At 56.8% G+C, this 61,982-nt stretch overlaps 3 protein-coding genes across 6 annotated transcripts in view; all 3 read right to left on the bottom strand.

Moving 5' to 3' along the window:
* Positions 1 to 1,477: 1,477 nt before the first annotated feature.
* TSPOAP1 (TSPO associated protein 1) lies at positions 1,478 to 27,282 on the bottom strand. 4 transcript variants are annotated; one of them, XM_036088817.2, is made up of 32 exons: positions 26,066 to 27,282; positions 25,164 to 25,271; positions 24,750 to 24,878; positions 23,984 to 24,163; positions 23,245 to 23,430; positions 21,947 to 22,024; positions 21,777 to 21,860; positions 21,471 to 21,560; positions 21,167 to 21,289; positions 20,810 to 20,914; positions 19,372 to 19,422; positions 18,940 to 18,960; positions 17,923 to 18,127; positions 17,147 to 17,319; positions 15,834 to 16,063; positions 15,435 to 15,544; positions 11,843 to 12,673; positions 11,556 to 11,707; positions 10,835 to 11,203; positions 10,530 to 10,748; positions 10,002 to 10,181; positions 8,533 to 9,408; positions 7,816 to 7,915; positions 7,569 to 7,723; positions 6,774 to 6,942; positions 6,340 to 6,402; positions 5,880 to 5,912; positions 5,584 to 5,687; positions 5,427 to 5,498; positions 5,099 to 5,203; positions 4,372 to 4,433; positions 1,478 to 2,625 (listed from the first exon to the last, which is right to left on the bottom strand). In XM_036088817.2, the coding sequence occupies exons 1-31, from the start codon at positions 26,393 to 26,395 to the stop codon at positions 4,404 to 4,406; spliced, it is 5,661 nt and encodes a 1,886-aa protein (XP_035944710.2). In that variant the 5' UTR covers positions 26,396 to 27,282; the 3' UTR covers positions 1,478 to 2,625; positions 4,372 to 4,403. The 4 variants fall into 4 exon arrangements, with proteins under 4 accessions (XP_035944710.2, XP_035946121.2, XP_035946817.2 ...); XM_036090228.2 differs by having other exon boundaries at positions 10,038 to 10,181; XM_036090924.2 differs by having other exon boundaries at positions 15,834 to 15,949.
* Positions 27,283 to 42,951: 15,669 nt separating this feature from the next.
* SUPT4H1 (SPT4 homolog, DSIF elongation factor subunit) lies at positions 42,952 to 49,394 on the bottom strand. Its single transcript, XM_036087763.2, has 5 exons — positions 49,236 to 49,394; positions 48,582 to 48,688; positions 44,135 to 44,190; positions 43,797 to 43,850; positions 42,952 to 43,345 (listed from the first exon to the last, which is right to left on the bottom strand). The coding sequence occupies exons 1-5, from the start codon at positions 49,302 to 49,304 to the stop codon at positions 43,278 to 43,280; spliced, it is 354 nt and encodes a 117-aa protein (XP_035943656.1). The 5' UTR covers positions 49,305 to 49,394; the 3' UTR covers positions 42,952 to 43,277.
* A 1,499-nt stretch (positions 49,395 to 50,893) lies between these two features.
* The window catches only part of RNF43 (ring finger protein 43), a 63,725-nt gene continuing 52,636 nt past the window's right edge, over positions 50,894 to 61,982 (bottom strand). The window contains exons 3-9 of the mRNA XM_036086659.2: positions 59,894 to 59,968; positions 59,648 to 59,779; positions 58,911 to 59,015; positions 57,682 to 57,843; positions 57,065 to 57,167; positions 55,072 to 56,421; positions 50,894 to 52,338 (exon numbers count right to left, since the gene is read on the bottom strand). Coding sequence (XP_035942552.1) covers positions 52,295 to 52,338; positions 55,072 to 56,421; positions 57,065 to 57,167; positions 57,682 to 57,843; positions 58,911 to 59,015; positions 59,648 to 59,779; positions 59,894 to 59,968 — 1,971 coding nt within the window. The 3' untranslated portion in view covers positions 50,894 to 52,294. The remainder of the gene's footprint in view (positions 52,339 to 55,071; positions 56,422 to 57,064; positions 57,168 to 57,681; positions 57,844 to 58,910; positions 59,016 to 59,647; positions 59,780 to 59,893; positions 59,969 to 61,982) is intronic.

The following is a 61,982-nucleotide window of genomic DNA, read 5'->3' as shown; positions in this document are numbered from 1 at the left end:
AAAAAAAAAAAAAAAAATGTGGGACACCTGGGTGGCTCAGTCGGTTAAGTGTCTGCCTTTGGCTCAGGTCATGATCCCAGGGTCCTGGGATCGAGTCCCACATGGGGCTCCCTGCTCAGCGGGAAGCCTGCTTCTCCCTCTCCTGCTCCCTCTGCTTGTGCCCTCTCTCTCTGACAAATAAATAAATAAAATATTTTTTAAAAAAAGAAATTAAAGGCATCAAAATTTGAAAAGACAAAGTAAAACTGTCTTTGTTTATATACACTATGATCACATATGTAGAAAATTCTAAAGAACCTATAAAAAACGCTACTAGAACCAAGAAGTGAGTTTGGTGAGGTTGCAGCAGATAAGGCCAAGATATAAAAATCAGTTGTGTTTCTATATACTAACGCCAAAGAATCTGAAATTAACATTTTAAATAACAATACCATTTATAATAACATCAAAAATATGAAATGATTAGGGATAAATCGGACAGAAGATGTGCAAGATATACAAACAAAACATTACTGAGAGAAATTGAAGGCCTAAAGAAATGAAGAGATGTACTTTGTTCATAGGTCAGAAGACTCAACGTTGTTCACATTGTCCCAATTGATCTGTTTGTTGAGTCTCAATGGTGTCCCGGCCTTAGTAGTTGAGAGTCCCTCGAAGACAGGGTGGGTGAGGCTGCTGGTGAGTGGGAGGGCTTGGGCAAGAGAGGGAGGGGGCACGAAGGGCCACATTTTGGTGGCTCCTCACCTGGCCATTGATCCTTCTTGTTGCCAACCACCCAGAGGACCACCTGGTCTCTGACCCGCGCTGCCCCTCCCACTGTTCTATCTAAAGGCAGACACCCGCACCTTTGCCCCTGGCCGCTGGGGAGGAGAATGTGCAACAGTCCACTGAACCTGGTTGCTCCCCACCTGGAATCTGGATTCATCAAGCTGTCAGCAGCACCTGGGCTTCTGCAGCTCGGTCTGCACCGCCTCTAGGCATGGACCCACGTGCAGGACTCCCACGCACACCCTGCTTCGAGGTTTCTGTTTTCTGTCCTCTCTGGGCTCCTGTTGTTCTATTCCACTAAGAGTCCCCACTCTTGCTGTCAAGCAGAACTATATGGTTTGCTCGCTTACCCCGCTGGTTTTTCTCACATCTGTTGCTGCTATGAATTTGGCACAAGAAAGTCAACATGGCAGGATTTGGTCAGTGCGCTGCCCTGAAACCAGAGCCTTCTCTTGGGTTTCCCCGTCCCCTGGCCAGGTCTCTATCCCCCACCAGGACCCTGCCCCAACTCCGAACACCTGGCCCTGCCACCAGGGAGCTGCCAAACCGTCTTCTTCAGAAAAGAAACTCAAGAGCCGCTTGGTCTTCTTGGTGTTCATTGGTTTTTCCCCAGTCGCCCTCAGATGTAACTTCTGGGTTCTAAGTTCAAGTCCAAAGCTCAGCATGACCCACCCCTCCAGCTGTCCTTTGCCCCAGGTAGAGCCCAGCATGGGTTTTGTGAAAATAGACTTTATTATAATAAAATGTCTTTTTAAACAAATGCCCCCACCATTCCACACCCCTGGAGACCAAGGCGGGGGGGGGGGGTTCAGTCAAACGATCTCCCACCACAGTGAAGGAAACATGCAGAGACACTCACCCGGCCACAGGGTTAGAGGGGGTAGTGAGGGTCAGGGTGGAGAGCTGTCTACCCCACTCTGAACAGGGGATGTATGAAAATAGCTGCATAAATCTGTCCTCTTCCCCAGCCCCCAGACTCCAACAGGGACCAGAGGAAAATGATGCAAAAGAGAAGTTGAATCCGATGAGCAAAATAAGGCAAACCCAACTCCTGCTATCCACCCGCTGGCCCCCGGGTCTTGGGGGTGGGGGGACACACAGGGGCCAGGAGGCCAGGCTGGCAGGGAGGGGTGGAGCACTATGGAGCGGGGTTAGGCCCGCTTTGGCATGGCCTTTCTCCTTCCTGGGCCTGTGCGGCGGAAGCGACATGGACGAGGCTGGGCCGAGGCACTGAGTATGTACATATATACAGGGTTCTGCCCCGCCTGCCCCCCGGGGAGGTGGGGCTCCAGGGAATCCAGTGCAAACTTGCCTTCAGGGGAAGGAAGACATGTCAGGAGGATAGCCAGGGCCATCAAGAGGAGGGGGGCCAAAGAAGGGACTAGCGGAGAGTGGCGGGAAACTAGGCTGAGGTGGGTGGACTAGGAGTCACTCGTCCTGGCTGGGACTGAGGTGCTCGGCCACTTTGACCAAGTTACTTCCTCATTCTGCGGCTCAGTTTCCCCTCCTACATCCAGAGGATGCAGCCTTGAGAACTAGCTCGGACCTTCACCGAGTCTCTGATTCCGGTCCCAGTGCCACAGTGTTAACTCGGAAGAACGGGCGTCCGGGGCCTTCCCCACCCAGTGATCTGGGGGCCTCAGGGTGCTGCTTCTGCCTGCGGGATGGGCCACAGCATCACTCTTTCTTCCCAGAGCCCAGTTTCCTCAGGAGCTGCTTTCCCTTGGAGAGGAGACCCCACACCTTCTCGCTCGTGCCCTGTGCCCCCCCCAGTTCAATTGTGGGGAAGTTGCCAAGGCCAGGGGCCCACGGCCAGCCTCTGGGCACTGGGGGCCCTTGTGTTGAGCTGGCCCAGTCCTGGAATATGAGAGAAAAGGCGCAAAGTCAGGGCCTGAGCCCCTGCCCCAACCTGACTCTTTCACCCTGCAGCCTCGGGTGCTTGCAGCCCTCCATGTCACAGACCATGGTCAAGAACCAGAGCCCCAGCGCCCCACCCCTGCCCCGCCCCCCCCCCCGCCCCCATCCGGAGCTCAGAGAGGCGAATGTGTGTGATGATGCTGAGGGAGCGCTGAGCTGGGAGTCAGAAGGGACAGACACAAAGTCCAATTCTGCTTCCAGAACCTGGGCAAGCCCCTCCCCTTCCCTGGGTCATCTCTGTAGGGTACTGGGCTGACAGAGCTCCGGAGTCCTTGGACCTGCCCCTTGGGATGGGTACCCCCATCGCAGCAAAGGAAGAGCAAGGACCAGGACCACTTAGAGGCAGCCCCCCGCCCCCCCACCCCCCGGGGCAGGCAGCCCTTGTACTGCCTCACAGACGGAGGAAGCATGCTCGTCCAGCCCAGCAGACGCGGTGCCCCAGCCCCTTCAGGGAGTGGACGCCGTGCCCACTCCATGAGGAGGAGATCGGGACTCTTCCTTAAATGGCCTCTGAGAGGGCTGCAGGGGGCCTGGGCCAGAGGGGCATCACTCAGGCCCCCCCACAAGCTCGGGATAGGGCTGCCCTCTTAGCATTTCTCCCTTGTGAAGCTCCTCCTAGCTCCACTGGCAACCATGAGTGGCTCCCCTTGCCCCGGGCCCAGTCAGATAGTGCTGTTAGGGGCCTAAAGGACAGGGGTGAGTAAACAGGAGAGCCACCAGGAAGCCTCCCTATCTCTACTCCCCATGCCCACATCCCTGCCGTGACCTCCTGGGCCTGGCACAGCCCAGTCGGGTCTTGGCTGGCCGACGTGTTCCCCACCCCTGCCCCCCACTCCCTTCTCAAACCCCTCCCCCTACTCGCCGCCAGAGCCTGGCAGTCTCCTGGCCAGAGGCAGGGGAGCTGGGTGCCCAGCCTGGGGCCACCCCACCCCAGGCTCTGATGATGTAGTAGGGCCTGCCCACAGAGAGGTCTGTGAGCACCTGGAGGCCTAAGCGTCTACTGCTCCCCAGCCAGGCTGGTGGCCAACCAGGGGGCCCCGGGTTCTTCCCACTCCTTCCCAGGGCTCCTTCCGTAACATCCCAGGAGGGAGGGGTTGCTGGGGAAACAACTGAAGGGGGTCTCTGAACCCCAGAGATGAACAGTTTCGTGTTATCTATGGATTTTGTTTAAGGCCCCCCCCCCCCTTTTATTCTCTCCAACAGAGAAAATTGAGAATCAGAAGTAAAATCATGCATTTGATCCCCTAACAGGTCATGATGCAGAGGACAAGGGCGGGGAGACTATTATTACTGATGGCTATATCATCCTTCAGTCACCAATAATAATCACAATATTATAATACCATAGTCATATAGTATCATAATATACTGATGAGTCATGATATGGATATCACACAATATTCTATAAGCTGCAGAGCTATAGAATATGAGAGGTCCGCTAATATGGGGCCTTATGTACTAAAATGACATGTATTCCTATAATAGCTGGCGCTGCCCGGGGTAAAGGCAAGGGAGGGGATGATCCTACACCCAGATCTGGCTCCCAGCAAGCTCTCCCTCCCCCATTCCCTGGGAGAAAGAAAAGCCAGGTTGGCTCTAGTATGCAAGACAAAGGAGCGCTATCTGATTATGGTGATGTAAGGAGCGGTGAGTCACATGAACAGAGGGGGCCAGTCCCCCACTTACATGTTGCTCTCTCTATATATATCTATCTCCATCTAGCACTGGACTCGTCTCCTCCTCGTTCTCTGAAGAACAGGGAACAAAGAGAGGAGATGGGTTATGGACGGACTCACATGCTCCCTGCCCAGTCACCAGATCACCCAGCTCACGGGAACTGGAATTCTGCCTAGCCTTTGCCTTTGGAAATATTGCACATGGGCGCGCAAGGTTTCCCACTGGGGCCTGCCCTCCTCCCCCTCTCCCTGCCCTGTGAGGCTGGAAAGTAACTCTATTCCACCCACCCCAGGGAGAAGCAGGCTCTAAGAACAAGGACCGGGGAAGCTAGGCCTTGCTGGGCAACTGGCTTTAAAAGGCACTGGGGGGCAGGGAGACCCAACAGGGTGGGAGGTTCCCTGAAACCCGGGCTATGACTAGCTAGAGGTGTGGGGGGTCCGGGGGTCCTTTTCCACAAGATCCCCTCACCTACATCAGCCCGGGGGTGTGGGCAGCTGGGTCAGAGGGGCCTGGGATCAGGGTCACAGCCATCATTCCTCTGCAGAAAGGGGCACATACTGGGAGGGAGCTGGCCCTGGCTGGGCTCTCCCTGGCAGTTCCAGGCTGGGCAGAGTGCTCACCTGGTTCATAGCCCAGCTGTTCCCCTCCCATGACACTGTCCTGGTCCCCCCACCCCACCGCTCTGGCAGGGTACTCAGCCCCAACTGCTGAGCCGGAAGCCCAGCTCCTCACTGACCTGGCTCTCAGCCTGGGGTGTCCCGGGCTCCCTGTCGCTTGCCTCAGGCCCAGGGCCCTCCAGGAAGTTGGATGGAACCAGGCCCCTCTGTCCATTGAGCTCCCCCTGGGGAGGAGATGCTGGTGAGACTGAGACCAGAAAAGAGGCCTCAGCCCCACCCCCCTTGGCCCTGGAGCCCCTGCGGGAACAGCCTGAGATAAGTATCACCGTCATGGGCAGGGACTCGGCCCATTACTCCGGGCTTCCTTCAGGAACCCTTGCTCTAGGAAGGCCCTCCCTGAAAGGGCCGGTGCGGGCGGTACGGCACCCCCCGTCCCAATGTTCTCACATAGTAGAAACCATCATCGTCCATGTCCCCGAACACAGTAATGACGTCCCCTGCCCGGAAGGGCAGCTCCGCCTGTGGAGAGCCCAAGAGGCAGGTGTCAGCCCTGGGGAGGCGCCGTCACCACCCCCCGGGCTGGGCTCTATCTGTGGGTCCTCACCTCCACGTCCATGTTGGGGGAGCTCTCCCGAGGGTTGTAGTCAAATGCAGCCACCATGGTTCGGGGAGATTTTAGGCTGGCAGAGGAGACGTGCTGGGTGTGGCCTGCAGGGCAAGGAGGAGAGGACTAGGGACTCTCTCTGGACCACCCCCCATGCCATACTGTCCTCCACACTGGAGGCCTGCTGATCCCCTATTCACCACCTCTCCACTAGTTGCAGCCCCTGGCGGGAGCCCAGACAGCCCACCCAGCCCCACCTCTTTCCCAGTATCCCCAGCACAGGACCGGTCCCTCACCTGCACAGGGTCGGGCAGGGCTTTCCGCCTCAGCTGTGGAGAGAACGTGCGAGTGAGCCCTGCCCCTCATTCCCCTCCTCATCCCAGGCTGGGGCTGGAGCAGGGCAGGCAGGATGCCCAGTCTCACACAAGGGATGCAGGAGAAAGATGTTCCAGAGCGGAGCCCAGCCCAGCCCTTTGAGTTTGGTAGTGAGCTAAGACCCAGAAAAGGTAAATGACTTGCTCCAGGCTGCGTAGAATTCACAGTCAGGTGCGTTTTGGAACAGAGGTCCCGGCAAACCCCTCCCCATCCCCATTAAAAGGAGGCTCCCCAGTGGAGGGAATGGATGTGGATGAAGGTCTGCCCTAATTCCCTCTAACTGCTCAAAACCCCGCTTGTGTCTCCCCAGAGAGCCAAACAGTGCCCCCCACCCCCAGCCATCTCTACAGGCCCCAAGGGAGAAGGGGGTCTCTCACCCACCTTTCTTGGAGCGGCGGGGCTTGGGGGGAGGCCCAGCTGTGTGGGCTGTAGAGTACACATTCCCTGATCCAGAAAGGCAAGTATATGTAAGAGAGAAACTGAGGCAGGGGAGGGGGATAGGGTAGTGACTCTGGAGTCTCCTCTTTGGGCTGTGACTGGGTTCTCATGCTCAAGTTTCTAAAGGGCATTCCTCTCCCATCCCCAAGCTCCAGCATCTATACTCCATGGCCCATCCCCTCTGCAGCAGACCCCCGGTCCACGTGGCAAGCCCCCTGCTGGGGCCACAGTGGCCTCAGTCCCTGCAAGGCCGCAGGCTCTGCCAGACTCTGCATGAATGAGGCTCCCCGGCCACCCCGGACATGTAAATTGCTCAGGAGGGGCTCAGTTGGACGCGGGGCGGTGGGAGGCAGGTAAGGGACGGCAGCAAGTCATACCTGAGCCTTCGGTGAGAACATCCGGGGACAGACAGCCATGCTGGAGCAGCTGCTGTCTCTCCGCGGGGCTGCCCACGGCCACCTCGACCACCATGTTGCAGGGGATGTAGCCCATGCGGCCGCCACCTTCGCCCCGGTAGAAGCCGTCGGCATCCTTGTCCCCAAACACCTGAAGGCAAAGACCAGTTGTCTCAGGAGGCCAGTGCAGCTCGCTCCCTGGGGCCCAGGCCCTGAGCCCCGCAGCACCCCACTCAGGATTGCAGAAGAACGCTCTCCCTTTTGTGGGCGGGGGAACGGGGAACGGGGCAAGAACCTAGAATAAGGATCGGAGGGATGAGAGAAGATGGCCCTTTCCATATGCTCATCACTCGCTGTCTGCACGTCCGTTCCCCCAGCCCACCCCAGACTAGATCTCTGTAACCTCAGAGCAGCAGCAAAGAGACTTCAACGAATATTTGGAGACTCAGAAGAAATTGTAAAGTTAAGAGCAGCGGTTATTAGCCTGTGCTGAGTGCCGGGCAGCTGACGTCCCCTGTGCGTACTGAACCTCATCCTCAACCGCCTCTGTGAGGCAGACATGACCGTTATCCCCATTTTACCAATGAGGAAACCGAGGCCCAGGGCAGTCAGTTCATCTACCCAAGGTTGCACAGCCACAAGGGGCAGAGTCGGGATTCAGCGCCACATCCTTTGGCTCTGGAGGTTGTGTTCTCACCCATGCAGGCTAGGACACCTCCAGGACAGGAAAGGAGAGAGGACGCCACCCCCCCCCCCCCGCCCCAGTAAGTCAGTCACCTTCAGGATCTGGCCCTCCCGGAAGGGGAGCTCCTCTTCCCCAGCATCAGGGTTGGGTGACATTGACACAGGGTCATAGTCAAACAGAGCCATGAAGACCCTGACGGGCAGGTCCTGGTAAAGCAGCGCTCCTTCTGGGGGGCTCCTCAAAGGGGCTGCGGAGACAGCCAGTGACCATAAGCTCTGGCCAAAGGGTCAGGTTAGGAGAGAGCCCCTCAGCCCAGCCCCGCTCCCGTCAGGGGCTCACCCAACTCGGTGGCGCACGCCCTGGGGGCCTGGGCCCCTCTCCGCGGGGGGCCCCTCCGCCCAGAGCTGTCCTGCCCTCTGGGCTCCCCGGTCTCTGCTGCCTGCAAAGAGAGGGCAACAGACAGCAGAAGTGACCCACCGTCCCCGCTGGTGGGCAGCTCAGCAGGGGCAGGCCCCCCGCAGGCGCTCCCCAGCTCTGCCCCGTTAGCATGAGCAGCACAGCAGAGCAGGGGCCCAACGTTCCTCTCCTGGAGGCTTGACCCAGTCTCGGGGAGACATCAGACACCCCCGTGGCGGGAGGAAGGCGGGAGGGGAGACCCCGGCTCCGGCCACCCTAGCGGATGAGTGCAGTAGAGGGGACTAAGGTTAGCTCTTAGAGCTGGCCGAGGAGCGTGGGAGAGGAGAGCCTCTTCTCGGCGTCAGTGTCCCGAAGATGTAACTAGCTAAGCAGAGGAAAGGCCCACAGGCAGGGGGCCGGCTGGCAGCAATTGGCGATTAGCGATCACAGAATATTGTGCATCCCAGTTCCGATCAGCAGAAGCAGCAAAGCAGTGGAATGCGGGTGGGAGGCGGCAGGGGAGGGAGCCCAGAGGCCCAGCCCCACCGCTGTGGATGGAGGCGGCAGCGTGGAATGGGAGCGGCTGGTGGGCAGCAAGCAGAGCCACCAGGCGGCAGCAGGCAGGGGGCTGCCGGGGTGGGGCGGGGGGTGGGCACGGACCCGGGAGAGTGGCTCCTTGGCTCTGCCAGTCGCACTGTGGCCTCTCCGCTCTGGCTCCCCCTTCTCCCAGGCCAAAAGGCGCGGGTAGGGGTTGGGGCCTGAATTAGCCTTCAGAGGCCCCCTGGACCTTCCTACGGGGGCCGTGCCCCAGGCCTCCCCATCTCCGAGGTAGCAGGAGCTGGTGATGCTGATGCCCCCGCTGCCTGCCTCCTGCTCATCCTCAGAATCATATTCGATGCTGATCTCCAAGCACTTGGGGGAGAGGCAGCTGGCCAGGCTAGATTCTGGGGCTCGGCCCCGGGAGCACCTCCGGGAAGGGGGCGGCCGCCCTCTCCCAGCAGCCTCTGGCACACCCTTGCTCCCCTCGCCCACAGGGGGGCTGCCCCTCTCCCGTGAGGGGCCCGGTCGTCCAGGGGCCTGGGGCCCGCCGTTGCTGAGAAGTCGGCTGCAGTGTTCACGGGGGTCTGGGGACCGCCTGCGGTTTGGGGGCTTCTCGGGGGAGCCACTTGCTCGCCTCCGGCTGCTTCCACCCACTAGTCCAGGCATGTCTTCCAGGCGGTCCCCAGCCCTGCAGGGCCCTGGAGACAAGGGACACGGGCCAGGTCCTCGAGGCTGACCACTGTCACAGCCCAGCCCCAGCGCCGCCGGCTCAGGTGGGCCGGGGTCTCGGGAAGAACAGCCTGCCCCTGGCTTCTCCTCCTCTTCCTCCTCCTCCTCCTCCTCCTCCTCCTCGTCCTCCTCGTCCTCCTCCTCCTCCTCCTCGGGGATGCTAAAAAGCTTCTTGCTGCGGAACTGCTGGAGGGGCAGCTCCAGGATCTGCTCCAAGATCTCCTCGTCGCTGTCAGCCTCACAGAAGGGGTCAGGCTGGGGCTGGGGCTGGGGGGGGGGGGGAAGGGCAGCAGGGAAGAGAGGTCCGTGGGAAGAGGACAGAGCTGTGACCTTTGTCCTCACATGAGGGCAGGGGTTGCAGGCAACCCCACAGCCCTCCCTCAGCTTCCTCCAAGAGGAAAGACCAGAGAGGGGGCTGGCCCAAAGTCCCCCAGCACGTCCAGAGCGCAGCTGGAGGAGGAACTGGGGGACACACCCAAGCAACAGGCTGCAGGGATGTTGGGGCCCTGAGGGATGGGAGCGACCGGGAGCAGACCGTGCCTGTAACGGCACAGAGGCCTCCCCAGCCCTCCCTAGAAGCTCCCAGCAGGGATCTCAGATGGCCGGGGCCCCCTCTGCCTGTGGTGGGCTGGAGCGGGAGAAGGGGCAGAAGAGAGCTCCTCATCCTCTCCTTTCCTCCCAGGAGCGCAGAGGCCAATCCTGAGCAACTTCCTATCGACTGCGTGGGACAGCGCCCAGGCCACACACCTAGAATGTTGCTGGCACTCAGTGGTGGCTGGAGCGGCTGCTGGCCGGGGGGGTGGTAAGAGGCCCCTGGAACCCAAGGTCTAGGGCCCACCAGCCCCTCCTCCCCCCATTACCTTGGCCCCATTCTCCCTGATGCTGTGGCCAACAACCTGCTTCTGGAAAGAACAAGTCCTGGAACCCAGCTCCTCTTCCTCCTCCTCCTCCTCTTCTTGAATGTCTGAGAGATCTGAGTTGCGGCCATGGTCCACAAGGGAGTTCACCAGACGGCCCCCGAGCTCTGCTGCGTCCTCCCTCTGCGAGAGGTAAGACAAAGGCGGAGAGCGGGAAGGGTCTGAGGAGGCACAGGGAGCTCTGCAAGGGTCAGCCCCAGCCAGAATGACGGGGGTCCCTTGGCAGAGGGAGAGAGGGTCATGTCCCAAATGGGAGGTGTGCATGGGGCGGGGGGCAGGGAGGTGTGGGGGGAAGAAGGATAGTAGCCAAAAGGAAAAGAGACATCTGGGAAGATGAAGCAACAAAGCAGCAGACTCGAACACAGACCAGAGCAGGAAATAAATGGAGAGGACCCCCAGATTTGGGCTGGCAGAGGCAGGGAGGCAGGCCCCAATTCTATGAGATGGCCCAGTGTGTCCCCAACCCCATACCTCAGCCCTGGGCCTCAGCCCAGACCCTGAGTCTCCTCCGCGGCAGGCCTCAGCACAGGGCACCTGCTGGGCCAGGGCTCCCTGGGTGGAGCAGGGTGCTGGGAGAGCCTCTTCCTGGGCCAGTGGCGAGGCTGCAGGGTCGGGAGCTCTGTCGCCCACGGTGGGCTCGCTGGCCCTCCCATCCTCTGAGGCACCCAGCACAGCTGCCCCAGCCTCCTCCTGGAACAGCAGGCACTGAGGAAGGGCCCAAGCCCCAGACCTTTGTCCCAGCCTCCACCTGTTCCCCCTCTCCCCCAGTGGGGTACCTGCGAGCAAGGTGCCGGGGGATCCTCGTGAGATCCTTTTGGTGTCTCTCCGGCAGGGGGACCCCCGGGGGGCTCTCGAGTTCCACGGGGGTCAGGGCGCCGGAGGGGAGAGCTGGGGTCTCCAGGCCCAGGGGAGGCCGGAGCAAGGGGTGGTCTGGCCTCGGAGCCTGGCCGTGGTGAGGGGCAGGAGACCGTGGCTGGCAGGCAGGCTGCCACCAGGGCCGGGGGGACAGGAGCTGGAATGGAGTCGGCCGACTCGCCATGGGGCGACATGGTGCGCACGGCCACCTGGCAGCACACCTGCAGCAGCCGCAGCTGGGACAGCTCCACCAGCACGCTGCCCGCCGTGGGCGAGGCCACCTCCATGATCTGCAGGGCAGAGGGAACGCAGCTGGGGCAGGGAGGCCCAGAGCGCCACGCACCAGGACGCGCGGGCAACAGTGGCGCTCAGCGTCCCGCCAGGCATCGCGCTGCAGCCTTGGCGTGGCTCGTCTCACTTAACGCCCTGGCCGCGTGGCCCCGTTGGTGGCATGCTTTTTTGAAGTGCAGTCAGCTGCTACCGAAGCCCACGCCCTCAACCAATCTGCAGGCTCCGTGGGGCCCCCAGGCGGGGGGCGGGGCACCTCTGCGCCAGGCCGGGGAGACTCGGCCTCTGAGCACGGCGAGGAGAGAGCCCCATCCTGTTCCCGGGCCACGGGGAGGCAGAGGCCCCAGGCCATACCTTCTGCCCGTCAGCATAGATGGCATAGCCTGTGACCCGGACGCCGTTGGAGGTGCCGGCAGCGTCGATTGTCACTGGAAGCCAGCTGATGATCAGGACTCCGGGCGAGGGTCCCAGCTCAATCTGCACATCCAGGGGGGCATCAGGCGGGCCTGGGGGGGGAGGGCACAAGACCCACGGACACGGGACGCTCACCTCGAGGGAGCGGCCTAGTTTGCAGCTCCCTGGGGAGCCCCCGCAGCCCGGCCTTGTGGGTGTAGGGGCAGCCCGAGGCCAAGCCTGCGTACCTGCAGGGAGTGTGGTGAACTGCAGGGTGGCGGCCCGCTGCTCCGGCCTCTCCCAGCCTGGTTCCCAGGACTCTCGAGCTGGGAGCTGAGCCTCTACTCGGGCCTGATAGAGGGTACCGGGCCGCAGGTGGCAGAAGGTGGCCCAGTAGGTGCTGGGGCGGGCAGGGGGGCACTCTTCCCCATTGAGGTAGACGGCATGGGCCAAGTTGCTATTGCCGGGCACCCAGGTGATCTCAGCAGACGTGGCCGTCAGTCGACGGACCCGCAGCTGGCTAGGTCCCACCCCGGCTCGGGGACCCAGCGCCAAGCAACAACGCAGAGGGTCGGAGCTGCCCTGGCTGGTCAGGGCCTGCACAGAAACACGGACGGGCCCGGCCCGCAGGTCCAGGTTCTCGAGCACAGCCTTGGGGGGCACCCCTGGCCCCAGGGCCTGACGCAGCTCCCCATTCACGCCGATGTGGTAGCCACGTAGCTCCACTCGCTCCGGAGGCGGCTCCCAGGCCAGCACCACACTGTGGGCCAGCTGCCTGAGGACCACCAGACTGCGGGGGTAAGGCACAGCCGGGGGCCCGCCCGGGCCCTCAGGCTGGGGGCTCAGACTGAGCTCGTCCCCTGCAGCCTCGTCCTCGGGTCTGGGCCGGCTGCGGCCCCCGCTGCTCTGGCCCCCGCTGCTGCTGCCGCCCCCACCTCCACTCAGGAAACTGAGTTCAGGGCCCGAGCTGTGGGACAGATCGGCCAGCTCCGGAGGGAGGGAGGTCAGGAGGTCATCGTCGGACACACGCTCTACAAAATTGGAAGGGACCAGGCCCCTTCGGCCATCCATGAGCTCCCCTGGCAGAGGGAGGGCAGGGAAGGGGAAGACAGAGAGGAGGTAGAGAAAAACCAGTCCAATAAATGCATTTTAGCCATGGTTAGTGCATGATCTTAAGCATTTGATTCAAATCAACATTTATCTGTGAGCACTTTTAACAGTAGGGAGTGACTGCTAATATTCACAGTGTGGTAACAGCACTGTGGTGATAGAGGACAGAGCTTCTTAAATTTGAATGTGCATCTGAATCGCCTGGAGATTTGTTAAAATGCAGATTCTAACTTAGTTAGGTCTGGGTGGGGCTGCAAGTCTGCATTTCTAACAAGCGCCTGCCAGCGTCAGAGAATGTCCGCGTTCTGAGGAGATGCGCGCAAAGTGTCATGATGGCTACAACTCGCTTTTACCTCATTTTTCTTTTTTAACCTACAGACGGAAAAAGCAAATATGACAGAATGTTAACAACTGTTGAATCGAGGTGGTGAGGATATAGGTGTTCGCTGTATCATTCTTTCATTTTTCTGTGCGTTCGAAAACTCTCACACTACGAAGGCCTGAGGAGTGGGGACAGGGGTGCCCTTCAACTTCCTTAGTGGAAGACAGGCCTCCTCGGTGGGAGAGGAAGCACCACATGGTCAGGGTGAGAGAAGGAATCTCTAGGGACAAAAGACGTAAGTGCCAGAGAAGATTCCCCTCAGGGTTCTAGAAGCGATGAGGACCCACCGCGGGCCGGGGTCTAGGAACAGGACTGGCGGTCAGTCCAGGCAGTGACCAGAGGTCGGTTCTGTTACCTGGTGCAGGTTCCCCTGAACACGTGACAACAGAGGGCTGTCCAGGAAGGAAGAAACTGGGCACACAGCATGTCCTGTCACAGCTAATTTGGGAGAAGGGAGTGGGTTCCCAGGGAACAGACGAGCTGGCGGCCACTGTGCCTTATTAGGAGGAAGGGGGAGCAGAGCCCGGGGCTTAAGGAAGGGGGTGTGGAGGAGGAAGACGGGTCTGAGCAGCAGGAGGGCCGGCAAGTTTCCCCAGTACCCTCGCTCTCCGCTTATGCCAGGAGGGGGAGAAAGTAAGGAAACTTGAAGAAACAATGGTGACTTCCAATAACTTCGATACTATAAGCGCTTGGAGTGGGTCGACTGGTGACCTCCCCAAAATATGTCCACATCCTAATCCCTGGCTCCTGTGGCTGTGGCCTTATTTGGAAAACGCATCTTTGCAGATGTAATTAAGTTCAGGAGCTTGAGATGAGATCGTTCTGGATTATATGGATGGGTCCTAAATCAAATGACAAGTGTCCTTACAGGAGTGACACAGAAGCAAGACACTGAGAGAAGGGGAGGCGGCAATGGAACTACAGAGGCAGAGACCAGAGTGACGTGGTCACAAGCCACAGGACACCTGGAATCACGTGAAGCTGGAAGGGACAGGGGATGGAGTCTCCCTGACGGCCTCCAGACGGAGCGTGGCCCTGCCAACACCTTGATTTCAAACGCCTGGCCTCCAGGGATGTGAGAGATTGCATTTCCGTTGTTTTAAGCCAGCCAGTCAGTACTTTGGTTGGGCAGCCCGAGGACATCAGTATAAGCACGGACGCTAAGGAATGGGACAGGGAAGGTAGGAGCCTTTGCACCAAGTGGATCCACCGCCCAGAAAGGCTGGCGCTGGAGCCCCCACCAGAGCCAGGTCCACGTTCCCGAAGTTGGAACCGCGGACAGTGGTCCAGGCAGCACGAGACGTAGACGAAGCCATCACGTAGCTAAGTCTGACGGGGGGACAGGGCATCCTGGGCCCAGTTGTCTCCAGGCCTTTAAGTCTATCCCAGATCAGATAGTTCAAATTCTAATAATTTGTGGTTAGTTACTATTTGTGTTTTGGCTGCCCACCCCTCCTCCAAGAAAAGGTGTGGGATCTGGGTTTTTTTTCATTTAAAAAGTAGTTTTTCTGGAAAATATTTAATCCCCCTTCTGTTATGCACATCTCCGGGGAGTTTAGCTGTTCACCATCACTCACGGCAGCTACTCAAAGACCAGCCGCCGGGCCCGGGGAAGGCATGCGGAGCGGGCTCGAAGACCCAGCCTTCCAAACCCCAAGCTTTGGGCCTTACGGATTCAGACCTGACTTCTTTGCTAAATCTCCGTCCGTGGTTATGGTCCTCACCCTGCCCTGCCTGCACCACAAGCCAGTCTCGGCACAGCGTCGTTCTCCCTACCGTGTGGCCAGGGCCACCTGGGGAGTCTCCCGAGACCGTGTCTTGGGCAGGCCCTGCCCTGTTGCCTGGTCTCAGTCATGGGGCAGCCACTCCGTTGCCTGAGCTCCCCATGGGCCCTGGAGATCTGCCCTGAAGCCCACGCCCTGCCCGGGCCCAGACACCTGCTGACTACTTCCTAACCCCCTTTCCCGGGCTCCGGACCCTGATTCCTCCTCCCCACACCCGACTGGAGTCCAGCGTCAGATCTACGCCACACGCCCGACGTTGATGTCACTAGACTTAAGCACCGTCCTGCCCTGTCCGGCAGCACAGAAGCAAATTTAGCCCAAATTCCCTGTGACGCCATCCGTCGTCTGGGCTGTCGTAGGCCCTGTCCTGCCCTGCTTGCAGCAGACCTGTGGTCAGACCAGCTGCCCCCTGTCTTAGGTCCCTACCCCACGGGCTGTTTTAGCGGAGTCAGAAAAGTTCTAGCGGGCTGAGCCGGCTGGGGAGAGGGTCTGGGGGGTGGAGGTCTTTGGGAAGAGGAACTTCAAAGCAGGGGGATGGACAGAACAACGCTGCTACCCTCCTACCTTCAAAAAAGCCATCCTCATCCATGCTGCCATAGACGTAGATGTACTCGCCAGCAGTAAGAGGAAGCTCCGCCTCTGGGTTCTCATTGGGGCCCTCGAACGGGTTGTAGCTGTTGAAGGAGGTGTGGAGGAGGAAGAGCACGGTGACCTACATCCTGCCTCCATGTCCCGTCTCCTCTCCCCCACTGTACTAGGCCTTTATGGACACTTGGTGGCCCACCATTAGCCAAGTAGAGCACTCACTGCGCCCACCCGGCCCAGCTAGGCCGAGAGGACATGTCCAACTAGGATCCCTGTACCACTGCCGCCCCCTCCAGAGGCCTCTGTCTTCTTCACCTGGTCCTTGCCTCCCGTACACCCGAAACCCTAGGGAAACGGGGAGCAGGGGCAGGTGCCCACCTATAGCGTGCTAGGAAGACCTGGATCCTGGCTCCTCCCCGGCTGCCCTCGGGTGCCGCTGGGAGCAGGGAGACACTGTCTGCCTCCAGCTCTTCCACCTCACTGGCCGTGTCCACCTGTGGGCAAACAGAAGGGGCCAGTGCTCTTCGGGACCCAGGGCCAATGGCAAAGCAGGCAGGTTTCCAGGATGAGCCAGAGGACCCACTGCTTGGAGAAGGGAGAGAGAGCACCTGCTGGACAAGGCCAGCAGCAATGATCCCCGATGTTTCCTAAATCAGCACCCGAGCCCGCAGGTCCTGGCAGAGCCCCGCTGCCCTAGCAAAGGGGAGTGAGGACAACCTGGATCCCTCCTGAGCCAGGGCCTCCGCTGCACCCGCCCAGTAAGACCGCTTTCCCCATCAGAGAAGAAGCCAACAAACACTGGTGTGCGGGGGGTGACCAATGGCAGTTTGTCTCCTTAAGGGAAAAATGCAGCAAAGCACTCCAACTGGGAAGAGCTGGAGGCAAGGAGGCAGAGACTAGAGAAGTCCCTGCAAGGAGGGTCCGGAACGGGGAGACCCGGCGGCCCCTCCAATCACAGCGCCAAAGCCTGCACCGTCATTCTAGCCCACGAGAGGGCAGTAGAGGCCGGGGCCGGGTTCTACCGCTTTCCACAACCTTTGACAGCAGCGCTGCTTCTGACCTGCCATGCCCCCCATTTCTGGGGTTTGGGGTTTGCCCCTCCCAGAGAGGAGGGACAAGGTGATCAAGCACTTGGTAATGAAAATAGCTGCCGCACGTTAAGCATCTACTGTGTGCCCTGCAGTGCTCTTCCTTCTATTTTCTCATGTAATCCTCAGGACAACATTACAAGGCAGGTTTTATTAGCTCCAAAATCCAGACAACGAAACCAAAGCCCAGAAAAGGTCAGAGACTCGCCTAAGACAGAGCTGGGATGTGAATCCCACAACCTGCATCCTTTCCCACACAACCACCTGCTTCTGCTACAGACACTCGCATGAACAGTCTCATTATACGGATCCTGGCGCCAATGCGTCTCTCTCCATCCAGCTCGGGACTCTGGGGCCTCTGTGAGCCCCAGAGGGGTGGGGCTGGGCAGCCCCAAAGTAGAGCGCTGGAACCCTGGGGGGCAGGGCAGGCTCCACCTGAGCTCCTTGCCCATCAAGAAATCCACAGGTCCTTCTCTCCCAGGGCCTGGCTCCACTTCCCAACTTGCGACCCCACGTGGCCAGCAGCCACCCAACTCCTGGGGACCCCAGAGGAGGATAGGGCCACCCACCGCCCCATTCCCCAGACCCCTCCCCAGCACTGACCTCAGGCGTGGGGCATGACTTGGGGCTGTTGTGGATGGATTCAGAGCGAGAGGAGTTGGAGAGGGACTCTGCCTTCTTGGCCGTCCTTCGAGGGACCCCGGTAACAGTGGCAGGGGCAGGCTCAGAAGACTTTGGGGTACAGCGCCCAGGGGAGCCCGGAGGGAGATCAAGGTCTAAAGAGAAGATGGCATGTGGGGTCTGTGGCCTGAGGAGGGACTAGGGAGCAAGGATGGGGCCGCTCGATAGGGAGGTCAGGCCCTCCATAGCCACTTCTAAGAGGGAAATATTTGAGGGAAACTTACTACATAGAGGTGGAGGTGATTTACCTATATTATTTCACATGATCCTCAGAGCAGCTCATTGAGGTGCACTGAATTTTTCCCGTCTTAGAGCTTAGGAAACCAGAGCCCACAGAGGTTTAGCAGCAGGCTCAAAATCACGTGGGCTGGTAAGTGAGAGATCTGACTGATGCCTGGCCCAGCTCTTCACAAGCCCATCCTGTCAGCTGCTGGGTCCTAGGGCCCAGCGCCTAGCCATGACCACACAGTCTTGCTGGAGGAGAGGAGCAGTGGCCGAGACGCCTGGCCAGACTCCAGGAGAGCCACTCCTGTGAGCTCATTTCTCCCCTGCCAGAGCCTCGTTCCAGTCAGGCCTGGCTCTAACTTGCTGTGTGACTTCGGGTGAGCTGCTAGCCTTCTCTGACTCGGAACGCTCTGCTCTATACAAAAGCTCCAGGCCTGGGGATTCCAGACTAATGTCACTGGGGTCCACCTTACCTTTGGGGCCGGATCCCCGGCAGGGCTGGGGAGTAGAGCAGCAGCAGGGGGGTGGGGGGTGCTCCCCAAGGGTACTGTAGCCCAGGGCAGAGGTGAGTAGATCCAAGGGGCCAGGGTGCAGGCGGAAGGCCTGGAGCTCCTGTGCCAGGAGGCTGAAGCGCTCTGTTTGGGTGCGGCACTGCTCCTCCAGCTCTCGAACCCGGACCTGGGCCAAGACCTCCTCTAAGCCACCAGGCCCTGCAAAGCTGCCTGGTCCCATCCTGTGCCATGTCCACACGGGAGGAGCCCAGAGCAGGCCTCAGCTCATATCTGCCCAGCCCTAGGCCCAGGCACCAGCCCTCAGCCTCGCTGCCCCGCTGCCTTAATAGTGTCTGAGCGGGGGGTGAAGTACCAGGCCTGTGGGGGGCCCGCCTCCCACTCAGCACACCCTCACAGCCCAGGCGGTGGCACTTCCTGCTTCCAGCTGCTTCTAGGCCAAAAGGAATGGCGCCCACTCCCAGCTCCACTTCCGGTCCCTCCTCAGGAGTCTCCTCGGCTCTGCTGCTTGTCACCCTCCCACAGTCAGTGACCCAAATCCCTACCCTCAAGAGAGATCCCACACGGGAGCTAGGGACATCTTTGTGGCAGGAAGGAGCCAACGCTCAAAGAATTTTTTCTCAGGTTTCCGGAGAGTCCCAACATTTGGGGCCTCTCCCCTGGCCAAGATCAAGAGGATCCTGGGTTAGACTGGTGATGAACTTCCTCATGGTCTGAGTGGCTAGGTTTTAGAGGAGGGACGGCCCCGTGTCTGCCAGGCACTGTGGCAGGTCTGGGTCGAGGAGGTGGCCCACATGTCCTGCAGGAATCCCAGCCCATCTACACGTTCTTGGGTCTCTGCTACCAGTCACACCCTCCTCTGTTGGACATGAGAGCTGGGGCCACTTGGACCTGAGGAAGGAGACGCAGCTCAGCCAGCCTGGAGAGGTGTAGGGGAGGGGACAGCCCAGGGAGGTGGGGGGCGGGGGCGGGGGGCTGTACCTGCATGGAATCCAGGGTCGACTGTGGCAGGAAAGGAAAGCACAGAGGACAGGTTAGAACCGCTCACCCTGCAGGTCATTGCACAGAAAGGGAGGGAGGGAGAAAGGGCCCAAGTGGACACTACCTGGTCGGCTCCCTGGACTGACTGGGCAGTTCCTAAACGGAAGGATATTTCAGGGTGAAGGCAGCCTCTGGGGGTGGGTGGCAGTGGGGGAGACCGCTGCCACCAGACCCAGGAGCCCCTGCCCAGTGGTGCCCTTGCCTGAGAAGTAGGCCAATGGCGGAGGGGATTCCCTAGGCTCTGGAGCATTTAAAGGCCCTTCCTGCAAGCCCACACCCCCCACACCCACAGAGTCCATTCCAGCTCTCTCTGCACTTCCCTGCCTTCCCCCCCAAACTGGTGCTGCCGCTGGTCACCTGCAGGGACCCTACCTCCAGCAGCTGCACGGCCCCTTCATGTTCCCTCTTGGCTTCTGCCTGGGCCTACAGGGAAGAGGAGGCAAAATGTTGGAGGCGAAGGATGAGGACCAGGGGAGGGGATAAAGGGAGACGGATAGAGGAGGGGCAGCAGGGGCAAAGGGAGGGAAGAAAGAGGGGAAGGCAGGGAGAAGAAGAGGAAAGGGGAGCTGGGAAGGGGGAGGCTGAGGGTTCTCCTCCCCGCCCTCCCAAATTCCCACCCCAGAACCATACCTCAGGTCGGAAGGTCGTGGTACCAAGGAGAAGCAGGGCTGATACTGCTTCTCTCTTTCTGGGACATCCACCCTCTGGGTTTCCCTCCTACCTCTTGGGACGCTCCTTCTCAGCCTCCTTCACCTGCTCCCTGCCTTTTATCTTTTTTAAATGTTAGGGTGTCGTAGGGCACAGGGCTGGGCCCACTTTACACTCTTCACTCTCTCCCAAGGGGTCCCATCTAGTCACATGACTGGACACACTGATGACTCCGAAATCTCCATGATCAACTTCCCCATGATTCCAGACCCGCAGATCCAACTGTCTATGGACATGTCCACTTGTATGTTTAACACACAACCCAAACTTAGCCAAAATCGAACTCAGGACTCGGGACTCCCTAACTCTCACGTCTGTTGCCCCTTCATCTTTCACCTCCTCAGGGCTGTCCCTCAGGGTGGACTGAAAGGAGCAGAAGCTCTACTAGAATCCTATGGAGCCTTGTCAATTCTGTCTCCAAAATATATTTCAAATCTTCCCCCTTTCCACCTGCCCTGCCTGCACCCTGGTTCAGATGGACATCATCTCCTGCAGCAGCCCCAACACCTGACCGACCACCTGCCTCCTCGCCCACCCCCCCAACCCCTCACTCCATAGTGCTGCTCAAGCGATCTTCTAAAATGACGAATCAGATCATGCTATCTCCCCGCTTGGGACCTTCCAACAGCTCAGAGAACAAAATATCCAAATTCTTCTTTAAGGCCTGACAAGATCTGGCTCTTGCCTAATTCCTGTGGTTGTATTCTAGCCACATTGGTCTGGATCCCACACTCTTTCCTGCCACAGGGCATTTGCACTTAGATTTTCCCACCTGGAGCGCTCTTCAGCGGGCTCCTTCTCACCCTTAAGGTATTAGAGGCCTTCCCTACCGGCCTCTCTAAAGTGGCCCCTGGCCCCATCCCAGTCATTCTGTCACATCACCCTGTTCACGTCCCCCGCTGGGCCCATCAGTGACCAGGGTCGTCTCACTCGAGCATCTGCTTATTTGCTGATTGGTCTGGGACCCGTTCTTTCCCCACCACTGTCCCCCAGTGCCTGGCACAGAACCTGGTACTCAGCGGGTGCTCAGGAAAAGCTCACGGGGCGAGTGGCTGACAGAGGGCTCCGGCGGCCTACCACCCTTCCCTCCCCCGGCCCCCACCTGCTGCAGCCTCCGGACCTCCTCCTGCTTCTCCTGCAGGCTGAGCCGGGCCTGCTCATGCTCCACCTCCAGCTGCTGCCTCCGCTGGGCCACCTCCCGCATGTGCTAAAACACAAGACCCCGGGTCAAGGCCAGGGCCCCCCCCCCACCGTTTCTGTAGCTCTAAGGTGAGCGAGCCTCAGACCCTATGGGTTCCAGATACCCTCTGTTAAAAAGGAAACCGAGGCCAGAGAAGCACAGGGCTTGGCGGCGCCGGGACTGGACCTCAGACCTCAGTGCCCCACATAGGACACATTCTCCCACTTTCTCCTTGTGCCAGGGACCAAGACCCTCCCGCCACGCCCATAGTCTCCTCACCTTCAGCACCTGCTCCAGGCTCTCCAGCTTGCTCTGCAGGCCCTGGCTCTTGCGAAGGGCCGAGTCCCTCTCCTGCGTCACCCCCAGGAGCTGGCCCCTCAGCTCTGCATTCTCCCACTCCACCTGGACAGGGGGGAGGGGCAGGGAGCTAGGTGTGTCCGCCTCGTCCCCGCAGCTCCCTGGCCAGGGGAGCAGTACCCTCACACTCTAGCCCAGTGCAGGGGGTGGAGAAGACAGCCCCGTGCCCAGGGCCCAGGGCTCCAGCAGAAGCCCAGGCCCCACAGCACATGCACAGAGTGGCTACCTGCTCCTTTTCTGTGGCTCTCCCACTGAGCCGAGAGTTCTCCTCCACGAGGCGGGCATTCTCATTCTGGGCTTCTCTCAGCTGCAGTTCCTGAGAAACCAGGGGAGCTCTGGGGAGGGGGCCCAGCACCCACACGCCTCCTCTCCCCACACAGAGGACCTGGCCCTCCCAGACAAGGCCTTCCTCCCCCCACCTGGACCCTGTGCCAGGCAGGGCAGGAGAGCCCCGAAGGATAGGAGGGGTGAGAGCAGAGCTGAGAGGGAGCCCACCACCTGGCTGGCCCTGGGGAGACCCTGGGGAGCTCACCAGCTCTTCACATCGCCTCTGCTTTTTCCGGGCTTCCTGTTCCAGGCTCTCGCATTTCTTTCGCTTCTTGCTGAGCTCTGACTCCTGTGGGGTTAGAACCAAGGGCTCCTCATGTGGGAAGGCACACCTGCCCACAGCTGGCCGCCTCCAGCCCTTGACCTGGGACTTACCAGCTGCCGCACTCTCTGCTGCCTCTCGGGCTCCCCTAGGACCACGGGTGGGTTCTCCACATCCTCCTGGGCCGTGGCCTGGAAATGCCCAGGGATGGGGGCTGGCACCTGAGAATAGGGCCCCCGGGGCAGCCTGCCCCCCTGCCCGGCCTGTCTGTGGCAGGCTCCCACCCCATCTCACAGTCAGCAAAGCCATCCCTGCCCAAGAAGGGAGGGAGGGAGGGAGGGAGGGGGCCTGCTGCCTGCACACATCTCCCGCTGATGTGGAAGCGCAGAGGCGGCACCCCTGTGTCCTCCAGACATACTGCTGTGAGATCCTGAGACCCATGAGTGCCCTGGGAGATATGTCCCTTATCCAGGCCAAAGCTTTCCCTTTTTAGCTTCCAACAGCAGCCCTGCTCTGCACTCAATAACCGTCCTGGGTGTCCTTCAGTGACTGGCAGAGAGCTAGGAGACCGCCTGGGCCCCCGGGGATGTGGTGCTCCCAGAGCTCGGAATTCTGGATCATCCACGCCGGGGCTTTGCCTAGAGCACTGGCAAGCCTGGCCAGACCCTCGTCCTAGCTTCCCGCAAGCCCACCCTGTCGCACTTGAGATTTATCTATGCAAACTCCAGGGGAGGGCAGCTCTTGATGGGAGGTGCATCTCCCTCCCTGGGCCAGGCAGAGGGGCAAAATCTGAGTGAGGAGCACCCCACGCACGGAGGCCTTGGTCGCTATGGAGCCCCTTCTCCCACCCCTCTTCCCAGAAGGAGGTGAACCCAGGGGCCGCCCAAGTAGAGAGGATGGAGAGGAGCCAGACCTCTAAGCTCTGCGGGTCCGGAGTAGGGTCCCAAGCTCTCGCGACAGCGGCTGCCTAAGCCCAGCGCCCAGCGAGGGTCGCCCGTACCTGGAGCCGAGGCGGACGCACCGCCGCCCCCGGGGGGCCGGGGCCGGGCCTGGCGGGCCAGGCGGGCGCTGAAGGGGGCGTCCCCGCGCTAGGGCGGCGGCGGGAGGCGGCGGCGCGGGCTGGGCCCCGGGCGGCTGCCAGGGCAACCGGGGATTTGCGGCCGGGCCGTACCACTGGCGGCGCGGCAGGGGCGGCGGGGCGCAGGCCTGCGGAGGGCGCACCCCGAACGGCCGGGGTCGGCGCGGCGCAGGTACGGCTGGCCCTCCCCTCCGGGCTCGGGGAAGCGCCCGGGCCCTCGGAGAGCGCACGCCACCGGCGGGTCTTCGGGGCTCTGAGCGTCGTGTAGGGGGAGATCGCGGAGCCGCCCCCACCCCCAGACGCCCACACGCCTGCCCCCGCGCCGGAGCTCACCTCTCCCGGGGCCCCGGGGGCGGGCGCCCCTACTCTGGCCGGGGCCGCGGGGCCCGGGGGCCGGGGCGGCGCCGACGGCTCCTGCTGGTTGCGCAGGGCGATCTGCCTCTGCAGCCGCAGCACCTCCCGCTGGGACTCGCGCAGCAGCCGGTCGAAGTCCCGCACGTGGAGCCACTGGGGGCCCTCCTGGGGTTGGGGGGACAGGGAGGAGGGGAGTCAGGCCTAGCCCCGGCCCGCCCCACACCGTGCCCGGCAGAGCCCGCCCTCCACCTTGCTAGAGGGGCTCCGACGCGCGGGAACGTGCAGACCCTCCCCTGCACCCATGCTTGGTCCTAGGTGCACGCGGATGCGGCCACATGCTTCCGCGAGCCCGTGTGCGGTCACGGTGACTCATTTACTGGGCACTCACGGTGTGCCCGGCACTGTGCTAAGTGCCTTGTGAACATCGCTTCACACAAGTGTGAGGTATGTGTGGATTCATCCAGCCAGACCCGCTGGCATACAGCCCGAAGCCTGGAGCACAGAAATTCCCAGGTCTGAGACTCGTGGCCCCGCCCCCTTCAGTTCAGGCTCCTTCTCCCAGCTCACACCTGGGCCGTTGCCAGGGGAACCTACTCCCCAGCAGCTTCCACCTTCCCGCTTCATTTGCATCTCATCAACATCTCGTCCACATCCCACAAGCCAGGCAGGCGGCCCCCCGTGTAGGGCTGATCAGGAAGGGGTGACCAGGGCCTCGCACCTTGCCAGCCAGAGTGAGCCTGGCCTGCAGCTCCCTGCACTCCCGCTGCAAGGCAGCGATCTGCTTGTCCTTAGCGAGCAGGGCGCTGGCTGTCTCATTGAGGTCCCGGGCTCGCTGATGGGCCAGGGCCTTCCGGCACAGCTCCAAGCTGGCCCCAGGTCGGGGCACAGGGGCGCTCACCTGGCCAGAGGAGGGGTAAGGCCAACGATCATCTGAGGGCTGGGGCACTTCTCCCACTCCTCAGCCCCTCTCAACGGAGGGGTTAGGATGAAAACCTGGAAGTTTTGCCTCCTGCTTCCAACCCGTATTGGGGGCTTTAGGGGACCACTAGCCTCACTTGACTCCATCCCCGCAAATCCTCAGACAGGACTGAGGGGGTTAACTCCACATCCTAGTTTAGGCCCAAAGGATGCTGCAAATTCAGGGCTGCCTCTGTCGTGGGTCTTCATCCCTGCCCCCACCAGCTCTGCACCCAGAGATGAGCTCAGCGGGAGGCGGCAGCCAGCACCAGCACGTGGTAATCCAGAAACCTGCTCCCTGCCTGTTCAGGAACTCCCCGCCCAGCCCTGCCCTCCCTCCGGTAACTCCAGAAACCCTAGGCCTCCTAGCCCAGCCGGCATTTGCCCTGCCTAGCCCTTGGCCCCTGGCTTCCCGCTCCCCTGGGTGCTAGGAGTCCACGCCTCCTCAGCCCCACTCCCTCGGACCCGTCCTGGCTCCCCTCTCTCCCTGGTCACCCCGCCTCCATCCGGCAGCCTCCCGTCCTCACCACCTTCAGGTTAGTCTCCTGCAGCTTCCGGGCCCTCTCCTCCAGGCGCTTGGCAATGACCGCCAGCTGGGCATTCTTCCGCTTCAGCCTCCGCACCTTCTCCTCTGTCTCAGGGAAGCTGCTCTTCCTCTGACAAGGGGTCAGCCAGAATTGGGGCATGTGGGGAGCGCCCCACGGACCCAATCCTAACCGTCCAGGACGTGGGTTAGAGCCCTGGGCTCACAGTGGGGTCCTTGGCAACTCTAGATAGGGGTTCACCCTCTCTGGGTCTTGGGGTCATATCACCTCCATGTAGCCCCCACTTGGAGGCATAGTTTATGGGATGAGGAGGACGCTGAGGCAGAGGGCTGGGGTGTCTGAGTCTGCTTTCCCCCAGCTCCAACCGGGACACGGGACTTGCTTTCCAAGCCTCACCAGCATCTGATTTTCCTCCTTAAGCATGGCACAGCGCTGCTGCAGCTCCCCCAGGGCCCTCAGCAGCTCCGGATTGGGCCTGTCCCCGCAGCCCATGTTCAGCTTGCCCTGGCATGGCAAAGGACAGGGTGCAGCACCTCAGGAACACACCCTCCCTAGTCAAAGCCCCCCATATGGAAGCAGCCTGCCCGCCAACAGTCTAGGGAGACATGGAGACGAGAAGGTTCTCCCCCATGTCCCAGGCCTTCCAAGATGAGCATAGGAGGCCCAGAAGGGGCCCACACTGGCCTCCCCCAGTCCTGGGACCGACCCTCTCTGCTAGTCCCCAATTCTGTCCGTCTCTGCCCATCTCTTCCTGGGAAATGCCAGCCAGAGCTCCCAGCCCCACCCCTCCAGGCTCCTTATGGGCCCTGTGTCCCCTTCCTTCCCCCAAAGCCCTGGTCCTTCCATCTTCTATAGGAGGCTGCTCACATCTACCCCAAACCTTGTCCTACATGGCTCAGCCCAGCACTGAGCCCCCTCCTCTGAACTCTGATTCCATCACACACCTCCACAACCCCCACCACCCCCACCCCCCGGATCCTCCAGCACCCAAGGACAGAGACTCTCGGAGGAGGAGACACAGACAGACAGACCATCAGAGAGAGACACACAGAGGGAAGGGGTAGGGGCAGGGCCAGATGTAGCAGGCAGGCAGAGAGTCAGAAGGCCAGACATACGGCAAAAAATGGAGCCCCTGAGATTCCTGCCCAGAGAGGGCATGGCACACAGTCACAGAGAAGGAGCCCCAGACAGAGACAGGCGAGGAGAAGAGACGCGGGCCGTGGGGTTGCATATCGTGCCCAGGCTGGAGGGCATCATGAGAGCCCCCCCCCCCCCCACGTAGACCCCAGCTCCCTTACCTTAGGGAGAGCCTCCACCTCCTCGTCCTCCAGCCTCGGGCAGCTGGGTCTGGAGCTCGCTGCTTGGTGCCTCAGGCCGGGCAGCCCAGTTTTGGTTCCTTCGGCGTCAATGCCCCCCATAGCCCCGGGGCTCTGGGCTCCCTCAGGCTCAGAGCTCTCCTCGGGCCTCAGCCCTCCACCCTGCAGAGCTGCCGGAGTATCAGCTATGCTTGGGCTTGCGCCTCCAGGTTTGCGCCCCTGGCCCGGAGTCCAGCTCTGCCAGGCGGGCAGGGCCCATGGCTCCATGGCTCTGGGGTCCCCCAGCCGTGGGAGGGGTGTCAGTTGCTCCATGATACTGCCAAGGGGCCCCAGGACCCGGGCCGGGGGACATGACCCAGCCAAGCGGAGGGGCTGGCGAGGGTCATGCCGGGCCAGACCCTCTCCTCTCTGAGCTCTTGGCTTCACCGAGGCTCCATCCGAGGTTGGCCCTTCTTCCTCACCCACAAAGGAGGCTGCAGGAGTCGGAGCTGTCAGAGCCGAAGCTGGGGGTATGCGAGCTATGTTTGCTCGTGGCTGTGTGTGTGCGCGGGTGTGTGGACGCGCGAGGGTGTCCCCGCGGGGGCAGGGCGGATGGCAGAGGCCACCACCAGTAGCGCCCGGGTGAGGGTCGGCGTGTGTCTCCAGCTCCGCGCGTCCCAAGCAGCGCTGCCTTGTGTGTGTTTGGAGGACGGATGCCCCCACTCGTGTGTGTTGGGGGTAGTGGTTCTGCGTGTCACTGTGCCTGTCTCGGAGTTACCGGTTGTTTCCCTGCGTGTGGGGGTGTCCGTGCTGCAGGGCTGTGGCAGCGTGTGATGCTGTCACTGGTTGTAGCCGAGCCGCTCAGCGTTGTGCAGCTGTGTGCATCGGTGTCATTGTATGTCCGTCAGCGTCTGCGAGTCTGGCCATCCATCACGACCCTCAGCCTGGCTGGGGTGTGCAGGAGCTGCTGGGGGTGATCGTCTACCGTCCGCTGGGGTCCTTTATCTCCTGCCCCCTCTCTGCTGCTGCTTGCTGCTTTCCCGCTCGCCGGGCGGTCGGCTGGTCCTAAGGAGGCCTGGGTCGGTGGGCCGCTTGCCTCATAGTCTCTGTCCCTGCTGGCCTCAGCTCTGGGGACTGCAGGGGTCCCCTACGGTCCAGGAGCCCCGAGATGGTGGGCGCAGAGGAGGGCTGAGCCTCAGAATGGGGGGGGGGTGCGAGCAGGGGAGAGCCAGCCCTCCCCTCCCCCTCTTCTCCCGCCCACCAATAGGAAGTCGGCTGCTGGTTTCCATGGTGATGGCGCTGGACTGGTGGGCTGGACCAGCAGGCAGGGTCGGGACAGAGGGAAGAGCTGCTTCCTCACGGGATCCCAGCCCAGTACCCCCGACATGTAGCCTCCCACCCCTCGTCCCCACACGCCCCTGCACCTTCCTTGTACAGAGGCGAGTGGGCTGCAGATGGTCCTCCCCACATCGGCCCCAGCCCGAGACCAGTAGAGACAGGGACAGGAGGTGGTAAGACAGACAGAGCCAGCCATGGAAAAGGATAGGTATAGAAAAGATGGGATTTGAGATGAAACAAAGAGAGAGACAGAGAAATCAAAAGAATGAGAACAGGAAGACAGAAACAGAGACAGAGGTAGAAATTGGAATTGCTTCGGCTTCCTCCTGGCAGACTTCATTCTGGGGGCAACCTGGCCCTCTTGGGCCAGCCGGGGAGACCACATGGCCTGTTGGGCTGGCTTTACCCTGAACTGCAAGGAAGTTCATCTTCTGTCTAGCCTCAGGCCTTTGTGCTATGGGAAGATGGCTTTTGGGGACAAGGACATGGGAACTCCCCTACCCATGAGTCGACCTGTATGTGGGGGCAGGGACCTAGATGGAGCCCCAGAGACAGGCGTGTTGGGAGGGGCCTCGGGGAGGCAGTCCCTGTCCCCTCCTAACCTGGGACTAAGTCCATCTGCACACAAGCCAGTCTCCGCCAAGGTTGGGGGCCCTCGTGTGGCGCCCTGGGGAACAGCAACCGCGCCTCTGCGCCCCGGAGCCCCTGACTGTGGGCTCCACCCAGGCGGAGCTGATGAAACTGCAGGCGGGGGGTGTACATGGGGAGGGGGTGGTATCCTCACTTCCCTAAAGTAGTGTGTACATCAGTATGTGCACCACGACATGTATGCTGCTGACGTTTATGAGCGGGCACGTAGGCATGCCATTATTTGCATGCATGTGTATAGTACGCATGTAGAGTACGCGCGTAGAGTACGCACGTAGAGTACGCACGTACAGACTAGGCATATATTTCTCTCTGTATACACGGGAGGGGCCGTTGTATTAGTCTACATATGTCCACAGAAACATGGATGCATATGTGTGTGCTATTGTGTGTTTGTGAGGTCATGACTGTGAGTACGTAAGTTATAACATGTATGTCACAGTACATGTAGATGCATGCCGTTCTTGGACACTTCGCAATATATGACACACTCCGTGCAGGCATGTAAATATGCGTAATGACAATGACATGGTTTTATTTAGATCTATGTACGTAGATACATATGCCAGCATGTATCTACTCTATATGGATAATCGTGTGGGAATGTGTAGACGTGTGTGTGTGGAACCAATGCGTTTATGACGTGACTGTCACTGTGCGTGTGTTGTATGCTCTTCCATGTGTAGCACACCTCCTGTGTGTTTATGGCGTGGCATGTGTGTGTACTGTTGCGTATGTATGTGTCCTGAGGGTGTGTATATCTCTGTCATTGATTGACATGCCAAGCATGTCCCGAGCATCTGTCACTGACCATGTGTGTTGCTAGCATGGGTGAGGGGGTCCTTGTGTGGAAATGCACATGCGTGATGGTGCATATGTATACCGTGTATTAGTATCTGTGCCCTCGTTTATGTATAAGATGCTTTGTGTGTGTGCCACACTTACCCAATTCTTAGACTACCAAGGACCCAGGGGACTTCCTTAGATTAGAACTGGAGGTAGGCCACTTTTAGTTTAGGGGTGTGGAAAGTGAGTGGAGGGCAGGGCAGGGCCAGAGCAGGGAACAAGGTAGGAGGGCCCCTCCTAGCCCTGCCGCTCCCTGTCCTGCCCCCTTTCCTGGCTTTGCAGGGAGGTCTCACCGCTCCACCCCCCCCCCCCCAACCCGCACCCATCCCCTCCTTCCTTCCCAGGCCCAGAGCTCTCTTCTGGTCTCACAGGCAGGGCCAAACCCATATCTCTCAAGAGAGTGAGTGAGTCTCCCTCCCGACCCCTCTGTGTGCCCACCCCATCCATGTGCCCGCTAAGCCCGTTGAGCACACCCACCCCAACAACAAAGTCGCAGACAAAACAGAAGCAGAGTCCATTCTTTATTAGTGTTGGGACCCCTGACACCGCCCCCCGCCCCGCCATTCCCCTCCATCTACCCTCCTTCCCAGCCTCTTCCTCGTCCTGGCCTCTGTCGGCTTGCGGCTGGGCCCCCACAATGCGGCCGCTCCATAGCTGGGCAAGTCCAGATGTGTGGCCCTGCTGGACCCCTGCGCCGCAGAGAAGCTCATGCGGGCTTTTCCCAGTTGGCCACAACCGGGAGGGACAACGCCGTGGGGGACACTGGAGGCCTTTCAGGGGTCTGGGCTGGCAGGGAGGGGAGGGCGCCTGAGGGGCTCACCTGTCGCACACGGTCCCGAGCGTGGAGGAAGACGGTGGCGGGCGGCGGCGGCGTGGTCTCCGAAGCCCACAGTACACTCATCCATAAAGTAGGAAACACTACACCCTCCAGTGCTGTTAGTAGTGCTTTCTACTTTATGGGTGACTGCACTGTCTGTCTGTCCGTCTGCGCGTACTCTTCAGGCCGCCTGCTCCTCCTCCTGACTCCTGCTTCGAGAGCCCCCAGCCCTCCCTGTGGCTCCCTAAGACCCTACCACCCTGCCCCACGGCCCCCAGAGGGCCTGCTCTGGGCCCTGTGGGCGGTGACTCAGCATGGCGCCAGTCCTTGCCTCCCCTCCCTCCCTCCCCCCACTTCCTCTTTGGTTCCCTCTTCCCTTCCCCCTGCGGCTCCACCCCATCCCCCCACTTCTGGAAACACTCAGGTAGAGACCATAGCTCCTCTGGTTCTGACCCCAGTTCTGACCCCCCTCCCCGGGTGACCCCTTCCAGCCACACTATCTGCCCTCCAGAGTCCAACTGAGGCAGCCACAGCTTCCGCCCACCAAGGCCTCTGTCCCCAGCGTCCTCACCAGCCCAAGGTCCTGAGTCCCTCACCACCCAGCAGCTGCCCAGGCAGAAGCCCAAGGCTGTCACAACAGAGATGGTGGCCATGTTAGGTGGAGGGAGACATTTTAGCGCCTCTCGATGACACGGAGTCCCACGTTTCAGCCTACACCCACCCCCCGCTATTCCCACCCTACTCCCTGGCCCTTGTCGCTGGAAACCCAGGACCCCTCCTTTCTTCATCTGGGGCCAGGAGCCATTTTAGCTTCCTTGTCTAGAGGGAAGTCAAGGCCCAGGATTTTGATTTCCCGCCACAAAAACCCGAAAGCCGATAGATCTGAGGGTTATTGCACCTCTTTGCCTAGAGCTTTGCTAGTAAGCCTTGGCACCCAAGCTCTCAAAGTCCCTCCCCAGAGGATCTCCACCCAGGGCCTGCAACCCAAACCCCTCATCACCCCTTGAAGCTAAGAGTTGAGGAGCCCCGGTTGGGGCTGAAGTGAAGGTTCAGATCCTTACCTGATGCTGCAAGGCCCAGAGGAGCAAGCCTTGTGCTCCAGGCTCCTAAGTGGGGTTCCCTTCAGGGCGGGCAGGGCTTATAACTCCGAGGCCACGTGGGCCAGATCTCAGGGCGCCCAACGGTCTTGGAGCCCGCCCCCACACCGCAGCGGAGATTAGCGCGCCCCTCCCCTCCCTGGGGAGGACAGACTGACAGGAAACCAGCGACAAGGCTGGGTATTGGCGGGAGGGGGGCTGAAGAGACCATCTCACACGCCCTGGGCAGGTGGCTTCCGGGACCCCAGGGCCTGCCCTTCCCCCATGGCACCAAGTCCAGGGGATGGTTCAAGAGCCTGGGACTGACACAAGGTACTGGGTTAGTGACTCTAGGAGATAAGGTCTCCCTGTCAGGGCCTTCGGTGAGTGCCCAGAACACAGGGTTCCGAATGCAGCACAAGAAAAGGACCTTTTCTCTGAGTCCCACCTCCCTGACCCTAGCCCAGAAAACTCCCTTCCCTTTGGGACAGCAGTGACATTCAAACCAAGCCATGGCTCCTCTCTACGTGTTGCCTAGAGAGGCCACAAAGGTACAGATGCGTGAAGGGAGGTCCAGGCCAGCACATCACAGTATCCTTCACATAGTCAGAGGCCTCAGCACCCCACAAAGCCATCCCTCCCCCAGGCCCAGCCTGTGGAAGGCCAGGCCTGTGCCCTCAGCACAGTACGGAGGCCCCACTTGGGCCAGGTGGGCCTGTTAGCACTAGACTGGGTGTTTATGCTTCCTTTGGGGCCTATAGGGATAGGAGGGCAGGGCAGAGCAGTGGTGAGGACGAGGGTCTAGGGCAGGGCATAGGTGCCATTGGGCTTGGAGGAGTGGAGGGAAAGAAACTCCAAGGGGAGGTTCTGGCAGCCACCGGATGTGGGCACGGGGCCCGCCCACCTGCATGCCACCCCCGCTTTCCCCATGGGGAAGGCAGGAAGCTGCCCATCCCAGGGCCCCTGGCTGGGGGAGGGGAACAGGGTGTGGGGCTGGGTGGGGGCTGGGATGGACTAGGTCTAGGCCACACATTTTCCCCAAAGTTCTCCAAGCCTCTCAGTGGGTTCGTTTCTGGAATGAAGAGGAATAGTTTGGGGGGGATGGAAGGGTGGCATGCATGGACAAGAATCACCCAGTGACTCCTTCCCAGAAGGCCATGGGCCTCTTCTCTGGGTCCCCCATTCAGGGTCAGGCCCACACAAACGTCAGGGAACTCTCAGATTCAAGGGCCAAGAGAGGATTGGCATGGACTAGGGGTCAGCGGGGAGGGAGATTGCCATGCATTTTTTCGTTCGGGAAAGGGGATCCTCAACCTGAGAATTGTGATCCAGCCCAGGCCCCTAAATGGGATGGAGAAAAGGAGAACAGGGCCCTTCATCCACTGGGTCTGAAGAGACAGAAGTGAGGAGGGCAAGCTGGCCAGAAATGGGACAGTGCTCCTTTAACAGACCACCGCTGCTCCAGACCCTGGGTGGAGGGGAAATGGCTGCCCTCCACGATAAGAGGATAAGAATATCAAAGTTGTGCAGTAACCTGAGTTCCTGGACCCCCACCCTTCGGGGCCCCTCCTCCTGGAGCATCTTGCCGTCCCACCACCAGGCCTCAGAGTGCTCTCACAGCTATCACCTCAGAGGTATCTTGTCCCAGCAAACAAGAGGCACAGACAGGGAGCCAGAACCCTGACTTCGGGGCCCAGCTCGGCTACAGACCGCCGCCACACGTGACCTGCAGCAAGCCAGACCCCAGGTCCCTTCCCAGGGACCCCCATGTCCCTCAACAGTCTCCAACCCAGCCCCTTTCCTGTCCTGAGCAAGGTGAAGGTGTCCCTGATGTTTGCTCCCCTGCTTTTCTTTCATATAGGTCCTCAAGGCCCAAGGCCAAAGACCACCACTGATTTTTGTGTTTGTGGGTTTTGTTTGTTTGTTTGTTTGTTTGTTTGTTTTAGGAGAGAGACTAAGGCCCAGTGTCTCCACCCCAGAGTTTCTGGAGTCAGGAGGTTTCTGGAGGGGCGGGGGCTTCTGCTGGTTCCCACCCTCAGGCTGGGGTTGAAGAGGATGGAACAGAGGTGGGGCTCAGTGTCTCTGTACCCCCGGGCCTGGCAATGGCTCCCAGCTCTGATGGGCCTCAAACCAGGAGAAACAGGACAGGGCCAAAGACAAAATCAAGGACAAGGAAGGAGCTTGGTCTGAAATAAGGACACAGAGACAATAAGAACCACCCAGGTGAGTGGAAGAGGAACACTGGGCTGGAAGCCCCTCTCCAGGCTGGCACAACCCGTGTGTGTGTCCCGCATAACTGACCAGCAGGTGACTAAGGGACGAGCAGCGGGTGCCTACGCAGACACACACACACAAGGACACACAAGGCCCAAAAGATTCACAGTCTCCTTTCCCGGGAGACACAGCCGACAGGGCCCAGAGCCACACAGACATGCTGTGGGTCACGGCTCAGCTCCGGCCTCTGGACACACCTTGAGGAAGACCCGCCGCACGTCCCGGACACCCCTGCCTCCTTCCTGGAAACACCCGGGAAGGTTCGCTTGGGAATCCGAGGCCAGCCCTTGGAGGGTGACTGGAGGGAGCTGGGGACGGCTTCAGAACACGGGCCCGTCTGTGTGAGAGGAGTGGCTCCCCCTCCTGCCCCCAAAGCTGTCTGTTGCCTCAGTTCCCCAGGATGAGAAGTGAGGGCCGGTGGCTGAGAGAGGAGGTGGCTGAGAAAGGATGCCTCTCTTCGTGGAGGAGAGAGGAGTTCAAGTTGACTCCGCAAACTCCGCCCCTTGGCGACAGGTCAGGGCTCCACCAGACACTCACTGGGCAGCCTCGCTCGCCTGGACTCTGCTAGGAACTGTCCCCCATGGTCCTTTCTAGTTCCGACACTCTTAGTCCCCAGATCATAGTCCTGCTCAGAGGTAGCGAAAGGGGAGGAGGAGGAGGGAGCAGGATAAGGAGTAGAGGCAGGGCCTCTGGCATCAGAAAAAAAGTGGGAACAGCCCTTCACCACGTGAGAGGGCTGAAGCCACCGGGGTCTGGGATCCTGGAGGGCTCATGACTACCCCAATCCCTCATGTCTACCCCAATCTCGCTGACCCAGGGGACAGCCATCTTTGTGTGCCAAGCTGAGAGTGAGGAGAAAAGGACACAAGACCTGTGTTCAGGGACTCCCGCTCTGATAGACAAGACACAGATAGGTAGGGCGCCTGGGTGGCTCAGATGGTTAAGCATCTGCCTTCAGCTCAGGTCATGATCCCAGGGTCCTGGGATCGAGTCCCACATCGGGCTCCCTGCTCAGTGGGGAGCCTGCTTCTCCCTCTGCCTGTCTCTCTCTCTGTCTCTGTCTCTTATGAATAAATAAATAAATAAAATCTTTAAAAAAAAAAAAAAAAAGACACAGATAGGTAGACAGGGTATGAGAGTTCTGTGTGTGGGTGTGAGAGCAACTCGTACCAAAGCAGGCGCAGGGCTTCAGGTCTGATGCGGACTCTTGGCTCCTACTTGAGCAAACCCTGAATCTGAGAGGTAAAGTGGAGCGCGCATATATAAACCTCCACACGTACCTACATCTTACAAAATTACAGCAACGAGGGCAAATCAGTCCTGGCTGGGGTGGAGGGGCCCACAGGGCTAGACTGACAGATGTTATGGTAGCGACCTCAGGGTCACGGGGGCCCAACAGATAAGGCTTCCTGGAGAAAGCGAGTGTGGATAGAAGAGGGTTTGGGAAGAGAGGGGAGAGAGGAGAAGCTGGCTGGGCAAGGGGGAGAAACAGGGAGAAAATGGCCCTTCGAAGGCCTAACACTTGCAAGGGAGAGCAGGCCCAGGAGGTGGGAGAAAGGGCAAGGCCCAAGGCAGCTGCACGGGTCTGGGGCCTTGGCTCGGCAGGCAGGCAGAGATGGCGGCCCAGATAACCTGCCTGTGAGGAGACAACACGACAGAAGCCACAGGACCTAACCACTCACAAACAGGAAGTCAGACAGGCCGAGCAGGCCCGCCCTCAGGGGAGCAAGGGCTGGGGGCATGCCTGGCTACAAAGGAGGGAAACTGAGCCCCCAGCATGGCAGCATGGGGCTCAAGACAATTGGGGTCAAGAGTCCCAAATGCTAGGACCTTTCACCACTCTCCCCGGAAGGGCTGCTAAAGGAAGCGGGGTCTGAGAAAAGAAAGTGCCTCAAGAACCCAAGGCGGTGCTCGTCCTTGCAGAGGTCAACTCGGCACCGAAGCAGGTCCCCTGACTCATCTCAGAGCCTTGGGGAGCACCCGTCGTGCCGAGAGGCCTCCAGACAAGGAGGGTGGGCGCGTTCTCCCCTCCGCCCTGTCCGCACTGCCCAGGCATCCTGCAGGTTCAAGGCCATGCTCTCCTGCTCTGCTGGGATGAGAGGCAGCTGCAGTGCACCCCGGGAGGCCAGCCCTGCCCTAGGACAGGGTTCGGGCTCAGCTCTCCAGACCACAGTCCTGAAGGCCTTTTAAGTGGCAAGCTCAGGGGGTAGTAACCTGGCCTGAGCCAGGAAGCTGATCTGCAAGCCCAGAGAGGCAGAAGGTAGCCTGAGGTCACAATGCAAGTGAAAGCCAAGTTCAGGGTTTTGTCCATAGCATCTGGGAAGAGGCAGGATGGGCTGGGTAGGAAAGGGGGTGTGGGTGTGAGGAAGAGAGTCACCCTGACAACTGCTGTGGGAGTGGCCACGAAACCAGATGGCCACTGGAATCTCCCAGGGACACAAGCGGGAAAAGCGCCCTCCTGGCTCTCTCCAGCAGAGGTGCTTGGTTTAACCTGCCGCGTCTGCTCCAGCTTTAACAGCTGTGAATGAACTCTGTGTTTATTGTATGTGTGTGTCCCAAGAGCTGGGGCCTGGTCCCTGCCTGGAAACCACTATGATCTCTTATCAGCTTAACTCCCTACCCCAACATCAGGACCACCGAACAGAAGGCAAAACCAGGAGGCAGGAGACAAGGGGCCCAGCCCCCCCACACTGTGGCTGTTCACAGTAAGACTTTGGACCATTCACAGAATCTGACCCCCAACCCTCAGCCTTTGCTTTTTTCACCTATAAAACTGAGGAGGAGGTTGACCAAGGACCTGGGAAGTTCCCAAGAGCGAGGGGTCCTAGGAACCTTGGAGGAGGAAGCAGAAAGGTCTGTGTTCCAAGACCTGCCCAGCTCCTGGGCAGCTGACAGATTTCCCCAGCCGGCTCAAGAGCACAGCTCTCGTTCCTCAGAGAAGGCAGGTGGCTGGGAAAGGATCGAGAGCAGAATCCTCCCCTTAGTTTGGCTGGGAACAAGGGACAAAAGGCTGGGGGCACTCCTTGGTCTATCTCTCCCCTCCTGCAGGCATTCTGCACCCCCACAGGATCCCTCACACGCCAGGGACAGCTGGGGAGGCAGAGGGTGAGGGCTGCCCCGTGAACTGCTCTGGGCTCAGTTGCTTCATTCACCCCCCTGTGTTGCACACACCGAGCTGGGGGAAGGGCAGCAGCTGAGGCCTCTAGAGAACTTAATAAAACACATTCAATCTGAATCTCATTTGATCAGCATGCTGAGCCCGTGATGTAAATGATGGTATCCCCGTCTCAGAGATGAAGAACCGGAAACTCTACAGCATTAAGTTTCACCTTCCTGAAAACCAGCCAACAGTCTGCTTCCCGGTTCTGTCCCCCCTAAGGAACTCAATTCAAAGTGCCCCCGAAAAGAAGCAGACCTCAGAGAGGTTACCCAACAGAGAGGGGAGCCGTGGCCTACAGCTGTTCACGGACCCGGCCGGAAAAGGGGGTTGGAAAGGGCCGTGGGAGGAACTCGGGTGCACCCTGCTCCCCGGGCTTGCGGGCGAGGCACAGGGCTCCAAGTGGGTAACCAAGTGGTCTGCAGGATCTCTCCAACAGCAAATGCCATCCCGGCCCCCGCCCCCAGCCCCTTCCCTCGGAGCCCATTAGGCAGTCAGATGAGGGAGAGCTGGCCACGAAGTCTGGGGGCCCCCAGCAGCCACAGCAGCAGCTCACAGCCCTGGAGCCGTTAAAAAATGACTCAACCAGAAAGTGCGTTTGAAGCGCCGCCTGCCAGGGCCCCAGAGCCAAACCTCAAAAAGACGAAGTGAGAGAGAAGAGCCTGCGGGGGGCCGGGCGGGGGGTGGAGGAGGCCCGGCCACGAGCCGGCTTGGCCAAATAAGGGCAAATGCTCCCAGGCTGACCAATGGGGTGCCTGCAGCCACGTCGTGGGGCTGGACGGGCAGGGTGAGAGGCCTGGGGCAAAATGGGAGCTGGGGACTGGGGCAGGGGCCCAGGCCCTCCGCGAAGGGTCCGAGGATGAGCGAGCACCGCGAGGTGTCGAGACCCTCATCCCCAAAGACCTTGGTACTGAGGTCAGTAGACCCGCACCCCCGAAAGCCCCACCTACAGGCTGGGGCTCAAGGGGGCAAAGGGAAGACAAGGAGGACCCCCTCACCCCTGCCCCAGTTATGGGCCCTAGATCCCCGTCTGCCACAGCAGAAATCAAGGGAGGCCATAAGGACTGCTGGGCTGACACACCAGTGTAGTTTTGTCTGGCTACTGACCTTGGGCAAGGGATAGAACTGAAACTGTTTTCTCATCCGTGAAAGGGGACTAGTACCTCACAGATGGTACCGAGGAATGGATTCAATCATGAAAGTGGCCGGTTTTGAACCTGGTAATTGCCATACTGACGCAGTAAATTATTAGAAGCCCAGGGACAGCTTCTCACTCCTATTCTTGCCTCCCAATTGCTGTGAATGAGCCCTTTGCAAGGACACCGTGTGGTTCTCAGTCGTGGCCCCTGGTGTCTACAGCAGGGGAGGGGAGATGTGGACGTCAGAGGGGTCCTTCTAATCTGAGTCCAGTCCCTCCTGCTGCAGAAGCCAAATAGACACTTTGCTCAGCCTCAGTCACCAGAGACACGATGTGCCCACCCACCTTGACCACCTCGGCCAGGCGCCTCTGAGGTCCACACCCCGCGCCCACCTCCCGGCTCCCCTGGGGTGCAGGGCAGAAGAAGTGAGTCTATTCAACTGCCCAGAGAAAGGGCCAGTGTCCCAGAGGCCAGCACAGGCTTCTCCGGGACCTGTGTCAGCCCCTTGCCTCAGGCCTTCCCAGCCTTGGCTGGGACCCCCCTGCCCAGGAGGAGAGCTGATCAATGGCTGCCAGATTCTTCCCCTCCGGGGGGCCCTTCTCTGTTCCCAGCACCAATTTGCATTCCCCCCTCTGCCCTCTGCTCCTCAAGCCCTCAGGGACCAGGTGACAGTTAAACCCCTTCCTCAGGCTGGTGGCCCCAGAGCACTCACTTCCTTCCAGGTATTTTCCGGCATGGGGGGAGGGGTTGAAAGGGTGGCAATGGCTGGTGGTGGGGAAGAATGAGGAATCCATTTGGGAGAGACACTGGGGTCCCTCCACCCTGGTGTCTGAAGCTGTTGCTTACCTTCCCTCAAGTTCTCTCTTTGGCACAAGAGCTCAGGGTGGAGGAAGGAGAGTGCACAGGCAGGAAGCAGGACATAGGAGCTCTTGAAATGGGCCTGCCAGGCCCCTGACTTCTTACAGGCCCAGGCCTCCATCTGTGGGATGGACCCCCGAGTCCTCTGTCCATGACCCCGTAATGCCTGCCCTCCACTCTGGGGGGAGCGTTGAGAATAGGAGTGCCCGAGGTCTGCAGGAGAGAGGTTTTCGGTCACATTTCTCAGAGGATCGGGCATCTTGGTGCTGGCAGCCCTCAGTTTTCTCTGCCCTCAGTTCCTGCTCTCTGGGATCTTAAAGCAAAGAGAAACCCAAGCATCTCTAGGCAGAAAGCACCAGGCCGGGTAGTGTAGGACAAATAAAGTAGCAGTGACCCCTTTGGGATCAGGTTGACCACTGCCTCTGATGCTCAGCCTTCTCACCCATAAGGAGGGGGCGCTGGCCTGTCATGACTCTCCCAGCCTTCACACGCCCTGTATGATCTGCTGTCACTCTACAGCCCCAACACTCTCGTGAAGGCCTCCGTGCCCCAAAGGCCCAGGCAGGCAGCCATGTGCTTGCTTCCTCAGTCTACGCCTTCCTGGCTCACCCTAGAGCAACCTTTACCAAGTGTGGCTATATCTGTTCTCCTAGCTCAAACGAGACTGGAGGGGGGACAGCCACACATGGGCAGCAGAAGTGACAGGCTGACATGAATCCAAGAGGTAGAAAACCAATCAGTCCCAGAACCACTTCACCACATGATACAAAAATGGAGGTTTCTAACAATGACACTGAGCCAAGTAGAGGTTAAATCACATCCAGAATCTTGTTTCCAAATAGCAAGGAAGTACATATTTAAAAAAAAAACAACAACATATGTCATAAAAAAACAAGAGAACAGAGAGATTAAAATTAAAAGCCATGGTGCTTAAAGGAAAATGTGTCCGTTGTGATGTATTTCTGTATGATAGATGTATTGGAACATCCATTGTCCAACAACACTACAGGGATGCCATTCTTGCTACACTTACCTAGAACTTATCTAGAGGTGGACAACTTTGGATAAATGTGATTCCTTAGATACACGTAATAGTGTACAGCTCTCCGATTGCTTTTACATAAATTAATATATTTCTCACAACGATCCCAAGACAGGACCGCTGTGTCTTTAAGTGAACTTTCTATTTGAGGTTAGCATACAAATAGAAAAGTGAGCAAATCGTGTGTATAACTCAATAAATCTTCAGAAAGTGAACGAACCTATGTACCTGGCATCCAGAGCAAGAAACAGACTATAACCTCAGGATCCCCTCATATCTCCTTTTCCACCCCCACCCGCCACGGGTAACCACTATCCTGCAAAGTTTTGTCAGCTGCATTTTATAGAGAGGAAACTGTTTTAGAGCAGTAAAGTGACTGGGAGGCAGGGGCAATGCCCCTAATTGGATATGTATGTATATTTTCATCACAAGTCTGTGTTCCAGTGGAGTGTGAAGGTGCCATAATTGGGCTGCAAAAGGTGGTGAGTAGGACAAAAACAGAAGAGGTTGGAGAGTACGGGGCACAGGTCAGCAGATACCTAAGAACTGCTAGAGTAGAAAAGAAGATGCCGCCAGGTGGGAACTAGAGGAGGGCTGGACCGGTTTCCCAATGTCCTGCATGGGGATCCTTGAGTAAATCCCAAGGATCACCTCCCTGGACCCTTTCCCCACACTGCCGACCTCTCTTTGGGTGATTGTGGACTTGGGGACTAGAGATGTAAGTGGTACGCATAGGGTGTTTGGGGGACTCAGTGTGTAGGGACATGTAACTCTCACTCAGCAATAAACTAACGCCTCATGCTGGTTCTGTGGAATCCTCACGAAGGGAGCAAGCCCACCGCATCCGGGGATAACTATGTTGGAAGAAGTTAGCAGCCCCAGATTGGGTGTGAGCAACGTATTTCTTGACTTCAGGCTCTACTTCTTGATCATGGCCAAGTCACTTTAACTTTGACCCTCAGTCTCTTCACTCCGTAAGGATGTTAACTATGACGTAGGGGTTTTGTGAGGATCAAATAAGATAATGGACATGAAAGCCCTTTTGTCAACTGTAAAATGCCATTTAAATGAAAGGTTTTACTGATAAACATGAAGCAGACTTCCAAAGTAAGATACTAGTCTGTTCTTCAACATTACCTACCTGTCTCTTACACACACGCACAGGATCAGGTGTCAGGGAGGGTACATGAGGATTGAATGGCAGGTTATAGACAGGCCTGGAGTGAGAAGGTAGTGGCCATGCCCAGAGGAAACGAGGCCAAACCTAAAGCGCCCAGCCTGAGCTTACTCCTCCCCAGCTCATCCCCGTTACGCTTCTGAAACAGCTTCCCTCCAAGACCAGAATGTTCCATCAGCCATCAATCACTGCCCAGGAATGGAGGCTGCATTCAGCAATGAACTGCCACGGAGTGTGTTTTTTAACCCCACGGGCAGTGGTGGGTAAGAAGAGGAGAATGAGGAATAAGCAGACAAGGGGAAGGCAGCCCGGTCACTAGCCTGACTCGCAGCTGTCATTGTGGAACTAGGGAGGAGGAGCCTGGCCTTTCTGAGGTGGAGAAGCCAAACGACTGAGCAGGAGACCAAGACCCTGGGTAGATGTGGGGCCTCCGTGGTCAGAACGGGCCTGAACGTCTGACAGGCACAAGGAGCAGGGCATGGGCCTCAGGGACGTGCCACGCAGGGCAGCGGCAGCCGAGACCGCCTCGTCCGCATCGCTCCGCTCCCTCACGGGCAGCCGTGAAGAGCCAGCAGCCCCTCTTCCAGTCTCTTCGGGCTCCCCGCACCGGGTGGACTCCAGCACCTTACGGCCTGTGTGGGCTGCCGAGCGGCACCATAGCAGCTTCCAGGACCAGAAAAAGCAAGAAGGCGAACCGAGAAGCAGCTTCCAGGCCGAGCCCACTTGGCACCGAGTCTGTGAAATCCGGGGCCGCCGACTGGGCACCCCTCCCCCACAACCAGCGGGCCCGTGTCTTTCGCTTCCTGCGAGGCTAACAGTTAGGGCTCAGCTCGGCGCGGCGCCGACGCAGCCCGAGTGTGGTTACTTGTGCACAGCTCCTCTTGCCTCCCCTCCCCACAACTGTTTCCATTCTCACCGAGCAGCCACGTCCGGGTCAGACACGCAGGACAGCAGCTGGGGATTTCCAAGGGACTTTTTGAGAAAAGCCAGTGAAAGTGGGGTGTTGGCTGCCTGGCCTAGGCACTCTTGCCGAAACCCACTTCTTCCCTCCAGAACGTAAGGCTGGCCTGCTGGGGCTACTTCCCGAGGATCCTTTCAGATTGAAATTGAACAGAAACCACCACCCCTTGAGCTCTTTCAGTTTGCTGGGCTGAGGAAAGCCTTTAAAAACTCAGCTGAAACTGGGGCTGATGGACCATTCCCTCAGAGCTTGAAGGTTCTGGTTTGAGGAGGATCCGTGAGTGACATGAGCATCCTGGGCCACTCCCTGCTTCCTTCCCATGGGCCTATGAGCGTACAAGGACAGGGCTGGGAGGGGGTCACGGGAGAATCAGCACCTCTCCCGCGTTCCCACACACTCCCAAGCCACAGGTAACAAGGGATACTGACTCACTAGCAACACCAGGTGGCAAAGAGACACAAAGCCCTAGTGTACACCTCTGCTAACGAGTCAAGAGCTCATTCTGCAGTGCTGATTCTGGGCATTTCTCCCACTGTTTGGTGAACTGTGCACATACTGTAAAGAATAGCTAATAAAGGGGCGCCTGGGTGGCTCAGTCGTTAACCGTCTGCCTTCGGCTCAGGTCATGATCCCAGGGTTCTGGGATCGAGCCCCGCATCGGGCTCCCTGCTTGACGGGAAGCCTGCTTCTCCCTCTCCCACTCCCCCTGCTTGTGTTCCCTCTCTCACTGTCTCTCTGTCAAATAGATAAATAAAATCTTTAAAAAAAAAAAAAAGAATAGCTAATAAAAAGAGTAAATGAATTTTACTTTTCATAAAACCTAAGTTCTAGAATTTTCACACTGCTTTGTTTTTATAATCAATACTAAGGTAAACAGGCAGTGTTATCATTGTTTTACAGATGGAGAACAAGAAACCTAGAAAATCAATATGGGGATATTAATAGGATTCTTTGTGGAGATTTAAGTAAGAAAGAATTTCTGGTAAATTTTTCATTCTAAAACAACTCACCTTGACCAATAACCTGATATCAAAACCCCCTACTAGGCCAGAGGGGGAAAGGAGTTTATGCCCTACAAAGGCATAAACTAACCGGATGATGGCCCAGCAGCCACCTGAGGGTCTCCAGTTAGAGGAAATGCAGCAGAATGTGTGTAGGTGGGTGAGCGAGGGTCATGGATACCACTGACTGGCCTAAGATAGAGGAAGAGCGGTAAAAAGAAGAAAAAAAGGGAGAGGGGGAAGAGTATTAAATATGGTCAACAGGCAAAGAATACTGAGAAGCCTCAGGCTTTCTTTCAAAAGATACTTGTTGTGCCAGGTCTAGAGCAAGTCTGCAACCCCCAGACACCGGGACTACCAGCTTGATGGGGCTGCCTAGACTCAGGACAGCAGACCTTCCAACAAGACCCAAGGAAGCACACTGGAAAGGCTGCAACCCCGGAAGACTGAAAGATGGGTAACGGGGAGCAGGAGGGCCTCTACTGCTCCGGGAAAGTGCTTACAGGGTTAAGTGAGTTCTTCCTGTGTCCAGGTAGAAAGGAGGCAAGGCATCTGTCATGGGCTTAAGAACTTTCCTAGGGGTTCACGTTTATTTGGCATTTGACCCAGAGTCCTACCCATGGGCAAGGGCACAGACTGGGTCTCCTACCCCCCATTCAATTCAGTCTCTGTTAATCCACCAGCCCAAACCCCCCACCCCCAGCCCCAGCAGCAATCCAAAGGTAAAATGGCTCAGAGACACGCTGTGGTCTCTCAACAGTCCGCTGAGTCTCAGAGTTGGAGGGTGGGGAGTATCTGAAGTTCTGTCCATTTAGTTCCGTAACAAAAAATAAGCAGATGCAGGAGGTGGGGAGGAAAGACAATGGCAGCCACGCATCTTGCTAGGTCTTTATAGCTGTGTCTCTGGATTTGTAGGCCACTCCTCGACTTTTCAGCTCTCGCACGATTCCTGCAGCAGGAAAAGAAAGCTCTGTAAGGGAGGAAGATCCCAGAAGTTAAGAAAGGTCCCTCTACTACCACTTTGGTGGGGGACAGGAAAGGGAGGAAGGAAGGAAGCTGTTCCTAAGCAAACAGTGAGTTCCTACACAGCTCATCAATAGTCCTGCTTGGTTGGCTGGTTACCACTGAAGATCCAGGCACGTGTCTGGTAATGACTTGGTAAGAACGAGAAGGAAAAGACTACGCGTAGTAGTCGCTAAAACCAAGGGTTCTGGGGTCAAAATGCCTGGGTTCAAATTCTAGCTCCTCACTTACTAGCAGGATGACCTTAGGCAAGGTATTTAACCTCTCTGTGCCTCAGTTCCCTGAGAGCGGTGAGGACCGGCGTGCAGTCCCACAGAGGACTTCCAGAGAGCTTGGTGCGGTAAGTGAAGACTGGCCACTACTATGATGATGATTACCTTGGGGAAGGCGACCAGTGACTGACACTGCATACACACCTGGCTTGAAGTTACCTACGAGAGAAGAAGAGAGATGGCAGTGAGAGTGTGTTAAGTGTAAAGACCAAATGGAGGTTTAAGCTAAAAATGAAAGGAATGCTGCAACTCTAAGACAAGAACAATCACTTCTTTGGCTCCGGTATCAAACGACAGGGCACAGGACACTTTCCTCATGTTTCCTACAACCCCATCTGTTTCACTCTGCGGTCACTTACCCTCTGATCTAAGACGCCCCCACTAGACCCAAGGGGCAGCAACAACACAACTCAGCCAGGACAAAGAGAAAGGGAGATACTTACTGACTCGCTGCCACTTGGAGACCCAGCTGTCCTCTGGACTCATCATCGCAATGATTCTGGGAAGGGAAAAGAAACAGAGAGTCAGCCTGAGCCTCCCCTACTAGAGAAGAGAGAGATGGAGGAAAATGCCCACTTTACTCTGCTTTCAGCCAGCAAGATAGTTCTGGGAGAGGAAACACAGGAAAAAGCCAAGGATTGAGTTCTACTAGAAAGCAGGGGAAATGGACTACTAATGCTGAGAAGGGGCTGACCCAAAGTTAGTCCCGACAAAGGTTCTCTGCCCGCCAAGCACAGGTCAGTCACCATTCCCAAAGAACTAGCTCATCTGGCTCAAAAAACATCCTTAGCCCAGATTCTCTGGCAAACAGGACAGCTTTAAAAGTAGATGGCCAGGGCGCCTGGGTGGCTCAGTCGGTTAAGCGGCTGCCTTCAGCTCAGGTCATGATCCCAGGGTCCTGGGATCGAGTCCCGCATCGGGCTCCCTGCTCTGCGGGGAGCCTGCTTCTCCCTCTCCCTCTGCCTACTTGTGTTCTCTCTCTATCTCTCTGTCAAATAAATAAATAAAATCTTCTAAAAAAATAAATAAATAAATAAATAAATAAATAAAAAATAAAAGTAGATGGCCAGGGGCGCCTGGGTGGCTCAGATGGTTAAGCATCTGCCTTCGGCTCAGGTCATGATCCCAGGGTCCTGGGATCGAGCCCCACATCGGGCTCCTGGCTCAGCAGGGAGCCTCCTTCTCTCTCTCCCTCTGCCTCTCTCCCTGCTCATGCTCTCTCTCTGTATCTGTGTCTCAAATGAATAAACAAAATCTTTAAAAAAAAAAAAAAAGTAGATGGCCAGTGTTACTAATTACAAGCAACACGACCACTAGGGGGCTGGGCCCTGGTGCAAAGGGGGAGGAGGAGGGTGAAGGAAAACCATGGGTCCTCCTACCGGAAGTCAGTCAGACTTGGCCAAGGCCTGCCTCTGATGAGCGTACAGCCTAACGCACGCATGGAAACCTCTCTCAGAATTGTGCGGAATGAAACTCAAATACTGAGCTAATACATGCCAAACACCTGGCACAGAGTAAGTGCTAGCTACGTAAGCATTAGCTGTCCTTACTTGTATCTTAATAGTTCTTCCCAGGAGAGCTCTGATCCCAGGGCACAGGCAACAGAAAGGCCCCGTGAGGGCTGGAAGGCTGCCACTCGAGCTTGACAGGTCAACGTCAGGAACTTTCAGAAGCGACAGAGGTCATTTCTGTCATTCATTCCATCAAATGCTTGCCTGCCTGCCGTGACAGGTCTGTCCCAGACACCGACTTCTGTCAATAACCACTCCCTCTTCTCCTGGCAACAACCTGGGATTCTTACTTGGGGAGCCTCCCTCCCCATCCAAATCCTACATTCTCAGCCATCTGCTGGGAGTGGAACTGCCCCACCCTCCCCGGTGGTTAAGTAGGGGAACCCCTGCCCTGGCCTGGCAGACTGACCGGGGGCAGGTACACACACAGGCTGTTGTCTGGACCAACAGTATGGTCTCTTCTGTTCTTCACAAGCAATCTTTCTAGCCTTATAGTGCCTGTCACCCAACCTTATGATTTAACCTCAACAGAATCCCTACCATCCTCCAGACATAGCCTGGTCTTCCCACCCCATGACTCTACTCAAGTCATTTCCTTGTTTAGAATCCTTTTTCTAAAATGCTCTCTCACCTCAACCTCCTCAAAAATCCTGTACTTCTTTCTTTCAGAGCCTGATTCACATGGTATCTCCTCTGCTTCTAGCTGAGTTCATCTGGCCCTCCTCTGGTCTCCTTTAGCCCTTGATATACCCATTCTCCAAAATCTAATATCCACCAGAATACACAAATAACTCTTAGAACTCAACAACAGAAAGTCAAATAACCTACTTCGAAAGTGGGCAAAGAATTTGAACAGACATTTTTCTGAAGATACACAAATGGTCAATAAGCACATAAAAAGATGCTTAACATCACTAATCATTAGGGAAAGGTGATCAAAACCAAAACAATACCACTTCATGTCCAATAGGGTAGCTACTATCAAAACCAAAACAAAACATAAAACAAAAAATAACAAGCGCTGGCAGGGGTGTGGAGAAACTGGAACCCCTGCATACTGCTGGTGGGAACAGAAAACAGTGCTGCCACTACGAAAAACAGTATGGCAGTTCCCCTAAATATTAAACAGAATGACTCAGCAATTCCACTTCTGGATATATACCCTAAAGAAGTGAAAGCAGGGACTTGATCAAATATTGGAAAACCTGTGTTCATAGCAGCATTATTCCTAACAGCCAAAAGACAGAAGCAACCTAAGAGTCTATCGACAGGTGAGTGGATAAATGATTATTCAGCTTAAAAGAAAAATTTGGATGCATGTGACAATATGGATAAACCTTAAAGACACGATGGTAAATTAAACGAGCCAGGCACAAAAGGACAAATATTGTTTGAGTCCACTTATATGAAGCACTTATAGTACACTTCAAATTCATACAGCAAGAGGGGCCCCTGGGTGCCAGGTGGCTCAGTCAGTTAAGCATCTGCCTCTGGCTCAGGTCGTGATCCCAGGGTCCTAGGATCCAGCCCCATGTTGGGCTCCCTCCTCAGCTTCTCCCTCTGCCACTCCTGCTGCTTGTGCTCTCTCGCTCTCTGTCAAATAAATAAATAAAATCTTAAACAAAACAAAACAAAAAACACAAGAAATTCATACAGAAAGAAAGTAGAATGGTAGCTGCCAGGGGCAGTGGGGAGGGGAAAATAAGATGAAGAGAGTTCTGGAGATGGATGGTAGTGATGGCTGCACAATGTGAATATACTAAATACCACTGAATTCTACACTTAAAAATGGCAAATTTTCAGGGGCGCCTGAGTGGCTCAGTCAGTTAAGCGTCTGCCTTCGGCTAAGGTCATGATCCCAGGGTCCTGGGATCGAGCCCCATGTCAGGCTCCCTGCTCAGTGGAGAGTGTGCTTCTCCCTCTCCCTCCGCCCTGCTTGTGCTCTCTCTGTCTCTCAAATAAATAAAATTTTTTTAAAAAGTTAATTTTCTGTCACACATATTTTGCCACAATTTTTTTTAAAACTCTAATATGCAAAACTTTACACTGTGTCTCTTACTAGTAAGTACATCACTGTGTAACTCTTGACATCCCTGACAGCAGCCAACACAGTCGTTTACCATAGATGGGAATCCCTTTATTCATTTGTTAGCAATTTTGTTACAGTGCTAACAAATCAACAAAGGTACTGGAGTATCTGACTGTGCACATGCATGTGTAGGAAGTAAGGTTCCTTGGCAACATCTTTTTTGCCCAATCCTTCATTCTTCCTTAAAGGAAGTCAAAGAAGGAATGGATGTAGGTGGCCTCACCTTGAAGGAAGTTTACTAAGTACTGGGTTTGAGCCCAGTTTGTGTGTAAATCTTTTTTAAAAAAGATTTATTTATTTGAGAGAGAGAAAGAGCGTGCAGGGGGAGGGGGAGAGGGAGAGAATCTCAATCAGACTTCCTGCTGAGCGTGGAGCCCAACGTGGGGCTCAATCTCACTACCCTGAGATCATAACCTGAACTGAAATCAAGAATTGGACACTTAACTGACTAAGCCACCCAGGCACCCCTGTGTGTAAACCCTTAACTGGCCTAGAGGCCAAAAGACACAGTATATCCTTAACCCCCAAAGAATACTACCCTCTGGCTCCTACGTTGGGGGAAAAAAACTGAGACCTGGTCACTTATGTTACTCTCATTTCTCCTTCTCCCCATTGGACAATCTCACCAAGGGAAAACTTTTCTTATGGGGTCTCTTAGACATATCTAACAGCATCAGCTTTCAGGTAATAATTTACCATTACTGTACCTTACCTTACCTTCACTTTCAGAAAGGATCTTCATGCATTTAACAAACATTTCTTAGCCCTCTGCCACCTTCCAGGCCCTGTGCCAAACCAGTGTGCACAAGATAAACACAGTCCCTACCATTAATGAGCTGACAGTCTAATGAAGAACTGTCCAGCAGAAATAAAATAAAAACCACACAAGTCATTTAAAATTTTCTAGTAGCCACGTTTATGAGTAAAGACAAAAGGATGAAATTAATTTCAATAACATATTCATTTAACCCAGTATACCCAAAGAATTATCATCTAGGTATATAATTAATATTAAAAAAATTAAAATATTTTACGTTCTTTTTCCTGTTCTAAATCTTGTCAATCTAGTGTATATTTTACAGTTAGAGCATAACTCAGTTTGGACTAGCCACATTTCAAGTGCTCAATGCCAGACATGGCCAGTGGCTACTGTACTGGGCAGCACCAGGACTAGTGTGTCTCAAAAGAACTGAGAACAACCAGGATCATGGTCTGCCTCACATTTACTAGGTGGGGTGGGGTGGGGTGGGAGTAACGGGAAAGTGAATGAAGGAATCTAAAGGGGCTTACCCGTCAAAGGAAGAGCTGGTGCAGTCATATACCATCTCCCGGTTACCCTTCATCTGAAGGTATGCATCACAATTGTCACAACCATCATATTCAAACTGGTCTATAGTCTGGGGGGGGGGAGGGGGGTAGGGGTGAGTGTAAACAAGGCCAAAAGAATAACTAGCTCTCTCCATATTTCTACCTGGTCAAGTAGAAGGCTCCCTATGCTGGCTCTGTCTCATCAGGTTCCCCACGCACCACTCCCACAGCTCCATTCCTAAAGTTCCACCCACCCTCACAGTCCTCCTTCTTGTTCCTAACTGCGTTTTACCTAGTCCTCTCCCTAGTCTCCTCAGGGCCAGGCATCCTCTCCGACTACTCCCCCTCAGCTGCAGATCCCCACCCTCATCTGACTCCCAGTGGCCTTCGGCTTCAACAGAAGTTCGCTGAACGTCTGTTAAGGATCAGACCTGTGCTAGCTGAGGATTCAAAGGCATGTAAAGACTGCCTGCGCTCCTACAGACTTAAACAATGGCCCCCAGCAGCTTCCGACACCCCTCGCCAAACCCGGGGTCCTGGACTTTAATTTTCTCTTCGCTATCCCCCAGCCCCGTTCCACCTTTTCCCCCACCTGGATTCCCCCATCGCCCCTACAACCAGCTCCCCGAAGGACACCTTGACCAGCGAACACAGCAAACAAGCCCGCAGATGCCGCAGATCCTTCGGCACCGTCTCCAGGGCCATCCTCTCCGACAAAAGAACAGCAAAAGACTGGGCCACGGATTCCTCAGCCGCAGGAAGTAAACAGCGAATTACCCAGAATGCCTTCCACTTCCGGTGCCTAGGACTTCCTCTTCCGGTGTGGGAAGCCACAGGGCCCAGCCCTCCCTTCCCTCCCCCCCCCCACCCGCCTAAGGAGATGGTTTCTCCCGCCTGGAGGCGGGGCCGGCCGGGAGTCACCTGGGCCGGCGCGCGCACCCGCCACCTGGGCCGGCGCGAGGGCGAGGCCGTGGCGGCCGTTGGGCCTGTGGGCAGGGCCCGTGGGGGAGGGGCGGCGCGGCTGGCGCCTGCGCGAGAACGCGCCGCGGCCGGAGCCGGAAGCCCGGCGGGGCGGGCCGTTTGATGTAGGCCGCTGGCAACCGGCCGCCGGTCCTCTTAGGAGGATCCCAGATGCCAGCCGAGATTCTTTTTTGTCTTGCCGTTTTAAAAGCGCAGGGCCAGAGAGTCCACTGTCTCCCTCTGGGTTATCTCTGCCGAGAGGGAAAGAAATCAGGGACAGCCCCTTTGTTCCTGAGAGCGGGATAGGGTTTCCATCTGCCGTCCGCCGGAATGCGGGCTTGTGGGCCGGTGGCGCGTAACAGGCGTATTTGATTATTTTTTAAAACTCTTTACGTACTTTCCTTGTTCCAGCTGATTAATATTTAGGCTTTGTGCAGCGTTTAGCGTTTAGACAGTGCCTTTACTTGAGAACATCTGTAGGGCATAGGAGAGTGTGTCTTTTTTTTTTTTTTTCCATTTCACCTTATAGAAAGCTAGATGCTTCTTTGCTCTGTGGTTCAAAACTGGGCAACGGACAATGACCACCCCTACGATACCTTTCGTGGAGAAGCAGAAGGGAAAATGTGCTTTGTGAGGATGAGAGCAAAGACTGCCCCAGGCTCTGTGGAATTCATACCAACTTAGCACCAGCTCTTGATCCTCACAGTAGTCCCACGAGTAGGCAGAGCACGGTCATTGGTGTTTATCAGAATTGGAGCTCTGGGATATAAATAGATAGTTTCAGGCCCTGCTGTTCTATCCTCCCAACCGGGCCTCCCAACTGAAACAGAGCTTCTTCAAGGGGGGCCTGCTTCTTGTGCCCATGCCATGCTGTGTTCACGTGGGCTCTGTGACGGGTTAGAGTGTTCTCCAGCACTGGATACTTTCCACCTCCAAACATGCTTTCACTCTTATCTCAGGGGAGCCCTGCAACAACTCTGTGAAGTAGGCCTATTTTATGGGTGGAAAAAGTGAGGCATAGAGTATTTACCAAAGGTCACAAAGTCACCGAAGCATCACAAATAAGAGTGTGAAGTAAAAGGTAGAATAATAATACAGATAACGACTGGACCACAGAATCCAGTCATGCTTTCGCCCTTCCCTGATCTCACTAAACCATGCTTTTAGGGGCTTAAAAACCAATTCTTGTTGCCTAGCCCACCACTCTGTCCTATCCTTTCATAAATCAGAGCCTAACTTCTGATATCGGAAATAACTTACTTCTGTCAAATGTAGAAGATGAAGCTGTTACCCTGAGTGACCGTCATGACAGAACAAAACCACGAGACCAGACCTCATTTATGGATAAATATATTAGCAAATAAATACATTTCTCAACATAGTGCCTGATTCAAGCGTCTTTCTGTCTGGTTCAGATATAAATACCCATGTGGGTGCCTAGGTGCTAGTTCCCCACTGACTTTGAGGGAAGAAGTTTCCCAGGTAGGGTCCTGTGCCCACTTAGCTCCCACATTCACATTCCAAATGGGATAATGCCTGAGGAGCCGGCAATAGTCCAGCTGCCCTGGGGTGAATGTTACCCTCAGGAGGCTCCTCAGCCCTTGCCCACTCGGGTACCAGCTACCCGGGCCAGATGTCCTGCATGCACAACCTCTTGCATGCACACCTTCCTGGGTGTCCCTGGCTTGTATGGCTTATCATGGGAAGCTGGGCCTTGGAGCCATCTAAACCCAAATGTCCCACTTTGCTTTTCCTGTGTTTTCCCCTGTTCCTCATCCCTGCTCTGAGAGAAAACTCCCAGAGAAGAATTCGTTGTTGTCCTTGTTCAGCTGTAATTCTGTCTTTTCTACCTTCATTCCATCCTCCCTCTTCTAGATGCAGTCCAGCAGAAATCCTCTTCTTTCCACCTACTTTAGGACTTTGAGATAGGTAATCTCCAGGAAAGAATTATTCCCTCCCCACTATCCCCACCCCCAGCCCCCAGAGGAACTGGGGCTGCTGGAGTGACGAGGGAGTTTGAAAGTCGGAGGCTTCATCCCAGGTTCTTCAGGGCGCAGTACCACTTTAGGGACAGAACTCCACACCCTGGCTTCCCAGAGCCTCCCCTCTGACTTAATATAGTGGATCTGACAATTAAGGACAAGAAGGGAAAAACATTCTCCCTTATGCACCAGGGCAGGTGCTGCCTGGAGAAGCTGCAGAGCCTCCCTTTTTAGGGCTCAGGGCTCACCTATGTTCCTGAGCCTTTTGCAAAGAAGGGAAATGATAAAAGCTGGGGTTGCTGCTGATGCGGCAGCTTTACCGAGGAGTCAAAGCTGGTGTGCAGGACTCACCCGAGAAAGGAGGTAAGAAGGACCCATTGGCGGGTATGCACATGAGACTTGGGATGAGGAAGGCCTGCTGGGCCTGGGGAAAGGAGCAGCACCTTTATAACACCTGTCTACCCATATCTAGCTTCCTGTTCTCAAAAAACAGCCTTTAAGGGAGCCAGCTGGTTGCCTGGCTGGACACAGACTTGCCGCCCTGCAGATGCATTCTGCACACAAGGTCCAGAGCTGGGAGCAGGGAACACCTGCCACCCACCATCACCACTCCTCTTCTGGAGGTTCCAGGGAGTCTGGCAAAAAAGAGGGCTGTTTTCTGAGGTCCTTTCTTCTCTCAGGAGCAGGACTCTGTGCCAGGTAGGGCCCGAGTCATCCGAAGCACGCTCTTGGTTGGAGCTAGGTCTGAGCATCTCACACAGCCTGTTCACACAGCTCCTCAATCTCCTCCTCTGAGCCTGCATTTAGAGAGAGGGGAGGAAAGAGGTCACTGAGGGTCAGGCCAGCCGCCTTCCTGTCCCACCTGTAAGACAGTATGGCTGGGAGAGAACCACAGAGAGGGAGGAGCAGGGAATGTGTCCAGAAGGGGCAATTAGACTGAAAGCTGGGAGGGGCCCCAGTTGGGATACAGGGGAGAGAAAAACAAAAAAGCTAAAGAAAGAGAAACATATATAGCAACCTGTGTGTTACAAATACTTACTATTCGCTCATTAACCCAATAAATACTTATTAAGCACTTGTGAATCTGGCCTGTTACCATGTGCCGAATAGAAAAATAAGCAGGGACCTGATTATCTTGTAGGAGAGAAGGTGTGCATGCAAAGGGAAATTATGCAGTGGGACAGGACTGGATCATAAGACCTTTCCTGGAAAGGGGACAGATCATGTTCAAGTGGAGCAATCAGGAAGGGCTTCCTGAAAGCGAAGATAAATGAGCTGGTCCTGCAGAAATAGATAAGAACTGGATTTATGGGAATAGGAAGGCAGCAGAATGGTCTGGGTTATAGGGACTGCAAGAAGTGTTTACTAGGTTTGGCTAAAGCATGGGGCAGGGGAAGGGAAGGGGAAGAGTGAAAAATAAAGTGGGGGGTGCCTGGGTGGCTCAGTCGTTAAGCGTCTGCCTTCGGCTCAGGTCATGATCCTAGGGTCCTGGGATCGAGTCCCACATCGGGCTCCCTGCTCGGCAAGAAGCCTGCTTCTCCCTCTCCCATTCCCCCTGCTTGTGTTCCTGCTCTCGCTGTCTCTCTGTCAAACAAATAAATAAAATCTTTAAAAAAAAAAGAAAAAGAAAGTGGGGAAGGAAGATGGGGGCTAGTTGGTGCTAGAGCCTTGAAGGCCAAACCAGGCTCAGTTTTTCTTTACTGCGGAGAAAACAGAACATGTGGAAATTTCTGGACAGCTTATTTGAGGAAGATGAGCCTGGCAGCAGCAGGCAAGCAGGGTCACTGTATGTGCAGGGCCCCCCCTTCATGGCCCTGTAAGAGGGGAGGGAAGAGCTAGGAGGCTCCTGCCTTGATCTTTAGGCTGCATCTAAGACGTGGGCAGGGGCCATCAGTTCTGAAGGAGAAGGTACAAAAGCTCTCAGGGACAGAGTTAACAGAACCCGGCACCGACTGGATTTGAGGAGCAGGGAAGAGGGAGGCGTCGAAACCAGTTCTAAGTACGGGAGAGGTGGTGGTCTGGCTCCAGCAGCCCTGAAAGCACACACGTGACAGGGTCCGAATGGATCGTCAAACACATGGCCAAAGCTTGCTTTGCATGGCTCCGTGGAAGCCATGATTTTCTCTACTGTAACTGTGTACATGCCTCTGACCCCACCGACCTGGATCTCCTGGTTGACAAGTTCCATGTCCTCAGAGCCTAGCCTGGAACCTACCCCATAGCAAGCATCCAATGCAGGAAGAAAAAAGGAGGGAAGGAGTGAATGAATGAGTGGTAACAGCTCTAGGTCTTGACTGTAGGGTTCCTAGACTGTGAGGTCTTATATTTCAGGACCTTTGGGTTCCCTTTTGGGGTGCCTAGTGATAGCTGTAGGCAAAGAGCTTTGTCATCCACACCATGGGAGACGATGGGAAAAATGGGGAGGGGTGCTCTGGAGGAGGAAGAGGAGCATTTGAACAAAGAAACACCCAGTTAAAATTGAGGGTTTACATTACCACAATTGGTTGTAATACAATTATCAGGGATGCACTGAGGCCCCAGGAAAATGAGGTTGGTCTTATTAACGGTGCTTAGATGGAAAGCCTTAGTTGTTCTTTTACCCCAGAGGGAGAGGAGAAACCCTAAGGACCCACAGGGATGCTGGGAACCACCCGTGATCTTTTTTCTTTTCTTTTTCCTTTTTTCTTTTTCTTTCTTTCCTTTCTTTCTTTCTTTCTTTTTTTTCTTTCTTTCTTTTTCTTTCTTTCTCTCTCTTTCTTTCTTCCTTCCTTCCTTCCTTTCTCTCTCTCTCTCTCTCCCTTCCTTCCTTCCTTCCTTCCTTTCTTTCTTTTTAATCATTTACATAGCTCTTGTCATATGGCCTAGTGTTATGGATATCTGCAATTATTTCTCCTACAAGACCTCATATTGCCCAGGATTATAGCTATCAGTAATTACTTCTCCGTGCTCTCCTCAAGAGCAAGGAACACTTGTTGGCCTTCTTTGTATTTAAAGCTGATAATTGGGGACACCTGGGTGGCTCAGTCAGTGAAGCACCTGACTCTTGGCTTTGGCTCAGGTCATGATCTTGGGGTCGTGGGATTGAGCCCCACGTCAGACTCTGCGCTCAGCAGGGAGTCTGCTTGAGGATTCTCTCCCTCTGCCCCTCCCCACTCTCTCTCTTTCTCTCTCAAATAAATAAATAAATCTCTAGAGCTGATAACTGTGTGCACAGCTTTACTAATTATTACAATATTGAAACACTTACATTGGAGCTGCTGCCTCAGACCACCTAGGTGCTTTCTGATGTTTCATCCACACGGGCGCTTCCCCTGAGCCCTCCCTCTGGTCTGGCAACTAAAGGACTATCAGCGGGCAGGGTCACAGCACTTCAGGCGCCATCCTGCGCTATGCCTGTTGTTCAGTATCTTGAATGCTACCCCACTGCCCCCTTCGCAGCTTCTGTCAACCCCTCGTTGGCTGACTTCCCCCAGGCTGCAGTGACCTCCGGTATCCTCTCCTCACCACACCCTCTTCCCCTGAAAACTCACCAGGCTGGGCTGGCGGCACCTGGCAGTGTGGGTAAGGGCATGGCCTGCCCTCTGGGGTGCCAGAACTCCATTCGGAAGGCCCCTCTCCGGGTGGGTGCGGTCCGAGGGACTGGCGCGGAGTCAGACACAGCCACACCGGCTGTGAACTTGAGTAACAAGGGCCTGGGCTTTCTGGTAGCAGCCTCCTGTCCAGGCCTGGAGGTCCAAAGATCAATGGGTGGGCCTCCGGGGACCAAGGGTATGCCAAGCTGGTACTGTAGTGGGGAAAAATCTGGCAAGCTGGGTGTGCAGTCAAGTCCTGGGGCCGAGAGGCTGGGGTGAGCTCTGAGAGGCCCGCCCGCCTTTTCCTCTGTGGGTGTCGAACAGGGAGGCTGGATTTCTGCAAATGGAAGAGGCTGCTGGGACTGGGGTTGGTGGCATCAGCTGGGCCTAGGGCCGCCTCCACGAGGGCCCTGGGCCGTTGTGGGTTGGGGAGCTGCCCCGAAGGGGCAGTTGGGTTGGATCTGGCAGCTTGCTGATCAGGGGAAGGCGGCTCTGGCTGGGGCTGTGTCCGAGGAATGACAGGCCTGGCCTGGGGGACCCCAGTTTCTGGGCCAGGCTTCCGGCCATGCCACTGGAAGCGTTTCTTGTAGTGGTGGTGCCGGTGGCGGTGGAAGTGGACGTGGCTGGAAACCTGGGTTTCCCCTGTGGGCACCACTGAGTCCAAAGACCGGGGCCGAGAGGTCACACTAGGCTGAGTCTCCTCCCCCCGGGGCTCCCCTTCCGGGCTGCAGTATACCAAGGGGTCAAAGTCACTGCTCAGGGAGCTGCGGAAGGTAGAGCTGCTGCCGTGGATGCCCTGCAGACTGATGTCTGTGCAGTTGACCACTGAGTCACTTGAGGAGCCGTGACAGGGCCCCGAACTGGAGTCACTGGCGGGCCCATCCGCCATGTAGCCACTGCGTTCTGTGCGGTAGCTTTCTCCAGAACCACTGCTGTCGTGAGGCCTGGCCCGGCGTGGGGGTGCTGGGCAAGCAGAGGGGTGCTGCGAAGTGCCTCGGAGGTGGCTCGGCCCCCAGCCCTGCGCATAGGGGTGCTGGGCCACTGCCAGGCGCTGCTGCTCCCCCGGAGCCCTGGGATGTGCAGCTCTGGGGAGACGGTGGTGCCGGGGGGCCGCACCTGGCTCCTGGGACGTTAGGAAGGGACCGGGTCGTGGGGGCCGGGCCACTGCACTCCGGGAAGGGCCCAGCAGGTAGGCAGCAGGTAGGTGGTAGTGGGCATGGCCAGGATGCTGGCGAATGAGGTGGAGTCTCCGGCCTGGTTCCTGGTAAGATCGAGAGGGTCCCAGGGACTGAGAAAATGAATCGCCCTCTGGAAGAAAGAACCAAGAGCATAGGTGTTTGAGTCCACAAACCTGTGGAAGGTGGCAGCACTACACCTATTCGAGCCACATAGCCTGCGTGTTCAGTCAGAGTTGGGGGACCAAGTTACACTCCTAATCTGCCTGTGCCCTGGGACGCCCGGTTCCTTCCAGTCAGTCTCTCTTCCCGGGAGTCCACTCTGCATGTCCATCCCTGCTCCTTCCACCAGCCCATGTGGGGCTCTTTCACTCAGGGCCACCACTGGCCCGTAGTGCACCTTTGGGTAAATTAGAAAAAGGCTCTCTTTCCTCAAGATACTTCACTTTCGTCTTTTAGGAAATTTTCATACTATCCTGGTTTTGTTAGAACAAGATACTTTATTGCCAGAAAACCAGAATTATAAATACACAAACTATCTAGGTTTAGGATCAACAAAGTTGTCATGAAAATACAATTTTTAAAGTAATAAAGAAGTCTATGATGTGAATGGTAGACCCCTTCATATGAGGCTCTCTTGAGCAGCACACAGCTTAAAGAACTATTAAGACAGACCTGCTTTCTCCTCAGCTTCAAGGCAACACCCTTCGTCAGAGGGCAGCCTTGTCCTAGACCCCTCTGGCTGCACACAGGGGACTGCTTGGCCCACCTCCTACCTACGATGTTGAACATGCAGAGAGGGCAGGTCCGATGCTGATGTAGCCAGGGGTCCACACACACACGATGGAACTCGTGGAGGCAGGAAATGACCCGTAGCTCCTGCAGAACACAAGGGGGTCCAAACCAAAGTGATCTGTAGCTACAGCAGTAGAACCAGGCCTCCCCTTCTTGCCATGACCTTCTTGTAAAATACCACATAGTAGAATAGAAACGGTAAGGGCTTTGGTGTCAGGTAAGCCTGGATTTTGCCACTTAGCTGCATGACCTTGGGCAAGTTCCTTAACAGATAGTTTTCTGCTCTAACATGAGGATAAAAACCGAATCTACCCCCACCGCGCGTTGTCGTGAGGCTAGAATGAGATCATGCATCCACAGCACCCACTGCAGAGGCTGGCACGCGGACAACACTCAACAAGGACTAGTGCCTTTCCCTGGAAGACCAGGAAGAGAGTCAGACCTCAGGGCTGTCCCCTCCCTCTGCCTCACGCAAGATACCCAGGACACAGGTGCCACCAGAGCACGTGCAGCGGCCTTCAGTGCCTCACCCGGCCTCCCACGCTCCAGCTCCCCTCCCCCGCCCGGTCACGGAGGGCCAGCACGAGGCCTGCCTTACCTGGCCCTCAGAGAACTCCTCCAGGCAAATGGCACACACGGGGGCTGAGCTGCAGCTGCTACTCGAGTCTGGACACTCAGCCCGAGCCCTCCTGCAGCTGGCCCGGTACCTCCTGGTGGCCAGCTGGCTGATGGCCCAGGCTGTTCGCTGCTGAAGGGGATCCTGGGAAGAGGGGTGGGGCTCAGGATAGGGCAAGGGCTCCTCTCCCCTCACCCCTGGACCTCGGGCTGCACTCGGTTCCCACCACCAGTGAGATCACATGGCCGACTGACTACCCCGAGGAGTCTGTCCCCTTCAAGCTCATACGTGGCCCTGCCAAGCCAGCCCAGTCCTCCCACCCCACCACCCCTCATCCATACCATCAAGCTTTCCTTTCCTTGATGGCCCAGGAGAGGTTTTTCATAGGCCCATCAAACTGAATTTCTAATCCCATTAACCACCCAACAACACACCCATCCTCCCCCCTTAAAACCTAAGTCAGATCATGGTACTACTTCTGCTCAAAATCCTCTAGTAGCTCCCACTTCACCAGAGTGCAAAAACACAGTCCTGCCAATGGCCTCAGCAGTCCAGCAAACTCCTGTCCTCACCTCCTGCTCTGCCCTCTCACTCGCTCTATTCCGGGCGCATGGCCCCCTAGCTGTTCCTCAGACATACTGGGCACGCTTGTGCCTCAAGGCCTTTGCCTCTACTGTGCTCTCTGTCCGATCACGCTCTCCCCAAATATCTGCACATCCGACACCCTCCCCCACTTAGGGTCTTTCCTGTAAATGCCACCCTCACAATGAAGCCTTCTCTGGCTTTGCTTTTACTAATTAACCCTGTCCCTTTACATTCCCTCTTCCTTCTTCTATTTTATTTTTCTCTCTGGCACATACCACCATCCAAAATACCACATAGATAATTTATTGTGTTTATTGTCCATCTCTTCCTATTAGAATGAAAGCTCCCTGAGGGAAGGGATCCTTTTGTTCACCGTGCTATCACCAACGCCTGGAACCGTGCCTGGTCCATACTAGGAGCTCTCGCTATTTGCTGAATAAATAAATGAATGGGCAAACCTATGTGGAGGGGCTGCTGGAGATCAACAAGTCAGATGCCAGGGTATTTAGATGTAAATGATTTCAAGAGCATAAGGGCACCTTCTTTCCTCCCTTTTCCCTTCCTGCTCTTTACCCTCCTGCACTCAGGAACATGCCCACTTCCACCAGGGAGCCCGCCCTGCTCACCGGCCTGCTGTGGTGGGGGCGGCACCGGATGCGCAGCACTGAAGCCAGGATGACCACAAAGATGGTGCCCACCACTGTCAGGAGGATCCACACATCATAATCTGGCTGGGGGAGTGAGCAGAGATGGAAAGAGTCATACTTCTGGAAGGAGCCGGGCCAATTTGAGAGAAACTCAGGTGCCGAGGAGACAGAGAGCTAGAGGTCCCCTTGAGTCTTCCAGCAGAGGGGATGAGGTGGGGAGGAACATGCAGGTGGGGCTAGGTGGTCCCTCTCTGCCCACAGGCACTCATAGGAGAGGGTCCTCCAGATGTCAGCTTCGAGAGATACTATCTGAAGACCCATGTGCTTGGGGAAAAGAGGAAAGGGACTCCCCTGCAGAGTGGGAGCCTCCCAGTGACCAGCTGGGTGAGATTTCTAGCTGGTGGAGAAACACCAGCCAGGGCCTCAGGGGCTGGGGGCCAGGGTTTCATTCTGGCTCTGCTACTCTGTGCCATGAAACCACAGAGCTGAAGACAACTTTACAACTCAGCTGGCCTAATCTATTCATTCTGCAGATGAAGCCTGGAGGGGGAAGAAACTTGTCCAGAAGCACATAGCTGGTGGATGAAGTTGAACTGTAGGATTTCTAAATTCTCTTTGGTTTCAGGAGTCCAAGGGCTTTTGATGGGAGTCGCCACAGGACAAAGTGGTGGTGAGGATGCATGCTAGGGCAGGGTCTGGAGACCTGGCGTGCTTACCCAGGTTGGGGGCTCCTTCAGCTCAATCCTAACGTGGGCCTTGCGGTTCTTGTACACAAACTCCATCAGCTTCTCGGCGTCCTTACCCCAGATCAACACCACCGGCCAAGTCAGCCCCAGGGGCTGCTGCAGCTGCAGGAGGGAAAGTGCCCGCAAGGGCTGCTGTGTCCTGACTTGTCTTTCCCCAGGTGACTTTATCTCCCTCCATCCAGCTCCCTCCTCAAACACCCCAATGTCCCTGGGTACCTGCTCAGCAGCAGCTCGATCCTCCGTGATGTCAAAAAGGACAGCGCTGGCTCCTCGCTCCCCCGCCATCCGGGCCTGCAGAGACACACAGCAGAGGTCCCGCTGAGGTCAGGGGAGGACACAGCCCATCCATGCCCTGGCCTCACCCTCACACGTCTATCCCTTCCTAGGACATTGCGTACACCGTATCTCTGCACACTCCTCTATGACACATGCAAGGGGGCAGTGGGACTAGGATCCCTGTCCTGCCCTGAGCTCACCCAGCTCCCACTGCCTTCAAGGCCAACATTCAATCCTTCCTTTTGTAATCGAATAAAGCCTTAACAAGGATTTAGTAGGTGCCAGGCAGTGGACTAGGCTCTAGAGCTAAGGACAAATAAGACATCTCCCTGCCCTCAAAGTACCACAGGTCTGCCTTCACTAAGAGCTGTGAGAACAGAAAGCAGGGAATGACCAGCACCCCCAGGGAGTGGGGAAGGGTGACCAGTCCCCAGTACAGAGAGAGAGAAGGGGAGAAAAGACAGATGGAGAGCTCCTTCAGAATAGAGCTGGGCTTTCCAAGGTCCAACCCTGCCTGATGAGAGGAGCCTGCAGGGCATCCCCCAAAGGCCTGGGACCCTGCTGCCACCCAAGTTCTCCATGGCAGAGCCCCAGGCTCAGCCTATTTCTTGGTGTATCTCTCCCTGCCACACTCTAGTTTGTCAACATGTTTCCTGGCTCCAATTCAAGGACTTAATGGGGTCCCCGTCCAGTGTTTTGTCCCTGCGCCCCCTCCCTGAGGTGGCACTGGAGATTCAGTGGGGAGGGACCTGAGGGGCTGTTCCCACAAGGGCACAAGTGTGCGTGCGTGCTTGCCAAGGCTCCAAGAGCAGGCGTGGGGCAGCAGAATCTAGCCAGGCAGGCAGAGCAGAGCAGAGCCAAAAAGAGAAAAAAGGCTTGAATCTAGCAGCTCTGGGTGTGGGGTAAGAGAAGGGAGATAAGAGCAAGGGCTGGGTGGAGGCATAAGGGCAAAGGAGCAAGACAGATGCTACCCTGCCTCGGCGTCGGGCCGCCCTGCCCAGCACCACCACTCGCCAGCCTTTCTCCCCAAAGCCCAGGCTCATCTTGTAAGGGTATCAGGCTGGGACCTCGTGCCCCTGGGGGCCTGCTGAGTCTCTGGGGCTGGGCTGCAGGCACTGAAGGAGTTAATCCCTCTGCCAGCAGCAGTGGCAGGCGGAGGAGCCTACTCACACGCTCAGGCCTTTGATCTCTGCTTTCCTTCCCTGGGGAGAGCCTGTCTGGGCAGGTCTCCTGCCTGGCAGGCCCAGGGAGCGGCTCCTGGCTCCTGCTCCTCACTCCCCAGGAGGCAGCAGGGACCAGGGGGCCCCTCAGAACAGCCTACAGGCAGGGGAGCCTTGGAAGGTGGTGGAGACACTCTAGTGAGGCCCTGTTTGGGGTCAGGAGGGTGACTTTCCCCCTTCCTCCTTCCCTCCCTCCCTGAGTTGCTGAGGAGCCCGGCTGGACCATTGAGCAGCACCCAGGCCCAGCCCAGGCCCAGGTTGGCCAGCCTAACTGACTGGAAGTTCACAGGACTCCAGAATGGAATTGCTGAAGAAATTGAGAGGTCTTAGCCTTCGGTGTCCTCCTGCCCACTTACTCCCAGGAAGTCCAGCCCCAGACAAAGAGAAGCTCTCCAGGCTTCAGGAACCCCCAAGCCAGGGTACGGGAGCAGCCCCAGAGGACAAGGAGAGGGGCTCCCACTGCTAATGTCACAGTCTAGGACTTGGCCAAGGCATGGGGAGGTCACCCCAGTAGTGAAAGATTTGACTCCTGGATCTCGCATGCTGCCAAGTCCTCATGTTTCTCATGCCCAGATTGAGACCCTACACCCAACCCAGCCTGGAAGAGCATGAGGGAAGCGCACAGTCTTCCTTCTCCAGAGATTTTCTTACTTTCCCCAGCCCCCCTCTCTTTGAAGGATTGGGGTAGGAACAGTGGAAAGTAATTACCATGATGTTCAAACACCCCAGCCCATTACAGCCCATAATTACAAAGTTGTAAAAGAGATCAAAGAGAGCATACTGGCCAACAGGGGAAACAAACAGGACTT

Source organism: Halichoerus grypus, chromosome 2, assembly GCF_964656455.1.
Source record: "Halichoerus grypus chromosome 2, mHalGry1.hap1.1, whole genome shotgun sequence".
NCBI classification, from domain to species: domain Eukaryota; kingdom Metazoa; phylum Chordata; class Mammalia; order Carnivora; family Phocidae; genus Halichoerus; species Halichoerus grypus.
This window is presented reverse-complemented; position numbering and strand designations above follow the sequence as displayed.

What these genes read in the sequence shown, in the direction of transcription:
- TSPOAP1 (XM_036088817.2), bottom strand. Translation starts at nt 26,395, where the DNA reads ATGGAGCAACTGACACCCCTCCCACGGCTGGGGGACCCCAGAGCCATG. An exon ending in TGTTCTCACCGAAGGCTCAG is followed by an intron (nt 6,403 to 6,773) that starts GTATGACTTGCT and finishes TTTCTGGATCAG; the next exon opens with GGAATGTGTACTCTACAGCC. An exon ending in ACGATGATGGTTTCTACTAT is followed by an intron (nt 5,204 to 5,426) that starts GTGAGAACATTG and finishes TCTCCTCCCCAG; the next exon opens with GGGGAGCTCAATGGACAGAG.
- SUPT4H1 (XM_036087763.2), bottom strand. Translation starts at nt 49,304, where the DNA reads ATGGCCCTGGAGACGGTGCCGAAGGATCTGCGGCATCTGCGGGCTTGT. An exon ending in ACCAGCTCTTCCTTTGACGG is followed by an intron (nt 44,191 to 48,581) that starts GTAAGCCCCTTT and finishes TTCCCTTCCCAG; the next exon opens with AATCATTGCGATGATGAGTC. An exon ending in CTCCAAGTGGCAGCGAGTCA is followed by an intron (nt 43,851 to 44,134) that starts GTAAGTATCTCC and finishes CTTCTCTCGTAG; the next exon opens with GTAACTTCAAGCCAGGTGTG.